Raw genomic sequence first — 72,089 nt, forward strand, 5'->3', positions numbered from 1 at the left:
AATGCCAGCCTTGCTACTTACCGACGGTGGTTAAAGGAGCCATGAAGAGAAAATACAACTTTGTTTAATTTGAAAGAACTAGGATTCAGTATCTCACTCAGCTCCATTACAGCCACAAAAGATGCTTTTTTAACGGAAAAAAGGAAGAAGTATTTAAAAACTTTCGAATTTGGCGCCACAGTGACGTGTCATGAGCAAGAATGACGTCACACGGGCCAACAATGAAACATAATTTTCAGTGCGTTAGCTGCACGTTAGCATTCAAGTGATACGGTCAAATGGAACTAGAGGCCCCATTACAGACGTCCAGTCATGTGTCGTCGCGACAGGTCAGTTAGGCGGCCGCCAATCGCACAAACAAGGTTCCGGGACGTCATAGAAAAGTTGCGGGAAATTGGCTAGGGGGTCGCGACTGCTTCACACGTTTTCTTTCATATCTCCGTTATTTGTTCGAAGATTGCGATAATATTGGTATCATTGTTATCGGGACTAAGCAGTCTTTCTAATAAACCCAACTTGTATTTTGTCTTCATGGCTCCTTTAAGGGGCGAAGAGATGCGCGTGATTAGAGGTTTGTGACTCTAGTAAATAAAAAAAATATAATCCGAGGAAGCCAATATAACTGGGCGGGATTGGATGGCTACTATGTTTCCAAGGAGGTAACGTTGATGTGGGTCCCATATCGCGGCGGTGTACTCTGGGTTTGGGCAAATAAGTGGTTTATGGGCTAGCAGTTTTAAGTGTGAAGGAGCAAGTTTCATCGTACGCTGCAGATACCCGAGGAATCTGCTGGCGCTGGCGATGGCTTTGTCTTTGTTCACGTGTGCGGTCCAAGATAGACTGTGAGTGATATGGACGCCTAAGTACTTGCACACGTTTGTAGATTGTAATGAAGATCCTGTAAGGGTGTTTTTATGAACTGGTGGGAATGCACGCCAAGAAAATGATATTAACTTGCATTTCGATACGTTTAACGACATTTGCAAATCGTTGCACCAGTTTTCATGCTGATAAGTTTAGACTGTAGATTAATTTGATCTTGTTTACATGTAATTCTGGAATATAACACACAATCATCCGCAAATAAACGTATGTTATTAGAAATGTCGGATGGCGCACTATTAAGATAAATTAACGGTCCGAGTAGCAACGGTCCGAGTAGCCTACCCGGTGGTACACTGGACCGAAGGGGTGCTGTGTCAGATTGTGCGCTATTGACTACGACAAATTGCTTTCGCCCAAGAAGAAAGTTTTTTTGTGTTATTGCGTTGTGTTCGAGTGACTGCTTCGTTGGGGCCTATTCTATACTTTTATAGACACCGTCACTTGTCTAAAACTTTGTTCTGTACGGTTTATTCACTTTGTCTCGACGTCTAAAATACATGTCCTTTTTTGTGGAAACTGGGGCCCAGGCAGAGCCCAGAAATATATAAAATCACCAATGTTCAAAGGAGCCAGAAATAGCCAAGTTGCCACACTGAAATCCTGCCACCAGGAGTCTCGCGAAGTCGCCAGATTGGCGACAAAGCGCCCGACCTGGCCACCCTGCCACCAGCTCAGGTACTCCATGTCGAGCAACGGAGCTCCCACAGATTCCTGTGTCCCGTGAGGCTCAGCCTTCCTCTGAGACCGGTCAAACCGGATCTAGTGTAGCCCTCACAGCCAGAAAGGAAAACGATAATGCTTTTCAGTTTTCGTTCACTTAGGGGTGTGGCTGAAAAGGCGAGGATCGACGAGAGAGGAAGAACTTCCGCGCATACTTGCGGTGCATGCTTCACAGCAGGCACGCGAAGTGGTAAAGCCGTGAGCTCGCTTCGCGACAAGGGAACGCCACCTCCGAGAAGAAGTGCTTTCCCCTCTTTTGAGTGCTGGAAAATCTCGCCCGCTCCTTTGCGCGCTCGACACTTGCCGCAAAGAATGACCGGTGCCTTCTGACGCGGTCGCAGCAGCCTTCACAGACCGGGCCCATCTAAGGTGCGATTCAAACAGGGGAAAGCTCAGGGCAATGCAGAGAGCTCAATTCGCAGCTCTCAGTGCGGGAAGTGGCCTGCAGACACTTGACGTTCTCGATTGCTTTGTTTTTCCTGATGGAGGCTTTGCCCTTACGATTGCATTTGTTTTTGTGCAGCCCATTTTCATTGACGTGAAATGCAAACTTTCAGATTCATGTGCTCGGCTAAAGTACTGCTGGGCTAAAATGTAACAAGTAGATTTAGTAATTGGCGTTTCTTTGTCGCTACTTAAAGCCTGGGAAAGTTTCAGTGTGGATTTTCTTCGCCCTTTCCAGTGATGCGGTTGTGTTTTCGGTGTTGTTTTGTTGCTTGCCTGAACAAGTGAGAGGCGTTCCTGGGAAACAACTGTTCATCGAGTGGCCGGCCCGGTGAAGTTCCAGCACAGTGCCTTCAGCCGAGTCGCCCAGGAAAATGGCAGTGTCGTACGGCCCAAACCCGGAGTCCAGCGTCTGCCGAGCACATCTCTTCAAGACAATCCCTCCCAACAATGATTGCTCACCTTTTTGCATCGATATCTCGTACCTCTGGTGCAAGAAGCTGTTACAATTAGGCGCGCAGCTACACTCAGCGCGCGCTTTAATTTTTGTGTAGAGCTCCGGTGCTGTGTATGAAAGCCTGCCTTCATCGGACAGGGAACGACACTCCGGAGAACGGCCGCCGCGTGGGCGCCTCGCTGTCAACGACTGAACCTCGGGTGCTGCAAAATACAAAACAGACTGTTCTTCCTGTTAAGCCTTGCACCTGCGAAGCGGATGCCATAGCCAAGATCTCATCTCCCCCTCTCTCGTTCTCAACGAGCGCCCACTGCAGGCTCTCATGAACTCGGGACAGAGCGTTTGTGTATGACTCTACTTTATTCGCTCCGCGTGCGAAGCACTGGAAAGCTGTTTCACCGTTAGAGCTTGGGGGTAAATATGCGATCCTTCTGAGCCAGAACGCATTCGATTAACAGCATCGGTACCTCCAGTCACTCTGTTCGGACTATGCTGTTAGCTTGCCCGGAAGGGTGATGTTCCTGTATCCTCGCTCGTCATGTCTCGTTGGTCAGTACACCCGTGAAGTTTTGCCTTCGGCTTTTTGTAGTCATCCTTAACGCAGCTGTTTCTGTATTCCGCCCTGCACCACGCCACCACTACATTACGGAGGCGACAAAGCGCGGTTCGGGGACGCCTTCGCCAATGTAACAGCGCGAACACATACCGAGAAAACGAAGATAAATTTTGGTCTGTGTGTAGGTCTTGTCTGGCTGTCTGTGTGTCACTAAGGCTATCTTCTGTCGACGACATTTGCAGCGAAGCAAGTAGACACGCGGTGGATTTTTTATTGTGGTAACAGTGCGTGCAGCAGCGGCTAGCCAGTTGATTATGTAATGTTTTATCTTGTTCCTAATTGACCGTTGTGGAGAAAGAATAAAAGTTTCATTGTATCGCGGTAACGCCTAGTTTCAAGGTCTTCAAGTTCGGCAGCTTTTAGGAGAGTTGACGAAGACGTGCGCCAGCTGCACGAATTGTAAATAAACCTAGCTGATTTTCTTTGGACTTTCTCAATTTTAGTGATGTTGGTTTGAGTGTGCAGATCCCAATCAACCGAGGCGTACTCTAGAATAGAACGAATGAATGTTTTATATGTAAAGAGTTTTATTTCATCTGACGGGCTTCCTACAGGTCGCCTTCAAAAGCCCAGTTTCTTCATTGCTTTATCGTAAATTTAGTTTACCTGCTCGTTCCACTTAAGGTCTGATGTAATTATTACTCCCAAGTATTTGTAAGAGGACACGACAGATAGAAGCTCGTTGTAATGCTGTAAGTGACGGCTAAGGAATTCTTTTTGCGGCCAGTGGTCATTGCAATAGTCTTTTCAAAAGGAACAGCCATGTGCCATTTCAAGCGCCACGTTTGCAGTTTACATACGGACGTGTTTATAACCGCAAGATCGTTTAAACTGCATATTCCGCTTATCTTGTAAAAAGCTCGTTTATGGTTTAAATCGCCTTATCTTGACACGTGTGGCATTTACGATGTCATTTATAAAGACGAGAAAGAAGAGCGGCAATAATACTGCTCCTTGTTCAATGCCCGAGCGCACGTTTGCTGGTGTCGATGCTACATCGTTGATTTGAGCACATGGTTTCCGTAATTACAAGTATGCTTTAATCCTGTTAAGTGGGGTGTAATTCTTTAAAATAGGATTTTGTTTAGCCAGTAATTTGGAGTGGGATACGCTGTCGAAGGCTTTTTCAAAATCTAGAAGTAATAAGTTTCCCGAATATTTAAAAACGAGCATAAATTGGTCACCTCTAAGGCCTCAAGTGGTGAAGAATTTGCTGAAACACCTTTAAAGACTGGCACCACTCAGCTAACGGAACAGAATTTATTTCTACCCAAAGTATATCAAGCGAAAAAAAAACGGCTTCGCAGAAACTTTAGCAAATGACTTTGTGATTGGTTAAATTTGTAGAACTCCTGACATCTAACATCTGACATATGCATCCTTAATCCTTATACGCGAGAACGATTAGGCAACTTCACGGGAGTCGGACGTCGCAGTGATTTGAATAATAAAAAATAACAAGTATTACCGTTTTATTGTCTTGCTACTGTCAGTTCTAAAATTTCTCTAATTTATATGTGGACAGTCATAAGATAAATTTTTCGGCGACCAACACCCTATTTCGACAGCCATACATGGGCCTGAGATTTATTTCGGTAGTTTGTTATGAATAGCGTTAGTGGAAAGATACTTTTACCGAAGACGTTATTTATTCAACCTCGAAAAGAGGGGGATTCGTTTGAATGAGTAGATTTAATAAACCAACGATGTTTTTTTTTTGTATCAGTAATCTTGGTTTCTTTTTCAGTGAACACACACGACGGCATTAGCAGCTTTTCATTGCTGGGAGGAGGAGAGAGAAAGAGGGGTGGAGAGGGAGATATGGGCGCACACTCTATCCGCAGCTGCAGCACTCGGTGACCCTGCGCAGACTTGCTTGTGTCGCCGTTTTTTTTCCTCCCTATAAAACAGAGCGGAAATCCCTTTATTTTACCTGCCGCCATTTCAGTTGCAGCAGCTAGCCGAGTTCCAGCGATCGCAATTATGAGCGGCGACATCGGCATGCTAAGGCGGGCGCTGTGGATTCAAGGAGCGGCATCGCAGAACGTGATCGGTGTCCTCATGGCACTGGTAAACCTGCTGACGCACGTTCCATTCTCGGACTTGCCTACACCCCTGGGATTGGAACTGGGCGACCTGCGCAAGGAGTACGACTACGTTATCGGTGAGCGTGAATCGTAGTTCCAGCCACATAACCTTCAGTAATCCCCAGGAAAGCTGGGGAGACGGGGCCGGTGGGGATCGGTTTCGAAAAAAGTTGCAAAGCCCATCATTTTGATGTATGCTCTGTCCAGTAATAACTGTCGACCACTTGGTTCCTAAGCCTTTCTCTAAAATCGCTCAATGTGTGGAGAATTCCAGTTGAAGAGAAAGTAACCTTCAATTTGCAACTACACATAACGCGGAAATCCCTTAATGATGGGTTTCAAGGTACTCGTAAAATTGTGGCTGCGTGTATCATTACTACCGCATTTAAGTAGAGCGTACATTTTTCCCTGTTATACCTTTAGATAAGAAAGTATGGGGGTAAGATGGATTCAGGTATCGCAAAGCAGATGTATTTTGAAGTCGGTTAGAGAGGCACTCATCTGGCAGAGGATTTTAATAGGCCGGTGGTTATACTACTTTCCTACTTTCATAACCGAACATTAGTTGAACGTTTATAAGAGCGAGCACTAAATGCCGACGTGGATGGAGAGGAATAGGGAGAGGAGAGTCAGTCTGTGGAGCAGGGGTAATCAGTACGAGTTTCAGGACTACTCCACCTTAACCATGCGTCCCAAGACACTGGTGTTAGAGAAGAGTCCAATGTTCTGCAGTTACGAACTGTGTTTTGAGATGAAAATCGCAGGGCACGTTCCCGGTGATTTCAGTTAACACGTCCATTTGGGATTTAAATTCATGATCGGTGATTGTGCTTAAAGTTACTGAAACGCGTTTCCACTAAGTTGATTTCAGCACTAGTGGCTTTTGCAAAGGTCATTTCCCAGATCAGATGCAGTCGCAGGGTCTGAGTGTGCCTGGATGTCTGCATCTTTCAATTGGCGAGGGGGTGCAGTGGAAGGGTGAGGGTACTTGGTAAAGCAGAGGGGGAATGCTGAAAGGGCAATCATAAACAACGTAGAAATAAGGCCAGATATATGTTGTTTAAAAAACTAAATGATAGATTCAGAGCCAACCCCAAACCTTTCTGGCAATATATTAAAGGGTGCGGGTCTGACAGTCTGGGTATAAACGATATCGTATATAATAACCTCACAATTGTTGATGACACAGCCAAGGCGAACTGCTTAAACAATTAATTCAAATCTATCTTTTCACCAATACAGCATTTCACTTTTCCATCCTACGCAAGATACGTATCCCCAATGAATCCGATTGAGATTAGCGTAAGTGGCATTGAAAAGCTACTAAAGCGAAAAAATTGGCCGCGTATCTGCTTCTTTCGTTGCAAATGTCGTCAAGAGACAATAGTCTTTATCGACTTTTGCCAAGTAAATGCCTCCCTTCGCTTTCCCACTCACCTCTCATGTTGCAAAAAAGAAACCAGCGGCAAGCACACGCAGGACAAGAGAAGGAGGGACTCAAACACAACGCTGGACTACCAACTGATTTAATCGGGAAAAAAACGATACACTTATATGCAAAACCACGCGCACGCGCACACCTTGACAGCATGAAGAAACAACTTTATACAGCCAGGAAGTGAAATTCTTTATCTGTTAGAACCACCGAAGGAACGCTGACACATGCCTCCTTGTTTTTTCTTATAAAAAACGCCTCAAGTAACTCACGCTCGCGTCTTGATTTGCCCCTCCCCACAGTTACGGCATGGTGAAATTTTGGAACACAATCCTGGCAGCTTTTTGTATGTAAAGCTAAATTGCTACCCGTGCCCGAACTCAAAGTTGCTCGGTGCTGCCTCAATCTTAATGCACCCGCCCGTTTGTCCAATATATATTTTTCCGCAGGACAGTGGGACGGAGTAAACCACACCCACCGCGCATGACGTAAACTTTGTTTGGTGGTTAATCTTGCAAGGGTCGCCTTTCCGATGGCCCCCAGTAATTTGGGAACACAGCCCAGAAAGTTTTCGTGGTGCTGAAAATACCATGGTGACACCAAATCTTTGCGCTACTTTTTTCAGTCCATGCGATGTCCTGTGGAAGTAGGAAATCACCACCACCTTTTTTCTCGCATTCTTCTCTGGGCAGCAAGACTTTCCAGGAGGCTTGTTTAATTTCCTACTCAAAGATTCCCCAACCACCAGCAACATATGAGAGGGAAAACCAGACACTTTCAGGCGTTTTACTTGTTCTTCAAGGCTTACCTGCATGACATGCGGGCAACTTTTGTTCAGGGCGTTCAGAAAACACAGGTTTGCAATCCCTCGCTTTACCAATTTTGAGTGTGCCGAACTGTACGGCAAAATCGCCTTCTTAGACCTTGGGCAATACTTCCAACACACATGCTGGTCAGGCATGAAGTTAATTTCTAAATCTAAAAACCTGATGGATTTGTCAGATGGTACCTCATGCGTAAAAACCAAGTTCTGGGAACAGGCAGTAAACAGGTTTAAAATCTGGTCCGCTACACGAGTGAGCTCGTCCGTATCTGTTAGCTGCAAGAAGACTAAAAAATCATCAACATATCTAAAAACCCTGACAATGCGGGAGTCTTGGATTGAGCTATGTAGCACTGTGTCAAACTTGGCTAGAAATATGTCACACAGCAGGGGCGCGACGCAGGATCCAATGCATATGCCACGCCGTTGAACACAGAACCCATCATTAATTTGAACGATCGTGGAATTCAGGTACACTTTCAAGAGTTCAAGGAAAGAATCCACCGAGATTCCAGACTTATTCTGAAAGGAAATTGCACCCGTTTCTTCAATTAGATCCCGCACAGCCTTAAAAAGTTCATCATGAGGGACTGAGTAAAACAAGTCCGTAATGTCTACCGAGAAGGCAGCATTCGCACTGGGAAAGTCCCCCCGAAGACACTCAACCAAAGTCAAAGAACTTCGCACAAGAAACGGATCTGTAGGCACAAGACCCTCTAGCGATTTCTTCAAATAGTTGGACACCACTTTTTGCCAAGATCCTTCTTCTGTCACAATCGTTCTGAACGGAAACCCAGGCTTGTGTGCCTTTGCGGTAAAGAACACACGCAGAACGTCCTGTTGGCTCTTGCGCACTTCCTTTTCTAGCCGCTCCAAACCCAACCGGTTAAGGAGACTCAAGGCCAAAGCCTTTGCCTTTCGCGGTTTCAATTCACACTTTCTGAAATTCTTCTCAATAGCTTCAGACGCTTTTCTCTTGAAAGTGGAAGAAGGGAGAACCACAAACCCACCTTCCTTGTCGGCCTGTGCAAGGGAAAGGTCCTCCTGTTGGAAGTGATTTACCAAGGGGCGCAGATCCTTGTTAGTCCCATGACGGGCAGTCCAGGTCCGACTTAGGCACTCCACTCCCTCAGAAACACAGTGGGTCTTCTCTTCAGCAACGACCTTGTCAGCAACTCTGTGCACCGCAGCCAGAAGTTTATGCTTACGAGCCCGAGGTTCCAAGGTGAACTTGGGACCCTTTTTAAAGAGGTTGTCAAATTCTGAGGGGAGATAGGCTCCTTCCAAGTCCGTCACGGCAGAGGCCTCCACCTTTCCTTTGGCTTTCTTTGGCAGGGACCGTCTACAGTCATTCCAGTAAGTCTCAGTGAGAAGTGCCGCAAGACGAAGATTCTCCCGAAGCTTGTTTGAAGCCGCCCATGGATGCCCGATCTGGAAGCAGAAGTGGCGTAGCCAATCATTCAGGTGTCTGATCTGGCGGTGGAGTTCCGACTTCAGCATCGGGCAAATACGCTTCCAGTGTCCCGAAGATGGCTGAAGATGGCCAAAGAGCAAGCGAACCTCCGTGGGCGGAATCCCGCATTTCTGATGATAGGAAAGCGAGCGAATCTTGCAGCTTGTCAAAGCGATGGCGCACACGCAGTTCGAGAGCACATCTGAGTACGCATGAGGACGAAGAAAAGAGGCCAATGTACAAGAATAATAAATATATATATATATATATATATATATATATATATATAGATATATATATATATATATATATATATATATATATATATATATATTGGACAAACGGGCGGGTGCATTAATGAAAGATTGAGGCAGCACCGAGCAACTTTGAGTTCGGGCACGGGTAGCAATTTAGCTTTACATACAAAAAGCTGCCAGGATTGTGTTCCAAAATTTCACCATGCCGTAACTGTGGGGAGGGGCAAATCAAGACGCGAGCGTGAGTTACTTGAGGCGTTTTTTATAAGAAAAAACAAGGAGGCATGTGTCAGCGTTCCTTCGGTGGTTCTAACAGATAAATAATTTCACTTCCTGGCTGTGTAAAGTTGTTTCTTCATGCTGTCAAGGTGTGCGCGTGCGTGTGGTTTTGCATATAAGTGTATCGTTTTTTTCCCGATTAAATCAGTTGGTAGTCCAGCGTTGTGTTTGTGTCCCTCCTTCTCTTGTCCTGCGTGTGCTTGCCGCTGGTTTCTTTTTTGCAACATTATGAACCAACAAGCCCAGCATTTCACTCTCTTGGACCTCTCATGTTGTTCCTCGTGCGTCGCTCTAGTCCCAAGGTAAAGACGCCAAAGGTTTGCTTATATCATTTTAAATTTCTCGCGTTCCACTGCTCCAAACCGGGTGTCTCGATGCCGACGCTGCCGTACGGCGAAGACGCGCGTGAATCGCGGCGCCCTACTTCAACGTTTGTAGAACCGCGTTTCCCTACTCCACGTGCGTTGCAAGCAGAACGTAGAACCTACCCAGTGGAACCTTTCGTAACTGCTGCCGGTTGATTCTTTAAAATGCCCCAAGAAGCTATAGTGGCGCGGGCGACAGCAGGCGACGGCAAAGTGAATTTTTTTTTCTGGAGTTGATGAAGTAATTAATTTCGCCAAAGTCAAGCATGCATGATTTTTTATAAAAGAACTCTGCAAACATCACCTCTGTATTAATTTGTTCTCTTACATTTGCGAAATGTCTTGTTCTTCTTCAACAATGTTGACAGGTATGAACATTACACCGGACTTAGACGGGTAGATTTAGCTGTGACTATATAAGACTATTGCGCCAGTATGCTGAATAGAGTCACAGACAGATAGACGGCCACACATACAGACAGACCAAAATTTCTGGGTTTAAGTAGCCCAAGAAAGACTATCGTCTTTAATAGATCAAACAAAGGCAATTGGCCCCGATGGGATTTCTCCGCGTATTTTGAGACGCTGTGGTGAACCGATATCGCTGTATCTGCACATAATTTACGAAAAATCTATCTTGACAGGCGTACCTGATGACTGGAAAATTGCTTGTGTCGTTTCAGTGCATAAGTTGGGATCGAAAAAGGATGTTGAAAATTACACACCAATTTCTTTAACCTCAATAATGTGCAAAGTAATGGAACATATTCTCTATTCCGGAATAATGAAACACTTGATGGAAAACATCCTAAAAAAATTTGCCGCGTATCTGCTCCTTTCGTTGCAAATGTCGTAAAAACACGATAGTCTTTGTAGACATTTGGAAAGGAAATGCCCCACTTTGCTTTCCCGCTCACCTCTCATGCGGTTCCTGTACCGTCGCGCTCCTCCCAAGGTAAACACACTAAAGGTTTGCGCAAGGCGATTTGAATGTACCGCGTTCCAGTGCTTCAGGCCATGTTCCTTGATGCCAGCGGTGCAGTACGGCGGAGACGCGCGTGAATGGAGGCGGCCGACTACAAGGTTTATAGAACGGCGTTGCCGTGCTCCACGTGCGTTCCAAACAGTACGTGAAAGCTAGCTAGTGGAACATTTCGTTGCTGTTGCCTCGTGATTTTTCATATGCCGACAGGAGGCGGCGGTTTCCCGCAGTTAATGTAGAATACCATTTGCTATCGAAAAACCAAGCATCCATGAATTTTTTAATAAAGGATCACTGTAAACATCCCTTGTGTGGTAATGTGCTGTCTTATATTTGCGTAATGTCTTGTTCTTGTTCAACAAAGTTGACGAGTATGAACATATGAACCGGGCATAGACGCTCACATTTGCCTGTGAGTATATAAGACTATTGCGCAGTATGCATGTTACTTTGGCCGGGTGGCTGAATCGAGTCACAGACAGACAGATGGACAGCCAGACAGACATACAGACAGAAAATTTCTGGGTTGAAGTAGCCCAAGAAAGACTATCGTGTTTAAAAACTTCCAACACGGGTTCCACAAGGGGTTCTCATGCACCACGCAATTTGTTGAATTTTACCAAGATCTGGCATCTGACCTTGATTCAGGGGGACAAACCGACTGTATTTTCTTAGATTTTCGTAAATCTTTGTAACAAACTTAAATTACTAAACATAGGTGCCGTTGTGCTTAAGTGGATAGAAAATTATTTGTGTCAACGTCGACAATGTGTCATTTTAAACGGCAAAAGCTCCCAGTACGTTGATGTGACGTCGGGAGTCCCTGAGGGCTCTGTATTGGGACCACTTTTGTTTTTAGTTTATATAATGATATTTCAGTAAGTATGCATTCAAGTGTATTCAAGTGTCACACTGTTTGCAGACGATTGCGTCGTGTACAGACAAATCAGAAGTGAGAGTGACTCTACCCTACTGCAGATTGACTTGGAACATGTTTAGGATTGATGCTCTTACGTGGAAAATGAATTTAAATAATAGAAAGTGTGTTCACGTTTCCTTTACAAGGAAATGAAAGCCAATTGAGACTGGGTACCTTTTAAACAATGATCCTGTAAAAAAGCTGCTACTTATAAATATTTCGGTGTAGTGTTTTCATCCGATTGCTCTAGGAATGCACGTGTAAGCGACGTAGTGAGGAAAGCTAGAAGGGCGCTGAATTTCATGCAACGCAACTTAAAAATGTCAGAGCAAAACCTAAAGAAGACGGCTTACTTGACAGGTGTAAGACCTATACTAGATTATGCCTGTGCCGTATGGGATCCCTCCTAAGTTATACTGTTTGATGGACTAGAGAAAATTCAAAACCGAACGGCTAGGTTTGTCTTGGGACGGTAAAAGAGGGGAGATAGTTGCATTCAGATGAAAAATGAACTTTGGTGGGAGCTGCTTGCCTCGCGCTGACGAAAATTGCGGTTAAAATTCTTTTTTCAGATATTTCACAATAAAACAGGAATTAACGAAGAAAAATACTTCAAGGAACCTCATTACCGTTCACATAGAACTGACCATGTTTTCAAAATAAGGGAACGGCGTAGCAGGACGGACCTACTCGCTAAGTCATTTTTTGTAAAAACCATTAAAGACTGGAACAGGTTGTCTGAAGCGCAAGTGTGCTGTAAAAATGAAGATGTGTTTATGTCCATGCTGTAACCCCCCTGCTGTAGCGCCTTCGGGCAACGCGGGGTAATCCCTGAATAAAGAAAGAATAAAGAAAAATTTCCCTTCCAAGTCTAGGAGGGAGAAGAAAAGCACTGGAGGGAGAGGGGAATGCAGGACCGCGAAGGAAGTTAGGGGGATTAAGGGTGAAATTATTTCAGTTCATGAGCCCAAATGTGTAACACAACCAAAAGGTGGCCAGTTGCAGCATATTGACAGTCATCGAGGACCGATTCCGCCCAATGTTTTAACTCTTTAATTAAGATCTTCAACTTGGAGAGGAAGTTTTTCCCTACGCTGGTGTGCTCAATGAGCATGAACCCATTCACCACACGCTTTTGTGGTGCTAGCGTGGTAAGATTCAGTTGTGCGGCTGCGCTTCTGATTTTTATATTGAATCCACTTTAACCGCTCTTTTGTGACCTTATTGGCATTCGCCAAGTGTGCACTCGGGCTCTTTTGTCGCAATATAGCGGATAACACTTTAATCGTGACTGTAGTTTAAGGGGGCAAGCCTTGAGCGCTTTTTGTGACATAAATCGGCATTTCCTGTCATAAAATGGCCGCCGCTGTAAAGGGTAAACAGTTAAAAAATAACAATTTGTGACGAACTGCGTGGGTGGAGTGTTTTCGATAAAGTAAACAAGTTAATTTAAAAATTCAATTGATACATTGGAGTTCATATGAAAATCTTACCCGGACTATCAGAGTATAGAACCGAGAAAGTAACCACCATTGAACATTAGAGCGTTGCCTGTGGTGTAACACGGGTTAGCCCAGTCAGTGCGGCGCTGACCTGATGAGGCGTGACCGGCGAACGGGACGGCAGGTGAGTAGAAGAGGTACACCTAGCCCCTAGAACTGTTATTCTGTGGGAATCTGCGTCGTGAAGTGGCGCTAGCCTACCTGTCGAAGTAATGTGCACGAAAAGACGAAGAAAGGGAAAGGAAGAAGGAGACGAAAACACAATGTATGAGTAAAGAATTATTTTACAAGCATCGCCAGGGTAAGCGTAGTGGCCCCGAGGCTGTTGTTATGCCATGAGATTTAAGGTAATCACGTAATTAATAAAACCATCTTTTCATTGTATGCAACACCGTGTGGCAAGTTTTTTTCTTCGAATTTCATTTGCAGCTGACACAGAAGTTTATGGAAACCTACCAGTTTTCAAATTAAAATTTTCCCTACAACCTAACTGAAAGTTGTAGTTATGCAAGCGTATAGTATGCAAGGTAGCGAGCACGCATCTCTAAAAAGATATATCAAACTGGAAGAGAGAATATTTCAAAATATAGTCGGCAATTTTGGCAAAATTGAGTCCTAATGCAACTCAAAATTGATAATCACTAGGATTTTAGTTTCCCGCTCTATAAATGAATATTGTAGGATGCTTTCGCGATAAAAATGCGGATTCACCAAGGATATTTGTAAATAGTTTACCTTTTTCTCGTCTTTGTTTTCCTGGCCTTCATAACTAAAAACTAGCGACACAAACGTACGAGTGGCACGAAAATATCAAAACACTGCTGAATAAGAGCTGGGTCAGCTTTCCATCCCGTGATCTTTTTCTGCCCAACAAGCATTAAAGCTTCTATATTTTAAATGGGAATGTCACTGAAGCCCTGCGACATCGTCATGGTGCTGTCCGAGAAAACAATCATCGCGCTTTGGTGGACAGTGTCATGCCGCTTTCCTCGACACCATCCCGACACTTTCCTCGCACGCACCCCGACATGCTGTCAAATCTATAAAAGCCAGGACGCTGGAAGCAAGGCTGTTTGCAAGTTGCGTGTAAGGGTATGCGAGGGACAAACATAGGCTTTTTCCATTGCGGCGCCACTGCGTGGCTGCCACGCGAACACATCTTCAGTGGTTACTGGCCCTGAAGCATGATTTCGCACCTTCTTTCTGAGAAACAATCACAGCATGCTCAATACTTTACAGGAACCGGTATGGAGTGGTTCTCATCTTTTAGAAGCTGTATGCCGGCCACATTCAGTCACAAGCCCCGAATGCAGAGATTTTGCAGTTTGGTGAAACATTGTCACCAAATGTTTGTATAAAACATGACATGTGGGTTCAATGATGGTCGAGTGGACAGGTTCTGCAACCTTGAGCTAATTGTGAAGAGCAATCATGTTCCCACGAAACATGATCTTGATACATCAATGTGCATCAGAGGAGAGAAGCTCGAAATTTTTATCCTCCTTCATTTTTTAGCAGAATATTCGCACTGGTAGAGGGGGAAGGAGAGCGACAGGGAGAAACGCTTATTCTGCTCAGCCCCTTGCGGGAGGCCCAGCAGCCAAGGCGTTGGAGTCTCAGCTGGTGCCTATGTTGCCAAGCTCCCTCACCTCAGCGACCCGTTTGATAACGGACAAGTCCCCCCTGTTGTGATCGCTCCTAGCAGAAGACACTTATCATCATCATTTCATGCTGCTTTTCACGAGCTGCCGCATGCTCTCGTGGCTGCGTCGGCTCGCTCCACTTCTTCTGTTTCCATTAAAGCCTCATCGGATCACGACGTGTCGCTCCCCTTCCTGAGCATCGCGCCGCAGCTGAAGGACCTAGAGGTCCAACACATGCCCGCACGCCCCGACGACCTGGCACCCCCGTGACGGCGGGCAAACGGTGCCGGCGCGTCCAGAGCCAGGCGGACCAGCCGCAGTTGGATCTCCGGGTCGCTGCTGTGCAGAGCTACCTCCCAGTCGTGATGACTCTTAATGAACGTCAGTGGTGCCTTCGGGCAAGCCCAGATTACTTGTGCGAGGGTGGCTTTATCAATCTTGCTTCTTGGACATTGGTCGGTATAAGTTTCTGGGTATATGCGGCTAAACAGTTTGGGGTGGCGGTAAGTATTAATTTGTATGAGTCTGAGTGTGGTTGTCTGTTGTCGGGTAAAGTGACGGGAGGGGTTAGGATATTGTTCACATGTTTCGCGGTAGTAGTGAAGAATGTCGCTGTATGTGAGCAACGGGTGCCAGTGCAAGCTGGAAGAGACGGGTCGATCGAATGGGTCCTGCTTCGTGCATTCACAAGCCCAATCGTGTGCCGCCACATTGTCCTCCAGCCCAGCATGATCCGGTGCCCATATTGTGGAAGTGGGTGGATATCGGCTATCGTCCTCAAGACTGCTAGTGTGTGTATGTGTGTGTGTGGGGGGGGGGGGGACTTCCCAGGCCGTTCGATATAGTGCGATAGGCGTCCTGACTGTCCATGACGATGGTTCATGGGGTTCCAGAGAACGTTATCCGTACTATTGCAAGGGTAATGGCGCATTCCGCACCTGCCGCAATGTTCGGCGTTGGAACGGTGCAGGCCATGAAGCTGCTCTCTGGATAATTGCAGGCGACCACGCAGAAGCTGGGTCGTTGGGCATTAGGCGTAGCGTCAGTGTACCATACGTTGGACTGCTAGCGGAGTGTTTTGATTAGCTGCCGAACTCGTGCTTGCCTTCTCTCTGGATGTAGATCCGGATTCATGTGACGAGGTAGCGGGGTCGCGTGTATGACTGCTTGAACAGTCGTCGGTAAGGAGCGAACTTCAGGGGTTCGTAGCGGTATGGTGATCCCCAAACGCGTGAGCAGCGTGCGACCTTCGGGGGATTTTGCTATACGTTGAATGTGCGCCGTACGCACTGCTTCTGTAATTTCAGCAATCGTGTTGTGGGCTCCGAGAGCTGATTATAATGCCGTGGAAGTGGTGGGAGAGAGTCCAAGGGCCTGCGTATAAGCTTTGCGGAGGAGGGCATCGACTTTCTGTGTCTCCAGCATTGAAAGTTCAAGGTAGGGTAGTGCGTACGCAGATTTAGCAACTATGTATGTGCGTTCCGGACGGAGAAGTGTCGACTCAGGCATTCCCTGGGGCCGGTCAGCCACCCGAGCAAGCATTCGCCCTACCTGCTGGGAGAAGTGTGAGAGGGTCTTGATCGTAGTTGTGTTACACCCATTGGAGGAGAAAAGCCGCCGATATCGCCTGGAATCAAACGTAGACAACGTGCAATTATTTTTAATAGCGAATTATTTTTAACAGAAAATTATTAGTGTATGGTGTCAGCAGTTAAAAATACCAAAAGAATGCCGAGCGCACCGGACCGCGCGCACGTGAGCGCGTTCCTCGCGGCGACCACACGGCAGTAAAAAAACAAGAAAATGTCGAGCGCTCCTGTGTGCGTGCCTCACGGCAACCACCCAGCGTTCCTTACGCACGTTTGTCAAGCCAAGCCTAACCACCTACAGAGAAATGGCCAAGATTGGCCAAAAAATAACCTCCAGCGTTCCCTGTAATCGTAGCGACACTTGCTCGGAACTAGAAAGACGCGTCATAGCGTATACGCCCCTCCAGAATGATTCCCAATGATTATCCCTTCCAAAAAAATGAAGCAAGCTCACACTTATAGCACCAATGATGGAGTATACATCGTTGCGGCAACGAAGGAGGAAATCGACTGCAACCGTGGACGACATCCGTCAGCGAATGGAAAACTCATCAGCGAACAGAAAACTCTCCAAAGCCAGAGAAACTGGGTGTGAGGAGGGTCGCGCCAAAAAAAGTAAACGACGCGCCGGTGCCTCTATCAGCGAACGGGCGGCGGCTGTATGTTTGTGGCGTAGTTGGCGAGCAACAAAGGCAATGCGGACACACGCAACGGATGGATTGACTTAATGTAGGGTTTACGCACCGATGCTATTCAAGCGGTGAGACGCGCCGTAGTGGAGGGCTCCAGATTAATTTTGACCACCCGGGGATCCTTAACGTGCGTCGAAATCTCGAACACACGGGCGTTTTTGCTCTTCGCCTCCATTAGAAAAGCGTCCGCCGCCGCCGGTAATTGAACCCGCGTTTTTTTGCTCAGCAGTACAACGCCATAGCCACTGAGTCAGTGCGGCGGATTTCGCACTGGATCCTGCTTTGGTTCGAGAAGGTCCCTCGAGCCGCGGTAGGAATTCTACCGTCGCCACGACGTCACCGAAGGGGCGGTGACAGTACAAGAGCGCGCCCGTGCTGCCGATTGTAACCGCCGTCATTTAACCTCTCCGGCCACCTTAAATACAGAACGGGGCCGCGATGTCGAGCTCAAGCGTGAACGTCGTGCCTATCCAGGGGCAAAAGAGGAATAGTGCGCATGAAACACCAACCGACACAGCGTCAAGACGGCGATGCACTGCGGCCGCAAAAAATAATCTAAACTGTTTTGTAATTGTGGGCACGCTGTTGGGCGGTCGTGTCGACAATACAGCCTGGCTGGTAAACAACCTTCACAGAATATTATGGCTGATAATTTTTCCCTCACCATTCGTTTCAGACAACTGTTTGGTAACAGATATATGCGCGCTAAATGTGCACTGTAATTTAGCCCACTGAGTGTTTTAGGGGCGAAGCTCCTAAAGCCATGGGTCTGTCCATCCCTTGTGTCTCGTGGTACGTGACCGCCACATGCTTTCGGAGATGTCGCAAAGTGGGCCGCGTTGCACGCGCAAGAACCGGCTGCAACCGGCAGCGCAAACTCGGCACCGGGAGCGCGAGCTTGTCTGTGTTCGCCAACGCAGGCGCGAGCGCACGTGCACTGCGAGGGGGAGATCACGCAAGAGATCACGCCACGAACGCAGGCAGTCGTTCTCGGAGATCGAACGAGACGCAAGGACCCTTGCTCGTTTCCTCTCGTCTTGTTCGGGCACAAGTTCGCCCTAAATAAAAGTTCTTTCTTCAAATACGCACTCAGATGTATCCATGTGAACGCTACCACGATTCGAGGAACGTGTATAGACTTAGTGTTTGCAAACTTCCCATTGCAGCCAGTACAGGAACCTCTCTCGCTTCATTTCACAGATCATAAAGCTGTCGTAATGAAGGGACCTCGCAATCCAGTCATGACAACGACGAAATGAAAAGAACAAACGAAGAAACGAAACAACAAACGAACACGAACAAAATAAAAGAACAAAATAAAAGTTGATTTGTACAATGTACGCACACAGTCTTACGTCTTTCTTAATGATGTAATGGGCGAACTTTCACGGGAGAGTTACGGTTACCGATGATCTCCCCCTCTCGAGCTTCGCCCCACTTATCATCATTCATTCCGTGGATATGACGTGATTTTTTTTAATTCTTATAGTAACGGCTACCCTCACAACTACATAATCTGGGGAATAAAATTTCAGCATCTGTTTTCTGTACTCTAATTTGTGGAGCGAAACCAGAATCTTTTATAATTGCAAGAGTGGTGCGCCCGCGAGGGAACACTATCGATGCACGCATAACGGTTCTGGTGTACACAAAAGCAACAAGTTTTGAGAAACATTCTCGATATCTAAGACTAAAATTTGCTATCCTCCAGAATCGCAACGGCACTGTGTTGTGCACTCGTGTATATGCAAATTGTTGCGTGACGTGATCGACAGAAGTTTTTCATAATGTACACCGACAAAAACACCTTACTAGCAAGCTCCTCACTTTATGTGGCAATTTCTATGTCCAGACAGCGGGAAGGTATAACATAAAGGAAAACCCAATACCAAAGCGCACGTCATTCTAACACCCGGAGCATCATAACCAAACCTGCAAACTCCTTACCTCCGCACCTTCATCACGAGCTGACATGCTACATGGTAGGCCACAATCATCTGCACGTCTGTCCGGAAAGGGACCCAGTAAAACAGCGAATTTTATGGAACAAAAAACACTTATGTCTTTGCTCGTGCGAATCACAACCCGGGCGATCCTCAACCCTTCCCTCCAGAACACAGCCCTAAGTAAGAACGCGCCGTTCTTCGCAAGGCCTGGAGCAACAACTGAAGGACCTTCGCAGTTGCAGGCGCATCCTTTTTCCTGCCACTTCTGATGCTACACGCCGTGAAGGCAGTTACACCCGCCGGGCGCAGGTTCTCTCCCTCCCTTGCGACCTCATTCTAAACCCCATTATGACCCGAACTGGCACACCCCTTCTCAAGTCTGCGGTGTCTGTTCTGACGTAAAACACACCTACTCGACCCCACTTTATTTATCCACACACCCCATTCATTAGCTATGGGAGAGCTGGGTTGCTCCACCGGATCTTGGTCCAACGCTCTGACCTCGCCTCGCCAGGTGCATTGCCCACGTGCCGGGCCCTTACTCCTGTGGAGTACCTGTTTAAGCGATTTTCCTCCCCACCAGAACCCCATTTCTGGCATCCCGGACATGGGTCAATTTAAAAATGCTGTCTCTCTACCTTTCCGACACTTTTCTGATAAGGAGGAAATAAATATTTATCTGTGTCTCGAGACGATAACTTGGTCACCTTTGAGTGCATCAGATGAGATTTAAGGTGACGTCAGACTTTTACCATTTCTGTCAAATAAACGTCCTCTCTTCTATGTTGACATGGCGTGGTATGCTTAACTCATTCGATTCTTGCAGCCAGCACGGAACATGAAAGGACGTGTCGCGCGTCGCATGGTGGAAGAGGGCATGTAATGCAACAAAGAGAAACAAGCACGCGGGACACGTTCCTCACGTGAAGTATGCCCATTAGTAGGACCAAAAGCAGTGGGACGCCGAGAAAAATGCACGGACAAAGTGGAATGCTTTTAAGGGGAAAGAGGGCCTCGTTAGACATGATGCAACAATACCATAGTTTTCTGACAGCCCTGCCACGTAGTTCGTCCTGTCTCACTAAACCAGAACTACACTCGTTCTCAATGTGCCATGTATGCACGCTTCGTCTGTTGGCGCAGTTGGAGGTGGTTCGGCTGGCAGCGTGATCGCGAACCGCCTGTCGTCTGACCCCAGCGTGAGCGTTCTGATCCTGGAGGCTGGAGGACTGGAGACGGCCTCACGGCAGATTCCCGCTTTGGCACCCTTCAACCTCGGTGGGCCAGATGATTGGGCCTACAGGTCCGTTCCCCAGAGGAACGCCTGCCTCTCGTTCAGGGAACAGGTGATCTGCTTTCCTGTCGTACACGCAATTGGGCGCTGTAAGCACAGTTTGCGTAACTTTAAGTTGAGTAAACAGCTTAGATTTGCAACTCCGCCACGCTTTTGCTGCCTCATGAAACGTGCAAGTATTGAATATTCCGGGTGCATGGAGTTCCAGAGAAAGAGCAATATTTTCTGAAATCCCCAAACTCTAGGAACGACTATTAAAGTAAACGTACTTTCTTCGCAGTGCCGGACGGTATGGTAAGCCAGGTGTGCCAACAATTCAGGTGGTGCAATTGGTCATGAAGCTTCGTGCCATTCGGCATTTTTAGTACGTAGGCTCAAGTTTTGGATGTTTTCCACATAGTTGGTGTCCGTGTCGGCGTAGGAGCTGTTTAAGGCTGTACTGATACAGGTCCCACGAACTTGGCTGACCCCGTTTTTGCCTGAATATTCGTGAGAAATTTATTGAGAGCAGCCCAGATAGCGTTGGAATGGTGTGGTATTTTATACCATTTGTCACGAGCGCGTCTTCGTGGCGTACTGCTTGTACCAACATTGACGAAGTCTGTGTGCCGGTATTCCGTTCTGTCATTTTTATGGTGGTACTTTAGTTCAATTTCTGCACCAAATGCTGTCATGTGTTTTTCTTGGAGTTGCTTGATGTCAAGGATCGTTTACAGTGTTCCCTCTTGTAAATTTGCATAGTTGTATGTAACGTTTCATCATATTGCCCATTGTATGCTGGAGGTTAGGTATGAGTAGTATTTTATTTATTTATTTATTGATATTACCCTCAGGGTACATTTAAGTACATTGCTGAGGGGAAAGGCAAGATACAATAAATATACACAAAAGGTATACTAGGAAGCAGATGCAACATTTTTAAAAATCGACAGCAAGAGCGAAAAAAAAGAAGGAAAAGAGAAGTGCATGATACATGAAACAACTAAACCAGGTTCGACTATGCATTTTTGAATAGTACGGAGTCGGCTATGGTTGGTAGGGCGCCTGGTAGACAATTTCACTCATTGAAGTTTCTGGGAAAGAAGGACTGTTGGTACGCTGATGTGTTTCAGCGAGGCACGTTGGCCTTTTGTGAATGATCGCGTCAAGATCATATTAATCGTGCAGTTTCAATCCAAAGCGAACGCAAAGAAGGATAGTGGTAGAATATCTTGTGGAAGAGAAGAATTCGATACTCCTTCCGGCGGGTATCAAGCAATGGAAGATGTAACGTCACCTTCATGACAGTTACGCTAGCCGTACGATGATAATTTGCCAAGATGAAACGAGCTGAGTGGTTTTGTATGGTACTGCATATGTTAGTGTAGCATGGCCTGGATCCCATATTGCAGGTGCGTATTCTAACTGTGGGCGAACGTGCGTGGTGCGCAGCAGTAGTTTTAATAAAGACGGAGCTAAGTAAAAATTCCTTTTGCGGTAACCTAAAGTGCGATTAGCCTTCGCCGTTATGTATTCTACATGTGGTTTCCATGAATGGGTGTTAGTAATGTGGACACCCAGGTAACGGTAAGAATTGACTGATTTTAGGCAATTGTTGTTGAGGTTATACCTTTCGCACTTTAAGTTAGTACGGGAAACACGCGTGGATTTACACTTGTTAGTATTGAGGTCCATTTTCCATATGCGACACCGCTGCGAAAGATTATTGAGGTCTGCTTGGATGAATAAGTTGTCGGTATCATTTGAAATTTTACGGTATATCACGCAGTCGTCAGCAAAGAGGCATATTTGAGAGGAAATGTTGTTAGGCAGGTCATCCACGCAAATGAAAAACAATAAGGGAACCGAGACAGATCCTTGGGGAGCGCCAGAATCAACTGGAATCAGAGCTGAGTAAGTGTCAAGTGTCATTTGATGTAACGAATTGGATGCGTGATGTGAGAAAGTGGGGTACCCAATTAAGCAGTGTGGGGCCAATATTTAGCGCGATCATTTGGCACAGAACGAGTGAGTGGTTGACTTTATCGAAAGCCTTGGTAAAATCGAGAAATATACAATCAAACGAATAACCTGAGTCGAGGCAAACATGTAAGTCATTAGTAAGGTTTAGGTGTTGCGTCTCTCAGGAGAAACCCTTTCGAAATCCGTGCTGATTTTAACAAGAAAAAAAAACAATTTTCATCTAGACATTTTACTAAATGTGAAAATATGATTGATTGATTGATTGTTGGGTTTAACGCGCTGACGCAACGCAGGCGATGAGGCGCGCCGTAGTGGAGGGCTCCGGATTAAGTTTGACCACATGGGGATCTTTATCGTGCGCCGAAATCTCGTACACACGGGCGTTTTTGCTTTTCGCCTCCATCAGAAAAGCGGCCGCCGCGGCCGGGAATCGAACCCGCGACCTTGTGCTCAGCAGCGCAACGCCTTAGCCACTGAGCCACCGCGGAGGGTGATGTGAAAATATGACGTGTCCCATTATTTTGCATGGGACATAGGTTAAAGTTATTGTTCTCTAATTTGATGGGTTATTAGCATCAGCAAATTTGCGAAGAGGTACAATTTTTCCTGTTTTCGAGTCTTTGGCCAAAGTGCCATAATTATAGGATGACCAGAATTAGGGGTTATTATGGGTTACTAGAATCACTAGAATGGGTTACTAGCATCACCAGATTTGTGACGAGGTAGAATTTTTCCTGTTTTCCAGTCTTTGGGCAAAGTACCAGAATTATAGGATACCAGAATTGCAGAACCGTTTGTATAAGTACTGCAAGTATTTATTTGATGTAAGGAAAAACACAAGAGACAATACTCAGCCCCACAGCGTCCCTCATTTAAAATGGTTGGGCCTGGAAAGTGTTCCATTGTGCTCAAATATGGTTGTTCAGTTTCGTAAAAAGTATTTCTGCAACTAAACATTTTCCTTACCGGATGCCTTTATATGTTCGCGACCACGGCCGAGTGTTTCATGCTGTTAAAATGTGCACTCCAACTTTCGTCCTTAAATATAAGAAGCTTTGTGGGCAGCTGATGTTTAGAGGCCAGTGCTTTGTTTGATGGGCGGGCTTTCTTAAGCCTTCATGGGTGCGTGGTAGCTGGTGTTTGCTGAACCTGCGCAGTGTGAGTTTAGAAAACGCCCTTTTTAGAGACGGGGCTAATTCTTGGGCCCCTAACGGCGAAACCTTTACTCAGCAAGTCTATCGGTCACCACAATAAACCACTTGCCGCGCTGCGGTGGTCCGGTGATACGCACTGTGCTAGCTAAGGGATTATTCCTCCACCCTCCTCATTCCATACAATTGCAACGCAACACCATAATGTCGACCAGTATTGTGAGATCCCCAAAGCAACATCGTTCTCCACCTTCCAATGGGGCTAAAACACCTACTTTCATTTTCTTAAATCGACTTTGATTTGTAAGTTTCCGCAAAACTTAGAAAACAAGCCTTCGGGTGGTTTTAACTGGTCCTAACTGCGGCCTTGTATTCAGCCGTTTAGATCTTCTAGTAGCGTACTAATCGCAGCGTAATTATTAATACAATAATAATATATTCTCACAAAGCCATAGACGATGTAGTTGTCATCAAGGGAAAGAAGCTAATTGGAGCGAAATGGTGCTCCCTAACAACTCAAAGAATACACAGGTGGTGAAGCAGCACTCAACAAAGTGACGTGCGCTAACGAGCGTCGGCGAACGTAATACCGCCGCGTCTGCTCTGCAGGCTCTTTATCTTTCGGCGCGCGCGGTTCTCGAACCGTCGATTCACATCCAGAGCATTGTAAATCACGGAAGTTCATTCTACGCTAGTGACGGTAGGGCGAAACAGTCTCCTAATTTGAACAAGATAGCCCGTGCGGCTTAAAAATAAACAATGGAACACGCGCTTCGCTTCAGGTACAGATAACAGAGCCGGGCGTGGCCAAAGAGTAAAAACAAACAATAAATAAACAATCCCGTACATGGTTCAATGCAATACTCCATCAAATCGGACATCGCATAAAGCCTTCACAGATTGCTCTGCAAAATATTCCCTTTTGCAACCAGTTTTCACGCAGCTAAGCTAGGCCCAAATCTCCAAATTTCCTGAATTCCTATCAAACTAATCGACGCAATTCCAGAATGGCACCCAATAGCCCTGGAACCTACGCGCGCATAACCACAGTAACCAAGCCTGCAAAACGCGTTTTCTACATGAAAAACTAATTTAAAACTTGGGCAAAAACATGTGGTCCCTGCGGAACTTTTCTCTCCGCTAAAACATTAATCACCATCACCATCATCAGCTTGTCTACGCCCGTCATAGGGCAAAAGCCTCTCCCATAGATTTCGATAATCTATCCAATGCATCTCCGTAGATAACGCAAATACGTTCACTGTATTCCTGACCGGAGGTGTGAGACCGGAGAGAGAAAAAAACATGGGCGCAATCTAGACGGAAAAGAGTGAGTTACGTAGTAGAAGTGGCAGAAAGATATTGCCTTTCGAAGTCCCTAGCAGCACAGCAAACACATACGCCCTAAACGTTTCCGTAAATGTACCTGTGAGTAATATTATTAATATATTTTTTGGGTGCGGTGTATTTTCCTGCTGTAGGAAATAATTTAACACCATTTTTCTTGTAGGACCTAATTTTAGCAGGTCTCCAGGATTCATTAGGTAAAGCATGCTTCTTGATTTGTAGTACATTAGGAGAACTGCATAAGCGGTTTTAACTACTTCAGATGTTGTAATTTCTTGATTTCCATAACGGCCATGTTCCATTGCTCGTTCACGAATTCCGCTCCTGCACCGCACGGGCTTTTATTCCTTTTTGACGATAAACACTTTTCTGACTTCTGTTCACCTTTTCGACAGAGATGTTTGAAAATTTGCGGAATGTCATAACTTTGCTTTCTATTTCGTGTAATTGTAATTCTGAAACGTATTTTTTTTGTTTCTCCTGTTTAAGCCGTCGCAAATAGAAGCGACACGCGTTGTTGTGACATGCAGCTGTCGTTTGAACATATCGCAAAGTTGCGTGCAGTTTTCAGTGTCCAGTCAATCAGCACATGTCGTTCTTAGTGTATTTTGTCTACCATTAGACCATGGAAACTTCTATGTGGTTTTTATATGATTTCGTTGCCCAGAGAACGCATTTCGTTTAATAACAATAAGCACAGTTCGCCAATGAGTTTGTTTTATTAGGTGCTGTTTAAAAGTTGTTTTGAAGAGGTTGATGCAGGAAGATAAATTAGCCTATAAATAACAAACATCGGACGAAAAGGGAAAAACCAGGATAGACACGTACATGATTGGGGCTGTATCATTTCTCGACGGAATTGCTGACCCCTCTCTTCGACATCGCATTAGGGATGCCTTTTGAGAAGTCAAGCCGCTTACATTTGATGCTTTGTGGAGCTGCGCTTGTTTTTCGCGTAAAGAATAAGTTTACAACACAGTTGGGCACAAGCTAGTGCTGAGCCCGTCAACGCTCTTAGGTATCACTTAAATCACGTGTAATTTGATTCAGATGTTTTAGTGTCTATAAGCACATGCGTGAACATCAGTCAAAAATAGGCGCAGAATCAACTACGAAAAACTTAGATCCATTTCGTCTCGGCACTGAATTCGCGGTCAAAGTTAGAGTATTACTAATTTTATTACAAATTCTTACCTAAAACCACTTGGTTCCAAAAAATTACTGCGAGTTAAAACAGGGACTATTCTCAGCCACAGCCTGGAGTTCCCTGAATGTGGAAATGAATGGTTAGGTGGCGAGCATTGGAAACGTAGTTGTAGAATGGAATTTATTTTTATGGCTACTCAGTGCAAGAAAAATATGTTACATGCATGAAAACAAAAATGTTTGGTTTAGGTTTAAGGTAGGGGATCCGATATTTGGAAATATTATTTTCTTGGCCGTTGGCAAAAGCACCAGAATTGATAAGCCACATTGTGACTTTACTCATGGGGTGACATGAGAACAAAAACTTACAAGAAACACTGCACAGTGCCTCTTATTTAGAAATTTGCGCCAAGGTCAAAGACACCTTTCGGCTACCTAACACACCAGGAATGGTTTATTGTCTCCACCTCATGGTGCACCCTTTATTGTTTACAGTAGTTGACCAGGTTACTTCGTGTATGTCGTGATTTTTCTCCAGGGGAGAGCCCAACATCCTTTCTTGAAAAACAGCGTTTATAACAGCTCATGGCTTCTAAAAACGGTGTTCGCTTGCTACATGACAAAGGCACGAGCAAATTACATTGATTACTTCCTACCGATATCTCACTTCATTCATTATCTACCCATGAATCTTTCAGGAAAATATTTCCAGGGATTTTCAGACCGCATACGATGTCTGCAAAGTCGATTACATGAATTCGATAGTATCGCATCGCATTTCCTGGCCGATCTGGATAATGCGATGGACGGCCGTCTCAGCCTACCCCCATCTAAGACTGCATTTGTGCTATGCGGATTCCTAGCGCATTGGTCCCCTCAACGTTAATCCCATGCGGTAAAGAATTAATGCTATGCGCTCCCGTGGCACTCCTGCAACCGCGCATCGGCTTCCTGTTAGCGAATCTGGCAGAGACTTTGTACCGTACGCTTCATGCTACTAATGTCGTTGAATGCGCAGCGATCCCCTTTGCCGCGAGGAAAAGTACTGGGAGGCACCAGCGTGTTAAACTACATGCTCTATGTGCGGGGCAACCGCCATGATTATGATCGCTGGGCAACGGAGTACGGAGCAAGAGGTTGGGCTTACCAGGACGTGCTGCCGCACTTCAAGGAGATCGAGGACTTTGGAGTGGATGAACTGAGCGGTGAGCATTGGTAATGCCGCTTAGGGATAATAAGGCTTCTATGTGCACTTGGGTTAGCAGTGTAGCCCGTAACGTTTGCGCCCAATGTGCTCCTCTAGCATGCGGCACTTCTAAGCGGGCTTCCGAGTGAATGATCTGAGTTGTTTTAAAAACGCTTTCTTAGCTCTGTCATCAACATGTGAAGAAGAATCTTCCGGGTTCCCCCCCCCCCATATATAACTTACAAGCGGCAAGTTATCTTTTTTGTCAGTTTTGCGCATTACCTTTTTGCGTTTTTTGTCGTACGTGCTTTCTGCTCTTTTTGTACTTACCTCTCTCACGCTTTTTCTTTCTGATTTTCTTCCTCATGTTCTCTCGTTTAGCATACACCGCTGTCCGTTTGTCCTTTAGATTCCCGTATCCCCATCCTCATGTGTGTGGTAGCTAACCGGACGGTTTCTATGGGTAACAGCCCCGCCTTTCTTGTACCGTTCATGCCTTCCTTGCAAGGATAACTTCATCAGTCTGCTAGCCAGCAATTGTTCAAAATTTTGTTCATTGGTTGATGAATACGCTCATACAACGCTTTTTAAACACGCCGGCTTCAATTCAACGCCTTATTACGACGCGTGTTTATATTACCACATTACAACGAAGTGGAGAAGATGAGGACACAGCTGAAGCTGGCCTGATCATCTTCACTTTACTGTCCCGTTAAGTGACAGTTATTTCCCGCACTCATTACCTTGATCGAACCTCCCAGCACTACGTAGTACAGGTCGATATCTCATACCACAGAACTATCATTAGGATGGCCCAGAACTGTGGCCCGTCCTACCTCCTCACTTGCGCTCCGTCGTTCTTGAACAGCTTCATTACGAACCGCTTGATAGTCAGCTCGGTGTACGTGCCTATACGACCGCGTACGACGCCGTTCCTTTGGCGTGGCGTGGACTGTTTGGTCAAGAGGTATGTTCAAGCTTGTGAACAGTGCCAACGGCCAAATGTTACAAGCAGACTGCCCGGTGCACTCCTTCAGCACTCCCCTATTCCTCACGCATTGTTCTTTCGTGTCAGTCTGGATCTCCTGGGGCCTTTCCTGAATCCACTTCTGGCAACAAGTGCGTTGCCGTTGCAACAGATTACGCAACAGGATACGCAACGCGAGCCCTTCCCACAACTTGCGCAGCGGACGTCGCCGACTTTCTCCTTTTTGACCTGATTCTGCATCATGTGCCACCTAACCAGCTCTTCACCGACCGGTGCCGCAGTTTCCTCTCTAAAGTGATTGCCAGCATTCTTCATTCCTCTTCGAATAAATATTAATTGACTACATCTTACAATCCGCAAACGGACGGCCTCACAGAACGCCTAAACAGCACGCTGCTCAACACGCTTTTATGTATGTTTCCTCTGACCACAGGCATTGGTGTGCCACCTTACCGCTTGTCATCTTCGTCTAATATTCCTCCCGCCATGCAACAGCTGGTTACTCCGCTTTCTACTTTGTCTTTGGTAGGGAACCCACTTAACCGTTGGATACCGTGCTGTCGATTGTCGCAGCTTTACCTAGCCAGTACGCCAGCGGCGCCATCGCCGGGGCTGATCTCGCTCGTCATATCGCTTGAACACGCCTCACTCGCCAGATCTTGGGCACAGCCAGAAGTCCATGTATGATCACCGCCACACCGACCCCCAGCTCCAGCTGCGTTCATTGGTGCTGCTGCAATAGTCACCCGAGCGTCATGTAGAACTCTCTAGAAAACAACTTTGTTGCTTCACACGACCCTATCGTGTGTTGCGCAGGGTCACCGGCGTCACTTACGAAATCCCGCCCCACCCGACCTCCTCTTCCCATCCTCACACGAACATTGTTAACGCGGCCAGGCTGAAGCCATACAACGCCAGCCTCTCCTCGTTATTTCACCGTGATGGCGCCTTCCCGCCTTTGGGGTGGGAAGGGGGAGTGGTGCCACGACACAGTTAGATTGAAGAAAATGAGGACAGTGACGGCTATGTTCTGCTGGGACTGAATTTAGGAGAGGACGACAAACTGCTTCAGCTGCCGCTCTTTATGCTTTCCCGCTGGCATTATTCAGCATTCTAAACAGTGTATATATGCTGTATTTTCTTGCTTTTGCGTCGAAACCATTTTTTGCACAGTCAAAAACAGCATTCCGTCACGTTGACATCGTGCCTACTTGGCCAAACACAGAAACGCACAAACCACCCGTTAGATCAGTACCAACGATTAGATAGAGGAGATGCAAGAGATATTTGTTTTGCACAAATAGATAGCCCCAATCAAGACTTGATACTTTTATTGTGCCGCTTGTCAATATTGTGAATTCTTTGCCTATGCGTAGCTTAAGACGTTGGGTTGCTTTGCTGTTTTCACTTTTTTTTTCGTTCCTTTACTTCAAATGTGTAAATTTATACCATTATAGAGGTTAAGTGCCTTTACTTCGCTAGTTATGCATTTTAGCGCAGTTCGGAGCTGCAGTGCAGGGTCGGTTGGTTTTTTCCAGGTTCTATGGCGGGCTTAGTTAAGTTAGTCTTGGTTTCTTTGACGATGGTGCCCGCTCAGGGTGTTCGAATGAGCGTCACGTCGGCTCCACTGAAATCGTTTATGTCAATGAAAAATCACCCCGGCGACTAAAACTCACTACCGGACGTTCTTCTTAACGTCACCAGGAAGACGAGGATACCATCTGCATCCATGTGAGTCCAAAATTCGTAATTTTACAAGCATCTCAAGAGGACAGTCGCGCTAAGCCTAACATCACCGGCAAGGCAACCACGCCGCCGGCTCCTCTGCCGGTGCGCAAGGCGTCAGCGCGCACCCCCACCGAGGATCCAAATGCAAATTTGGCACCTCCCTCAAACCCACCTGAAGACATGATGGAAGCCAACGACATAGATATTACATCCCCGCCCGCAACCGCAACCGAGGAAGAAATATCCAGCCCATGGATTGAGGTAGTACGCCGCTCCCTCCGGCGACGTCCTCCTTCCCCGTCGAAGTCTACTTCCGAATCACCACCGACACCAGCGCTCCGCCATCGCCCGTCGACGCGTCAACCAAAGCAACCACCTCTACCATCGGACGACTTCAAAATAGGCACCCGCCCAAGAAACGGCCTCCAACTTTCCCGTGCGGACCCCATTCCTCTCACTGCGTCAATCGCTCGGGAGATGGGGCTCCCCACTACACCAGCACCTTTCCAGCTCCGCGTTGGTGCAGAGCAGAACGTCATAGTCGTCAGCACACCTTCTCCAGCAGCTGCACGAGCGCTCGAAAGCCTCCAGAAGATTGTGGTCTTCGGCAACCGACACGAGGTCTCAGTCTACCCAATCACTCCGGACAACTCCTGCCGTGGCGTCATTCACAACATCGCACAAGAACATCCAGAAGAGTACGTCAAGTCACTCATTACTGCTCCCGGATACGAGGTTCTCACAGCTCGTCGCCTCAGAGAGTCCAAAGCCTTCGTCATAACATTTCGAGGCAAGCGAGTGCCGTACTACGTTTACGTCAACCAAGCCCTGCTCCGATGCTACCCTTATCGCCGCACGGTCGCCTTTTGCACCCTCTGTCATCAAACGGGCCACCGAGCGGACGTTTTCCCCTAGCCTCCAGCCACGACCAAGTGCCTCCAGCCACGACCCCCCTCAGCGAGCCTCAGCACATCTGCACACCGCGGTGTGGTCTTTGTAAAGGCCCACACACCCATGATTTACCAGCGCAAATTAAACGGGACGAGAGAGGAGTACACAACACGAGCGCTCGTGTTGTGTACTCCTCTCTCGTCCCGTTTAATGTGCGCTGGTAAATCATGAATGTATACCAACTAGCCCAGTTCTCGACCTTGTTGCCCACACACCACCGCATCTAAAGGATGCCCCAAGCGGTACCTGCCCACCGTGTACAAGGCCAAGAAAACTCCGAACAAGTCCACATCGGATGGGCCCTGCCGGTCGCGCTGCCCCTCTACTGGCTCACGACGCAACCGGTGACCTCACCGTTCGAGCTCAAGACCGAGCCGAGATCACGGTCGAGGGCCACAACAAGGACGGTCAACCACCAAGGAACGCGCGCCCAGCCAGGCACGCAATCGAGATCAGACCCCAGGGACGCAACGCAAGCCACCCAGAGACCAACGCTCGGCCAGCTCCTCAGTCAACAGGAACTCCGCGCACAAAGAACCACGCCACGAGGACGCACCCAAGGTGAGCTGGGCAGGGGTAGCGGCCTCCAGAGCTGATAATAAGTATGGCGCACTCATAACTCAATTACAAGCTGAGAACGCGGCTCTCATACAGCAATTTGCAGAACTGCGTGCGTCCTTAACAAAAACAGCAGCCAACCCCCCTGCACCCTCCCTGCAACAATTTTCTCCCGCTATCAAGCGTCCCCGAACTTCCCTCCCACCGGGCAGTGATGCAGCCCCCCTCTTCCCACAACCCCCCCACCAATTTCGGGCCAGGCGATGCCGGCAAACCCCACGCCATTTATCACCCGAGACGAGGTGGTGGGAATACGTTCTATGCTACAGCAGCTGACCGCCTCGCAACAAACTATTACTGACCAACTCCACCAGACCATGCATGCCCTCAAAGAAATGAATGCCAATTTCGAAGAACGCCTCTCGAAAATGGAAGCATTTATTCCTCAGTGCACTCGCGTCACTACCTCCCTTCCTTCTCCACCCAAAGATGCCATGGCAGAAGATGGGTCCTCCTAAAAAGGATAGTCGGAGCCGAGGCGAAACAATTGTTTGGGAGTGGAACTGCCGCGGATTCCGCGAAAAATGCTCAGAACTGATCCAGTATATTACAACACAAGAAACACCTCCACACGTTGTCGCATTGCAAGAAAGCAACACCCACGCTTCGCTCCCCCGCAATATCACCTTTCATGCGGATGGTACGCGGGTGTTACACACGCTCGTATCCAGGTCTACAACCGCTATACAGCACTCCCTTCCATTAGCAGGAGCCCCAGGCGTACTACTAGAACTACTCCCCGCCAAAACATCAAAGACTTCCTTACCTATCTTCCACCTTAATGTCTACTGCAGGCCCAAATATTCTCCGCAGGCCCTAAATGACACGCTGGAACTGGCGCGAAAGAAAGCTGGGAAGCACCAACTCATCGAAAGTGGAGACTTCAATGCGGCGCACCCCCTTTGGGGTTACACTTACGCTAATCCAAGGGGCAACTACCTTCACAAGTACGTAGACGAGAAGGCGTGGCAGATACTCAACGAGCTCAGCATACCCACTCGCATGGACACAAGCGTCTCTCGCGATACTACGCCAGACCTCGCCCTGAGCAACCAGCAGGTGACGTGCGTATGGCGAAACAAGCAAGAGGCACTGGGCAGCGATCATTTCCTTATTGAATTAATCATTTCAGGCCCTGAGCTAGTCGGCACAGTGGGACGTGCTGCCCTGACAGATTGCTCCGGTTTCCGAAAACTGAGGTCAGCGCGCAGCACAGAGGACACCGCAGATCCGGCTGAGGAAGATCAATAATCCGCATGGAGAGCCCAACTTATTCAGGACCAGGCCGCTTGTACTACTTACATAAAGACAAATACCGACAATCCCTGCGTAGACACGCACCTTCTAAACATATCGGAAGCTAGACGCAGCCTGCAAAAGCGCTGGAAAAAGCAGCGGCACAATAAAAAACTCCGCATCCGCATTGCGCAGCTCAATGAAAAGGCGGCCCAATACGAACGCGAACTGTGCCGTGAGAGTTGGCTCTCCCTTTGCGACGCCATGGGAAACCACGTAAGCACGTCAAAAACTTGGAAAATTCTTCGTTACCTCCTGGACCCCTCCTCTTCGAAGACAACGTCATCAAACCAACTACGGGCCCTCCTGCACTCTCACTTAACCGACACACTTTTAACGAACCCCGAGGCAAAATTCTTCCCGCCCGGTCCGCAACAGAGCCACACAGACTACGATGGATCGCCGAACCTATCATTGGATCAAGACATCCTCATCTCGGAGGTACGAGCTGCACTGTCCCAGATACGGAATAACACCGCGCCAGGTCATGATGGAATTTCCAACAGGCTACTAGCCAACCTCGCTGACGACTCTCTCGTGTACCTCAACGCGTGCCTCAACAGAGTGTGGCGAGAGGGCAAGATCCCTGCAGAATGGAAGCTCGCCTACGTTCACCGCATCCCCAAACCGAACAAGACCTCTTCTATTGACAACCTACGACCTATATCGCTAACGTCCTGCGTCGGTAAACTCATGGAGCATATCCTCTTCGCTCGCCTCCAGCGTCACCTAGACGATCGGAACCTCACACCAACCTCGATGTTTGGATTCAGACCCCACCTCTCCACCCGGGACATTCTCCTCCAGATTAAAGAAGAAGTCATGACCCCTGCCACCCGACACTCTCCAACAGCAATGCTGGCATTGGACTTCAAGGGGGCCTTTGACAATGTGTCCCATTCAGTACTTTTGGCCCACCTCCGCGAGCTGCATTGCGGGGAACGCACGTACACTTACGTGCGAGACTTCCTTACTAAGACGCAAGTGGTACTCCACGTTGGCGAAGCGAAGTCCAACCCCATCAACCTGGCGAGCACAGGCACTCCACAAGGAGCAGTGCTGTCCCCAATGCTATTCAATATCGCCCTAATCAAACTGCCACAACGCCTTGCAGCTCTTCCGAACACCAAGCATGCGCTTTACGCCGACGATGTGACAGTTTGGATGGGCACAGGCTCGTGGGGGGACATGGAAGCTCGCCTTCAAGAAGCGGCCGATGTGGTCACTGAGTACGCCAAATACTGCGGACTCTCGTGCGCCCCGCAAAAGTCTGAGCTACTCGTGGTTCAACCAGGAAGACCCAACCGTGACCCACCTCCACCGGTCGAAATACACCTCGAGGGCCACACTATCCACCCAACTCCTCACATCAAGATCCTTGGGATGGTCTTCCAGCAAGATAAACGGAACTCCACCCTCATAACTCGGCTGAAGCAGACTACGGACCAGGTATCCCATATGCTGCGCCGAATCATCACGAAGAGGCGCGGCTTCGAGGAGAATGCGGCGCTACGTTTCGTGCACGCCTTCATTATTTCCCGCATCACGTACGCGATCCCATATTAGCTTCTCAACAAGCACGAAGAAGAAAGTGTCAATGCAATAATTCGAAAATCATACAAGCGCGCACTGTGCCTTCCCACAAACACATCCACCTTGCTACTTCTTCAACTCGGTATCCACAATACGTCGTCTGAACTAGTTGAAGGACATCTCTTACAACAATACCGACGGCTTTCTCTAATCAACGCGGGCCGCCAGGTCCTCTCAGAACTGGGAATAAATACACCGGGCTACAATGGCCCACTTCTAGAGCCCCTCCTCCGACCTACTCAAGAACTCATTAAAGTACAACCCTTGCAACGTAATATGCACCCTGAGCACCACAGTGACGGCGTAAGGCTCACGCGGAGGCCATCTCACGACAGTACAGTCTAGATGCTGACGCGGTCTTCACAGACGCGGCAGCATACTCCTCCTATCCAGCGTTCGCCTTGGCAGTAAGCCCCGTCCAAGGTGGACAGGCTATCACCGCCTCTGTCAAAACACTCACCAGCTGAAGCTGAAGACGCGGCAATCGCACTTGTCATCTCCTCTACCCAGGCTACTACTGTTGTGATGGACAGCCAACAGGCCTGCCAGCACTTTCAGGCCGGAACCATTCACGCTGCGGCCCGCGCAATGCTACTCCGCCACCCGCCGCAGCGACAGATCCACATAATATGGACTCCAGCCCATCTGGGAGTGAATGGCAACGAGATGGCGCACGACCTCGCGCGAGAAATGACACGCCGCACGAGGAGTGCAGACACCGCCTCGGAGAGATTTGCTCCTCTGCTGACATATACAGAAGTGACGCAACATCTACGCCTCGCCCGACGCACCCTTCCCCCACCGCACCGACACCTATCTATCGAGCAGGCACACCACTACCGTGCCTTGCATACAAACACCTTTCCCCACCCAAAAAGAGTCTGCCACTACTCCGAAGAAATTACGTCCCCTAGCTGCCGCTCCTGTGGAGCAGACTGCACTCTTTTCCGCATGGTTGGTGGATGCCCCTCCCACCGTCTCCCCAAGCCGAATCCTTACAACTCTCCCGGGCCCTGGAGGCGCGCCCTGTCCAGCTCATGCCTGTCCGACCAGCTTCGGCTGTTGGAGCGGGATGTAGCGGCTGGCGAGGCATATGGGGTCCTGGACTGAGGACTTCAGCTCCTGAAGAGTCCACGCAACCTTTTCCCTCAATAAAGATGTTTATCCTCCTCCTCCTCTTTGATGATTTGTATAACACGCATATTTTCGATTTCGTTAGTTCATGCTTGTAGTACTTTTTATTTTTTCTATTTGTACCACTTTTTAATTTTCCAGATTCCGTTCGATCGATACATGTATTCCATTTACTCCATTTACTCTATTATAACAAAGATATGTTACTTCCACAAATACTGCATTTTGTGGAACTGTAAGGCGTTACACGATTTGCTAATTTTCGCTATTTTTCATTCGTATTTGCATTGTTCTTTGCCGGGCCTCTTTACATTATTCCTAGTTTTTTTAGGAGATTTAAAAGATGCACATGTTTGATTTCGTCAGCACATTTTTGTAACATTTTTATTTTTTCTATTTTTCCTATTTCTGGTTTTCAAAGTTCTATTCGGCCACTTACCTACATTTATTCTATTATAACGATTGAATGGGTTACACCGGCCAAATCTGCATTTTTGCGCAAATGCAGGGCGTTACACAGTCTTGGCTTTCGGGGGTACTCGGCAAAGAATGCTTTTCACTAAAAAGTTTGACCTACAGTTTAGTTTCTGAAAAAAAAGTTGTGCAGAAACTCCCAGGGGAAAGTGTAGCTTGTGCCTGTTGCCAGTCTTGTACAGCTTATGCGGTGCCCTTTATGGTGCCTTCCACCGTACGTTGGCAGTGTGCCGATAAGTGGAACTTGTCTTACAGTGGTGCCTTTGTATGGCAGGCATGGCGTTGCCTAGATTTTCCGCAGAGAACAACAGAATCCACTGAGCGGGATGGCGAGTGTTCGCTTGCCGGGCTATTTTCAGAAGCGTGATTGCGCCGCAGAGTTTGGTGCGACTTCGATATTGTTCAAACATAGGAACTAGACGGTGCGGGAACTTGATGAGGCTGCGCATATTTGTAAACAGTCGCTGGTGTGCACCAGTCAGCCTTCTGTCGAGGCACAAAGAAAAAGAGATTTCATACTTATAGATCGATTAAAAGCTTACGCAATAATCCTTAACACTGGTACTACCTGTATAATATTTTCTTCCCTTTTTGCACATAGCCTGTGTGGGGTCAATGTTAGCATAGATTTTGTTCGGTTTTCAGTTCGGAATTGGCGCTTGTACAAGCCGTCCCCTTGTACGTTTTTATACTGAAGCTTCCTATGTCTCGCTGATGGCGGCGAAACGAACTAAAGGAATGCCAACTTTCTCTGCCGATGCTGATGGCTGTGGGTGAAGTGAAAGATGCTGAAATGAAAAGCTTGCTCTGGTAGAAAGCCAATGCCTTGAATGTCCAAAGTCAAAGTCCCAAATCCAGTTCGTTAAGCCCCAAATGCGCTGCAGAAATACCAACTTACACAATGAGTTTCTACCAAGGCACGTCAAAAACAGGTGCAGAGTCAAAACTGGGTCAATCCTCCCAAATGGGTAGGTGGCAAACACTTCTAGGCCATAATGATCATCGTCATCGTTATTACCCCACGTTGAAAGGTTGGATTCGGCATGTGGAATGGTGCAAATAGTCGTCGCATCTAGGCCACTAGTCAATGCATCGGCGGTAGCCGTCGTGGGCAGACGAAACGAACGAGACCCTCCGCGATTGGGCATTGACCCGACTCAGTTTGCGGCGGAGGAATTCTTCGCATTTCAACCGTATGAAATTCGTCGTTAAACGAAAAGGCTTCGATTCTTTTGTTTAGTTTGCGCTGTTATCACTACGATGACCTAAGACCTGAAAGATTAACGTTAGGCCGGAGCATGCCCGCGTTCGCGATCATGACTGCGGGTTTCAGGGGACACATCATGATGGCGCTACTGTTGCACGGCAAGCAATGAGGACGTTTACCGGGAACGAATTTCGGCACTTCCCTAATGTGTACTTGTGTAAATGCTTGCTCGAATTGCTCGTGTATGCCTTCATACGTGTCGCTATGAAACGTTTATAAGAAGAAGGTCGCAACAGATTTTGTAGGTTCATTTACTTCATGAGCTAGAGCATCAAGGCGCGACAGTGTTGGGGAAGCAAGCTCGTCTTCCATTGCAGAGACCAAAGGCTCGATTCCCAAATTTGCCAGTGTTCTTTGCAACTCACCTTTTTTATTTTTGTATTCTTAGCACCGTTGGACAACTTGTGGGAAATCTCGTACTCGACCCTGAAGTTTCACCCTGCGTCTTATCTAATGCTTTGGCATGCTCTTCTACTGCTGAGTATAGAACCTATGGCACAGGAGGTTGCGGATGCTGCACCTGCATGGCTTTTGGGCTCTCGGTACTGAAACAGAAATAAAGTGTCTGAACCGTGACTTTCGAAGCACTTCATTCAGTACAATACCGTTGGAAGCCGTGTGTACTTTGCTAATCTCGTGGGCTTATTTAACCCAACAGAGTATCATGGCTCCCAGGGAGACGTTCCAGTGAACTACGCAAACACAACCACACCTGCAATTGGTGAACTATTCCTGGAGGCATGCCAGCAGGCTGGTTATGCTGACGTTGACTACAATGGGCCCACGCAGTCAGGTGAGCTCGGTGAGATTTTGGCCAGTCAACAACGCGCTTTCTTATTACGACCCTGAAGGTATTTCAAGGCGTTCGCTATTCAGTTTGTAAACACGACGAAGTTGTGTAAAGCCACAAAAGCTTCCCGGGAACAACACGCAGGCTGCTCACGAGTGCAGGCCAACATAAGAAACGGCGTCCGAGTCAGTGCAAGCAAAGCCTTCATACAACCCGTTGTCAAGGGACGCGAGAACCTCCATGTAGCGGTGTACAGCCAGGCCACGAAGGTGAGTGTGGGGGATTGTAAGACTTATCCGGAGCGTACGTGGGCGACATGCAGCGGCATATAATTGACGTCACTAACATCAAGCTTCAAATTGGCCTTCCGTGATCTTGGCAGGCTCTAGCTTTTCCTTCCTGGGTGCAAGCATTTCGAAAGCTATAATTATTGCCAGAAAATAACGGCAACTACGATTGTGTTGCCGCCGCAGATACCTTTTACGTCTGTGCTTTAATATTATTTCGGGTAGTTCAGAGCATATATTAAATGCTTTGAGTGCTGCAACTTAAAAAAGTTCCCCCCAACAGAGGCGCTCTTTCTCGTGAGGCATTAAAGGGACCCTAAAGGGTGGAAACAAGTTGCTCTGTATCGGTAGATTACGGTACCGAGAATCTAAATAGATCATTCTCGCAACCAGCAGATGTTTAATAAGGCAAAAATCACCAGAAACGTGAAAACAGGCAAAAACGACCCGTAGGTTTTAGGGTACCACGGTTTGGGACGTCACAATAGTGGCTAACGGCGAGAGCTCATTCGCGAAGCGTCTGTAAATGTTTTCGTGGTGTCAACAGTTCCTAAGTGGTTGAGAACGCGCAACAAATGTAAATGAGAATTTACGTAAGCCGATCTAATTTAAAAAAGAGAGAACAGCTCTGATATATTACGAGACAGGCTGCTTGGCTGGCGCTTCAGGGTCAGAAATCACGCTTTCACTTTCGTTTTCGAAAAGCATTAGTGCGCATTTAGCGATGTCCATAACCTACCACGGTGAACGTCCTAGCTTCTGCAAGCATTATCCCCGGCAATAAGCATGCCCCCGCCAGGTTCGAACCTTATCGCCCGTGAAAAGTTAGGGTACACACTGCCGGCGGATATCCGAACGATCCGTCATTGTGCATTTCCGTTCACTGCGACGTGCTGTTGATAAAAAACTCCCACCTCCCCTCGCACGAACCCCTTTGTAGATGCGACGCATAGGCGGAGCGGCGAAGGGACCGCGTTTTATAGCGCGCATAACGTTGAGGGGACTGCGTAAGCCGGTCCCAGTCGATGACGACGTTGGCGTACTTGTAAACCGGCGTGGACTCTAGGTGTTTGAGCCAAGAGTGGATGTTGCTTCGCCGGATAACGGCACACCGGTTATATGCGCAGCGCGCCCGAAGGAGAGGAAACCGCGGAAGAGAGAGTACTGCACATGCGCCGGCCCCAGCGCGTCTGCCGCGGCTATGACGCAACACAATCCAACATAATCCACTTTAATCCAATCCAATTCAAATCCAATCCAAGCCAAGCCAAGCCAAGCCAAGCCAATCCAATCCAATCCAAGCCAGTCCAATGCCCCTCGTGAGAGAGTGTTCGTTATCGGAGAGGAGAGGGGGTGAGCGGCGGAGAGCGCAGCTGGCGCGGCGAGGAGAATGGGGGAGGGGTAGACAACGCCGCCGCCGCCGCCGACGACGACGACGCCGGAGGGACAAGGCGAGTGAATTAGATGCTCTGCATCTAATAATCTGTAAATCGTGCGCGCTTAGCTCTACCCTTGTTATGTTTGTGCAAGGTGGAGCCTCGGCCACGAAAACTTTGGAGACAGGTGCGGGAAGAGAGTGTGTATTTCACGCCAGGTTGGCGCTTCGCGTGAAACAAGAGAGTATGAGATGGACGTGATCACGCGATGACGCGAAGTGAAGGCTCCCGCTCGAACGACGTCTGGCCGGGAGCCGCGGCTGCACGATATTCGAAACGGAGCTTTTCGCTGCTTCGGCAGTCGGTCTGGTATGGTCTGGTTGTCCGGTTTGGTGGGGAACACCGGCCGCTGGAGCGGTGAAAAACATTTTTAGTTCTGTCCGTGAGAAATAGTAAAGTGAAAGCCAGCAGATATTCTGGGCGTTCTGCCATGGCTTGGTGACGTCGAAGCCAATGTTGCCTAGCCACGACCGTTTACGCTCCAGGCAGCCCGGTGCCTTGCTCCTATTTTGTGACGCGATGTCTACGTCACGAAAAAGTGAAAGGTCAGTCGGAGAGAGAAATTCCAGCTTCCTTTACGGATTTCTCAGGGTATAAAGCATCATTGCTCGTTGAACAAAAGCTGAGAAATCTACGAAACGTATGACTTTTAAGTTAACAAAATTTCATCCAGTCTTTAGTGTCCCTTTAAATAAACACATACGTGATTTTTTAACTTTTCAGAGCGCCGCAAAAGACAACAATACTATCTCAGTGAGTATTTCTTCACGCGATGCCCGCACAGCATGCCTCGGATATATGCTTCATATATGGAAAGGGCGAGTGTTGTGCGCATGTTCAAGAAAATTAGAGATACGTAACAATGTTTCAAAAAAAAACGTTGCAATTCCCATTTAATACCGGTAATTCGAAACGGCTCGGCTGAACCGGCAGCAGAACACGTAGTATTGTATTAAAAGACCCCCACTATTATCCTTAATTATGTTTTTGCCTGGCTACAAGTTAACAATTCAATGTGAATACTTTCGGGATCCCAATAGCGGAAAGGAAATTTAACGCAGAATAATGGTGGGGTTGGCTACTTTCGCTAGACATTCTGATATCCTGTATAACACGCTTTCTCGCCCCCCCCCCCCCCCCCCAAAAAAAAAAAATGGTATACAACCAGTACGTTCTTCCGCTGATACGCATAGGGCAGAAATTTGGGTGCCACTAAGAAATTTCAAAGGAAACGTAGATCAGCCCAACAGGCTATAAAAAGGGGAATGCTAGGGATCACACCTAGGAATGAGAGAACAGCTGCGTTGATTAGGGAACCGTCTCGCGTGAGAGACATTCTAGCTCAAATAAGGTCAAGAAAATTGGATGCGCGGGACACGTCATGCGCATGAGCGCTGGGATAACAAGTTGACCGCCCGTTTACCCGAGTGGCTGCCAACAGACTGTAAACACATTAGGGGTCAGCCAAAAACTCGATAGAAGGGTGAACTACGAAAATTCCGGGTCAAAGGATGGACTGAATTGGCTCACGATAGAACTGGCTGGAGATCTTTGGAGAACGTCTACGTCCTGTAGTGGACGCGGCTAGAATTATGACGATCACTCTTTAAAAAGAATCACAAGCGCACAGAAGGTGGTCCAGGATGACTACCAAACATCCACACACTGTCCCCTAATCACTCACACCCCCACCTCAATCCGCTGTTCACGCGTGAGAGGAGCAGATTAAGCGGCAAGAATTGAGGAACGCCCACTGTTAGTTTGTTAAGCCAGGCGAAACTGCAGTCAGAAATAGAAATAGTACTGTGGATTCATTTTTACCTCTCACCAGATGGAGCGCGAGGAGCGTTGGAGGTATCGCTACGCTTTTTGCGTGAAAGCGCAGACTGAACTTTGTTTATTCAGCTTTTTCTCGAGCGACGGGTACCGACTTTCAATCTAACTTTTCAATTTTGTCCTAAGTATCCACTGCAAATGAACAGACGCAGTCTTTCAGCTTTTAATTCTAGTTTTAGCCCCACTTTTCAGTGGTAAATAGATTTCGTTTTCTTGTTTAAGTGGTGCACAAAAGGTTTCATATATGGCACACCAACACCAAGGATTTTGGGGCCAATTATTTTACCGAAGCGATGGGTAAGCATAGAAAACATGACTACAGGTAATTTTTGCGCTCATAAACACCCACGAACGCTCCTTCACGGTGACCGTTCTGCCGTCAGTAGTTTGCCATACGGATAACTTATAACCTTACTTGAGGACAGTGATCGTAACCCTGCTGCTGAAGACGTGGACTGGCTTGTCATTTTGGTGTGGTGTACCGAGACGTGACGGCAGGTATTCTGTGACGGACGTACGGGCATATAAAGGGACGAATGCTTGCTACAAGATAGGGTTCTATGGTGCTCTATCACAACAGACTTAAACATTACGCCACAGAATCACATTATAAGGATTCTTATCGAGAAAGGCAGCAAAGGGTCAATGTTTTGTACCACACCATTCTAGGAGGAGCTACGACTCAATAAAGCGAGAACTAAGCTGTTTCTTTCACTCAACATCTAATATATGTGACTAGTCTGTTATATATTCAATGCAAAAGCGTTGAAGTCTAATTGGAAAATTGATATGCCGGTATTGGTGGTGTGCCACAGCGGCCTTGATCTCTGCTGTCTGCCGCCCTACTGAGTTAGGCAGCGGCAGGATTGCTCCAATCATGTGTCTTTCCAGAATCGTCACCATGATTTCAATTGTCGCCTTTTAACACGAAGCTATCAGCTTCTCACTGATGTTGCCTGTTGTCCACCCAAAACCTATTCCTGGAAAGCCAAATTTCTCTGGCGATGATGATGATCGTCGATGAAGTAAAGGAAAATTAAAATGATTCCTGTGTCCCTCGTGTAATCAATCGAACCTGGGTCTCTCGCGTAATGAATCCGACGTCTATCCATCTGCGCGTGCCGTTCCGGCACGATTAAGTAGTATTCAATTGGAGAGGGGTGCGTGGATGTGCAAAATTAGACAGAAAATGCGCCCCTCGTCGAACGTAGGCAATGGTTCAACGCTAGGTAAAGCCATGGAATGCCTGTATCCGTAAAAAACTAGAGAGCACAATCGCAGCATAGCATACCACCCGGATAAGAAACGTGTTCGCATTAAGAGGGCACGGCCTCACGTCACACTCTCTCTCTCGCTGCTGGGTTAGCTAGTTTGATGCTGGACTTGATTTTCGAAAACTTAGCACTGCCCCATCGTTACCGTTTCGACAGAAGCGTAGTTTCTTTTCTTCCTCACTATGACTTGAAGCTTTTTCAGTCACACTGATTAGACATTGATAAAGGCTTAACAAGTGGTCGTAATATTGAGGGTTACGACGTACCCCGCACTGTCTAACTCACTGCACGTAATGTTGTCAGTACGCATTGAAAACAATGCTCAGACGGAACGTTTGGCTCAATGTCCGGCTGACACATACCGGCGTTTCAATTGCCAAGCAAAAAAAAAGCACAATGGCAACATACTGGCTACTTGCATTCCTGCCGCTCCCTACACCTGTAGTTAAGACATTCAAATTACTCATGTGGGGTTATGTGCATGTCTCAACAAGTTTTTAAATCGAAGGACACGGCCCATTCACTTCACCCACGTTTTCCAGTCCCTTCATGCACAGGTGAACTTCGAAGGAAGCCGCGCCGTAGGCGTTGCGTTCACTCGCTTAGGTGAGCCTCAGACCGTAAAGGCGAGACGCGAGGTGATCCTATCTGCTGGAGCCGTGGGTTCCGCACAGCTGCTATTGCTTTCCGGTGTAGGACCCAAGGAGGACCTCGAGAGACTTCAGGTTGGATTTTGTAGACCGATTGTTCGAATGTATCTCTGCGTTGAATTTTGCTTTTGCGTAATGAACCATAAACTCTGAAGCCCGAAAAAGCGAGTGACACACAGTGAGAGCTAACCAACAAGAAGAAAGTCTTCCCAGGGTAAAATGGTTCGCATGCTTCGTTTACTCTATTCACAATATCACCATGCCATCGACAATGTTCTTGTTGTGCGTATGCATGCAAGGTTGCGGAGTGCATCGAGCACCATCGTGGCCAGGTTTTCCCTTCTTGATGTCTGTAAGTTATTTCTTCGTATGTACATCACCGGCTCGGTACCTCAGTAGCTGTTCTGCCGCGTTGTGCACATCTGTCGCCTTGTGCACAGTACTACCCGCTGTACACTTCAATTCTTCTGAAACTTCCGTCCGGCGGCTTGGCCTAGTGGTGTCGCACTGGATTTGTTGCGGGAGTCGGTGAATCAATCCCTGCTGATGGTGCTTTTTTTTTCTGCAACTCCCTTTCAGCAGTTTGTCATTGGGTAGTACCGAGACAAACAAAACGATTGGCGTACTAACCGTTGGTCCACTTACATTCAGTCCCCAAAGAAAGTAATGATTGTGGCAAAGGCCGTAAATCCCCCGGAAGACGAAATTTTAGTCATTTTAAGACTGTATCCTATTCATATAAAAGAAATGCCACATACGCTATCTGCTCCGATGCACATAAAGTCCCCCTCCGAGTTCACAACAATGCTCCTGTGGAACGAGTTACGCCGCAATGTAATACTTTCAATGTTTCGCAATTGACCACCGATATAGAATGGGAGTGCTAATCTTGGGCAAACAGGCCTGGACCAAGAATTTGCGACAGAAACCTCAGCAGAGACGTGATTCTTGATGCAGAGCGGCTAAAGGGTACATAAAAATGTACGCCCGAGCGTCATCATAATGTCAACTTCCGTTGCGCGCGAAACAGATTCCTCTTGTGGCTGACCTCCCGGTGGGACGAAGCTTGCAGGACCACCCCGCTTCTTTCAACGCGGTGCATGTCATTACGGACCACAACGTCGTCCCCCCACCTTTTGGCTTGAAGGACGTCGAACAGTTCGCATATAACAGAACTGGTAAGACGTCGGCTTTCTCAAACTCATGCTCTCCTTAAATTCCTCTGAAAACTCTAGCGCTGTGAAGAGTACACAGACACGATGACGTAATTTCACAGTTTTTTTGTTTCAGTAGTATGCAGACGGAATTTAAGGCAGTAAACGCTTCGATAGGGCCCAAGAGTTAAATATACCGATGTACAGTCTATTTTTTCTAATACCATTCTCGTTCGCCTTCCACAGCTTGTCTCATTAAAGATTATGAATGCGGCTAATAACAGGTACAATGTTTTGATATACCTGCATGAACAGGCAGAATGCAAGTCAACTCCTGTTGAAGGAAAAGGACAGTGGTGTGAATAATGGTTAAGATCGAACTTCCTCTTCTCTCGGTAGTGAAGAGGTGACCCTTCTGCGCTGACAGTCTGGAGAATATGACGAGGACGACTGGCCTTTCGTGGCGTGCACACATACTAATATACGCATTATTGCTTGTCACGCCGAGCATACAACATATACTAGTGAATCTAAAACAGCAAATTCCTATGGTTACCGTTATTGTACATGAAAAAAATTTCCTGGGATTCAGATGATTGTCTTGTAATGCATAGTATTCGTTGCCGCAAGTCTAGACTGAATTCACACCCACATGTGGCTATGAATGGCTGACGATGTTGGACTGTTAATCGTAATTTGTTTTGTTTTGTTTCTTTTTGCAATTATTTATACTATTTCATTATAGGGGATAAGCGTCTTTACTTTGACAATCATGTATTTTGCCGCAGATGCAAGGTGTAGGGCACCAAGCCATGGTGGCTCAGTGGCTAAGGCGTTGTGCAGCTGAGCACAGGGACGGGGGTTCGATTCCCGGCCGCGGCAGCCGCTTTTCTGATGGAGGCGAAAAGCCAAAACGCCCGTGTGTACGAGATTTCGGCACACGTAAAGATCCCCCGGCGGCCAAGATTAATCCGGAGCCCTCCACTACGGCGCGCCTCATCGCCTGCGTTACGTCGGCGCGTTAAACCCTACAATGAATCAATCAAGGCGTAGTGCATAATTGGCCCGTTCTTGTAATGCTACATACGTATCTCGAACGTTAATTGAAGGGAGTTTTGTTGTTCGTTTTTGGCTTCCTAAGGGTGTATGAGATGCAAATATCTTTTGTGTGCCAGGTAATTTTTGTATAAATTGTATTTCTTATATATTCCTTATTTCTTGGTCGTTCAAAATTATGTTCGATTAAACCTCTGTTGGCCTCCCATTTGTGGAAAAGACGATCAAAGGTGTTACCTTACCCAGTTATGTATTTTTGTGCAAATACAGGGAGTTACACCGTTTCCACATGATTCACTATGTGTAGTCGTGTTTTCCGGTTCTTTCATGGGCTATTTTTGTTTGATTTTCGGTTTTTGTACGCCATGTATGACATGCATATTTCAGAATTGGTCAAAACTCTTTCGAAAATATACAGTTTTTTAGTTTTTATTTTTTGGTTTTTGAAACCTCTCTCCGATCTATTATCGTCATTCACGATATTACAACGATTAAATGGCTTACGTCCGGAAATTCTGCAGTTTTTGTGCGAATGTCGGACCTTACGCTGTCGTGGTTTGGGGGGGGGGGGGGGGGGGGGTGGCGGGGAGGTGCTCAGCGAAGGGTGTTGCGCATTGAAAATAGGTAGACATATCAGCACTCCAGCCGGAAGCGGTTGAAGTAGCAGTGAAACTATGTCGTAACACAAGCGCTTTCGACAAAAATACAAGTGATTGAATCTTGGCCATTGCTCCTGACACATGCCTCTATTTCACTTTTTACGCAAGGGACAGTCTCGGTACCAGCAGGAGTCGAGGTGCTGCAGTTCCTGAGCTCGGACTACGCACTGGGGACGTCGGGATCTCCAGACATTTTGGTTGGCCTAATGTCGTCCACACCGGCCAATGACCTCGCAAGGGTAGAAATGGTCAGCATAGGCTTCTTGCCAGAGGTGCGGAAACTAAGTTTAAATCCCAGGCTTAAAGCGCCACGCAGCTTCCACACCAGCACTTAGAAGAACCAGTCTGTGTTTCTTATAAATGAGAGTTTAAAAAACGGAGCACATCTTGAGCGAAAAACCCTCCTGTTGCCACCAGTTTCCATCAAGTCAGTTTTAAAGCCAACAACTAAAACCAAAATCGCGGCAAAACTTTCACCTCGAAAGTCGGAACAACGTCGTTTGTTTACTCCCCGTACGCGCGCGTCAACTTTTTGTACTGCCCTAGTGTGCGGATAAGGACACACTGTCGTTGTGTGATCGGAAGTTTCGCGTTACCGGAAATACACTAGCAATTATTTCGTAGAACTGAAGCCACAAAAACGCGGTTTTGATTTTGAGCCACCGTTTGGTTTGCAAGATGATCGTTCTGTTCTTTTTTGCGTTTGCTGGTATAACTTCTCTGTATGCGACAATACTGATCAAACTAGTAGAAGGTAGCTATGACACCACCAGAAATTCCTTGGTCTTAATAATTATGAAACCAAATTAACGCAACGCGCCTTGGTGTCAGATTTTTTCACTGATGAATGCATTTTTAGTTATTCTCATCTTACTCTTTCCTTGGGTGCACTGTAATTGCTGACCAATTGATTAACAGAATATTATTCAAAATGAAGTATGCCGCGGCCGTGCAGCAGTGGTGTAAAAAGAGGCTATAGGAGGGAATGTTGTTTCCTAAAAAAAAGGAAATCGTGTTCTGACAGAGATATTTTAGCTGGTATTAACCGATTAGCTTTCCGTGGGACTCCGAAGCGCAGAAAAAAACGGACTTTCAGCCTCTCTTCTTTTACTTGCGGGGACAACCCACTCACTTCAGGTACCGCAAATTCATAAACCAGGTGTTCAATTTGCGTTTTAATCTGCTTCGTCGACCGCGCCGGGAAGCATGCGTTCTGCTAAAATATGGCATATATACAGATGCTTGTTTTCTTCAAAGCTATTATTCGCGTACTCAGCTGTTCGGTGAAAACAAGATGGGCTTGGTTGTTGTTTTTTTGCATGGGCTCACACGTGGGAGAATTGTTACCACGGATAAGAGTGGTGTTAATACCTTGTTGACGATTGGGGCGTGCTGGCCTGTGCAAGAATTACTCATTCAGTGCCCCTTGGGCTCACTTGGAATTAATGCGACTACCTTGAGTGCAGGCTTACGACGGCTACCTGGGGCCAATAACTGATGAACCGGGCTTCCGAGTGGGGCTTATACTCGTCCGACCGAAGTCACGCGGTCGGATCACTCTGCGAAGTACGGATCCCAACGAGTACCCGCTCATTGACCCGGGTTTATTCACGCACCCTGACGACATCAAGGCCATGGCTCTCGGTGGGTGAATTTGTCGTGCAACGTGCCGCTGGCCCCGCCACTTCATTTATGACATGTACTTTTATAGCCCTTTCTGCCCTGGTTTGGCCCGAACAGTGTGCGGAATACACTTATACGCAGCAGCTGAACTCGATAGGGAAGGCGTTTTATTAAAGTTCGTCATATTAATGCGATCCCACCCACATTTTGCCGCTGTATTTGAGTGACGCTTAGACGATCTTCGTACGACAGCTAAAACGTAACCATTATTGTGTAGATATAGGTGGCAATCTACAGGAATTATATGCCAAGGCATACGCTAGCTAGTATTCCCAAGGTTCGTAATCGATATTTACCACCACAGCATGCAACGCAAATTGAGAATATCGTTATCTCTCCTGTGGGGGCGAACACAATACGACACGTCGTAATTTTGTCGAATACAGAATTTAAGTCTGAATTTCATGCATTGTATTTAGCACCACCGAATAACATATCTAGTTCTTTTTCCGCGATATACGAGGTAGATATTTTGCAGTGGGAACATCTCCAATTAACTGCATACTAGAGGGAGGTTTTCTTGAGAATCATTCATTGCAATATATTACCGGTTTAAATTGAGGCCGGCTCCACTACCGAGCTGATTTTTTGCGGAAATGTGCTGATCAGCACAACGACAAGCTGGTTAGACGTAAGAGTTTTTCGAAGCTCTCGGACAGCAGCGGGTGGATCAGTGTAGCCGGGACACATAAATAAAGCCGGGGTGATAAGTGCAGTTGTGTGCAGCATAGCCTCCCGCAATGCGAGGAGCTCTGCTTGGGTGGATGGCCACTTTTTTTTTTTTTTTTTAATTGCGAAAGTTTTGCTCTGAAGCATAAAACGGTGGGGGCGGGTGAGTCTAAATGTCCGCAAACACGATTTCGGCGTGACGTAGGTGCAGGTACTTGGGTCGGGAGCCATGTTCAAACAAACTACAGGGGTATGGAGCAGTGTATCTGATGCGCTGGCGTCAACAAACACCACTGTAGAGGGAGTGGTAGCACTGTCCATAGAAAGCGGTACCCTAGCACCAACCGTTCGGGGATTAATGCGGGAAATAGATAGTGTATCTGTTAATTGATGGAACTTCCACTGTAGCCTTATGATGGGGTGCGATGACTGTGTGGCTGGTCAATTGGTGATGACGGTGGGGATATAGAGGGGTTTCACCTATATCTTTCTTGCTAATTAAATCAAAGAAATAAGCATTCGAAAAGAAACAGCAAGCTCAAGACGAAGAAAACAAACATCAGAAAAATACAGGAATGAATGAACGAACGAACGACCGAACAAATGGAAGGTTGAATGAATGAATGAATCTATCTATCGATAGAATGATCATTTAAATCTTCGATCAATCATTAAATCAATTAATCAGTTAAAAATATTTAAGTTATCTTCTCCGTATTTTGCATTAAAACTCTGACGCGATATTTCTGATTAGGCCATATATAGAACAATTACTGTGCTTCATCTACTTTTGTAACTGCTGTACACATAACCAAAAGGAAAAATTTGCTGATTACGTTTGAATTGGCCTGCTTTGGTGAGTATGTACTTAAACTTGTTATGAGTACAGCAGGCGCTTTCGATAAACTGTTTTAAGTGCTCCAGGCCTTCTGCTTAGTACTTGGGCTACGTTTAGGGCTATTGTAGTCGCCTACGTACTTTTAAATGCGTTTGTTTAAGTATTCGCCATATACAGCTGACAGTCGCGGTTTGCATTCAGCTAGTAATTCCAGGACAGCTAGCACCTGCGCGACTGTGCGGGTGTGCAAGAGCAGCACATATACGTGATCCTAAATGGAGCCAGCTGGCAAGATAGTTTCGTTGCATTAAACTTAAGTAACAGTACCATGAGCACATCGTTTAAGCCTGTCGCATCAGTAGTGACGGCTCATTAAGAAAACCACCCTTGCTTAAAATACATCGATGCAACATACGCGACAAAAGACCCCGTGGTAGACATAATATACGACAACAAGCGGATAGATTGATCAAAAAAATCGAAACCTCTCGCCTAAGAGAGGCACGTGGTCCTCAGCGGTAAACGGTTAGCCCGTAAGTAAGGCTTTCACTTCCGTGTGCCAGGAACGATACAGAAGGCTGTTCTGTCCAAACGCGCGCTCTCAATCGCCCACCCCTGAGCTGGCTGGCGCATGTACAGGTACGTCAGCGTCATTTAATATTGCGAAGGTTATACAAAGCAGTCCCACAGTACAACACTTGCTGGAATGTGTTTCCAAAAATAACTCGACCAAAGATACCTAATATATGCCGTAACGTGGATTCCTTCAGCACTGTTGCGATTGTCGTCGGACCATGTCCACCATACTGAGGAGTCTGGAACAGAGGTAATATGAACGGGCTGGAGATTTGTGGTTGAAACGAAATCGCGGCCTTTTGGTAGGCGTCAATAGAGGGCACTGCTCTGGCTTCAGCTTTGAGTTCAGTGGGTCCTCCAGCAGTAACTGGCTGTCAGTGCTACAGCTCGAGAAAGGGGCGAAAGCATAGAGATAATATACTGACTCTAGAGGGACAGTACCCCGCTGAGCCAATGTATTGGAACCGTAGGACACACAGTGGCAGACATGATACAACGATTTGAAGGTTGCCAGCTGAGCTTTTGCATACTAAAAACTGCGAAAGCGATGGGTTGTAATCTGGCAACGTGCTATTGTGGCGTTTCGGCGTCCGGCTAGTGAAGCATGCCGGGATTAATTGTAACATGGCGGACCACTGGCCAGGCGGATTTTGTGTAGGCGGCGTCGACAGCATTGCGTAGTTTATCTCCTGTGGGTAGGTATCCGACGGGCTTTCGGTTTAGCGTGTGACATATATGTACTGAGACTATTTGAGCAAGATGTGGCAACGCTCACACAACACTTACGCGCAAGCTCGAATGCGACTGATCGCATACGCGAGGACGCCAAGGGATCAGCTGATCCGTACTGGGGCGCGCAGAAAAATGAATCTCCGGCATGATCTCCGTACATTTTTTCGCTGTGCCGCTGTATTTGCCATTCCGTGACATTTTGCGAGTTGCTCAATGCTTTTCAAACGAAGTGAACTGTGGCTTTAGCTGAATGTAAAACCTTTATTGTTATCGCATGGGCCAACCCTGATATTGCCCGTGAGTCGTGGCCCTTTGAAGCACAGGAACGGAAGAGCGCGGTCGATCGCAGACCAACGGAGTGGCATAATGCATGCCAAGGGAGTAAGCGAAATGCAGTCAGCGGCGTGTCCCGTTTCCCTTTCTGTCTGTATTCGTTAAGTTCTATCTGGTTTCCACCACTTCAAAGGGACAGCTTGCGGGACTGAATGGGCAGTAATTTGCCGCACAGAGCGCGCGAGGAAAGAACGCTGACTTATTGACTTATTGTGACTGATTAATAAAGAAACCACATTTCATTACCTATTTTTTCGTTCTACCTTCACGAACGTTTGCGCAAAAGTTTGAAGCACGGAGAGCTCTAAGAAGTTCCATGAATAAAACAACTGGAACCGAACGATTATAAAAGCTCCTTTTATTTCTCTTCCAAGGGGAACGATCGCTGGATGGCACTCCGTAGCCTGTAGTGAACTTGCGGTAGTCAAGGTTAGATAGGAATCGCTGTTCCGGCGTCAGTTCAGGGGCAATAGATAGGGTGCTTAACGTGAAGAAACGAATGACAGCCTCGCAAGCACCCGGGGAGGCACTTGCTCAGCGCGTGCATCCGAGTTGCACCAGTTGTACAAGTTTTGCACGCACCCAGATCTGAGCTGGCGACTGCACACACACACACTGCGCAAGTCAGGCGCAAGGGCCTCGCCACTTGCTAGCACACTTAAAGAAAATCGAAACCAAAACTGAACTACGCACTTACTCTTTGTTCGCTAATAAGAGCTTAATTCCACAAAAAGTTTTTATAGAGTTAGTTTTAATTACTGAGGCAAATATTTGTAACAATTTTGCTTCAGTTCTCTGTTTTAGTTAAATAATTACGGAACACCTTTTTAGAGGGCTGAATACAATTGATCTGGCAACCATGGGAATTGTATCATGTCAACGCCCGTGATTCCTACGGTCTCGGAGCTCGCTTTACCACCCTGGGCGAAAGTGTCGTGTTAGCTACATCAGTCGCATCTGCTGTTTAACGGGAAAGTGGAATGCATAGCTGACGTTCTGTGCTCCTCGATGTGTTGTGCGGCGGCTGTGAGTGCTTCTGATTGGAGGGACTAGAAAAGGCAACCTCTAGCCCTTTTTGTGATGTTAGACTCCAGAATTCGGCACTCCATCCATTATGAGTGTCTTTTCTCGTAACTTGTAGTAAGATTGATGCCTAAAATATTAGAGCCACATTTCGGGATCCGAACATTTGGAAATTCCAGAGGGGATGTGCAAGAGCACATGAGGGTGTCTAGCACACAAAGAAGAGCTGCTCTTGTGTTACAAAAACAAATTGTGAGCATTCGGTGTACTTTGGGGCACCAGGCCATGAAATAGGGCAAACGTCAGTGCAACAACACTGACTGATGTCCATAATGCCGCCATTGCAGAAATACGTTACCGTGGCTTGTGATCACGTCAGGATAATAGCAATGCCCCCGCGTCTGCGCAGTTATGCGAAAGAGCCATGGCAGGATGTTCCACAACGAACGGGTTCATGATAGTTGCAGTGCCAGCGAGTGGGGTGGAAACCCTGAATAGATCTTTCTGGCGTGAGTTTTCGGTGCAAGGTCAAGGGTTGCAGGTCACACTGCACCGCCTAAAAGATGATGGTGGTGCAGGCTGCACTGCTTTAAATTAAGTTAACGCCTTATACAGGTTGCATAATGCTACGAGAGGAGGTTAGGCTTCCTGGAATCGCCGCGCTTTGCCGAAATCAACGAATTTGAATGAAATAAGAGCCTACCGTTAACACCGGTGAAGTAAATGGGCGACAAAGGTTGCAGGTAAATAACTCAAAGACAAGTCGTGTTGCAGCCCTCCCAAAGTTGTAGTTTTAAATACAAATAACAAATGGTAACTGTTTGATAAGAAAGGATGTTTATTGTTTAAAGCGTGAAGTTTTGTACAGCCGGTAAAAGGCTTGTCTATAACACAGTGTTCGTACTCTCAGCCCTATCCTGCCCCGCCGGAGCAGGATTTGAATAAAACTATTGCGGAATTCTGAAGTCTTAGCCCTTCGCTTTTGCCTCCGACATGTTTGGAACGAGTATATTTCGGCAGTTTTCGGATGTAGCTGGTTGAAGTTGAAATCGCTGTTATAGAAAAGCGTTTTACCGGCTGTACCTGCAAATGCAGGGGCCAAAAAGCTCATCGACAGCACGCTTAGCACGAAGATCATGCGAAGCGTCGGTGCCCAGCCGTCGACAGTCGCGTTTCCATCGTGTGCCGATTCGGGAGCCGTCTGGAGCCTGGAGTACCTGGAGTGCCTGTATCGGCACGTGGCCCACATGTCTTGGCACACTTGCTGCACGGCGCCCATGGGCTCCCACCCGGAAGCAGTTGTTGACGAACGCCTAAGGCAAGCACAGTCAAGATACTTTAATTGCGATGCATTTGCTGGGTTCTTTCAAGCCGTCAGTACGTTTTCTTTGTTCGTTGAGCTGATGTGTCAATGCTGGGCCCACTTCAGGGCAATATGAATTGGCCCAAAAAAGGGTGGGGACGTGTCCACGTAATGCGGAGGTTTGCAAACCGATGGTGGAGACAAATATTAAACTAGATTGCTTCATGGGACAAATTTTGCGACTGTGCCGAAAAACGTATCAAATGTATCACACGACCTGACGAAAATAAACAGTGTACATATGTAATAAAAAAAGTACCGCGCATAAGGCGCGGAAAGTGCCGCGGCTAAAGTGAAATAATTATGGACACAGTGGGAATATACATGTAAGTATGAGCATCATTTATATTTGTTCGATCAAAATATTTGCGCAATTATTGAACTGAATGAATGAAAAAAAAAACCAGACCCTTTCTCTTAGAGGAGACACTCCTCCGCTATTCCTTGTTTTTTTAGCTGTGCTTAGGTATTTATCCGTACGCACTAAAAACAATATAAATTTGAAATATTGTTCACCGTGGAGCTTCGCGGCTACTGCGCTACAGGTACGATGACAAAGCTTCAAGCTGGAAATTGCCCGCTTAAAAGTGGACCCCTGCTTCCTGACTCCTGATAACCATCATTAGAACTCGGAGTCTTACACCAGAATTTCCGTTTTAGGATCGTTTACTCGCCGCCTTCATTTGCACGTTGCAGGTTTTAAATCATCGCGTGGTTGCGTAAGGCGTTCCTAGCTGTAGAAATAAATTGATTTTCTACAATTTCAATTAAAAGGGAAGACGATTGATAAAAGTATTGCTTCTGTGAGAAAATAAAAATAAATATAATCACGGAGTTAGACACAGTTTTTGGTAGTTCAGCCGCAACTGAAGCTCTCGTGCCGGCCTGGCTATAACGCCCATTCAAACCTTCTCTGTAGTTCGGGAACGCCAGTTGCGGTACCCACTGCCTGCTGAGTGGCGGGGCTCGTTGCATTGACCGCAGCCTTGAATTGTGCAGTCCATGAATTCCTTTATAGCGTCTCTGCCCGAAACTCCGTTGATTTGTCTTATAATGCTCCTCCCAAATTCCTGCAGGCTGAGAAGTGACCACGTTTGTGCAAGCGACAAATTTCTTATAGACGGCGCTCCGCGTGAACCAACAGTGCCAGCAATTAAAGTTCCGCATCCCGTCCGTCCCGTCCTCGATGACTATGGTGCGAACTTTTGTGGCGCATAACCAGGGTACACTGGAACTGGGTTGCAACCGTGAAAGCGTCCTAGTCTAGCGACCCTCCATGCTTCCTGCGAGCAAGAGTTTCCTAATAAATCATTTAATAAGTAAAATGATCGATCCGACGACCCCGATGCACCCGATGTGAATTTCTCACAGGTGCACTGATGGGTGCTTATGTAATCGTGTTCGCCAAGCAAACGGGATTGTTTGCGCGTGCTTCAGCCTGTAACCAGACATTTTTAGCTTTCATCGTAACGACGACCGCAGATAGCACTGCTGCCGAAATGAGTGCACACAACGCATCTTCTACGAGACCTTACCTGAAGTCCGCCTTTACTTACTCATACACGCAGGGTTCTTGGAGGTGTGACTGGATTGCGTGTGGCCGATGCCTCCGTGATGCCAGAGATCACGAGTGGAACCACGCATGCGCCGTGTATGATGATCGGCAGCAAGGCGGCGGAGATGATTTTGGAGGACAACAGACAGACTGAGGGCGGCACCGGAAGTGTGGCTAGTCGCGCAGACGAATCCTAGCCAAAATGTAGTAAAGGGGATATTTTCCCCGCACTTACACGGGCAAAGATATTGGCTAGGGATTTCTGGAACATGCAAGGGAGGCAACAAAGCGGACTTCTGTGGACATGGGGACGTCTGCTAACTATCTTCTCTGTTTGTATAGCTGTTGTATAAGCTCACCATGAACGGTCCTACGACTTCATTGGTTGAACTCATGCCGACATGTCCAACTTTTCGATCCGAAGTTACGTAATAAAATCCCAATAGCACCACAGCCACTTAAACAAGTAAAAAATGAAATCAAACTGTGCGTTTTTATGCTGATACGCTTCCTATCTAATTGCGGTTGCGTAAATTAGTGCATAAATTGATTACCTCTTTCAAATAATCCAGCCCTGCTTCGCCCCTTTTGCCGTGTGCACTAAAAAAAATACGTGTGTAACTTGCAATGACTATTAAACGCTAGTTTATAGTAAGTTATGACACTATGTATCTCTCGTGTTCTTTAACGCGCACATTAAGTGCCCGAGACGGCAGGAAAAATTTCCCGCACTAAAGGACGTATTCCCAGGCTTACGCTTCAAGGCCCGTAAGCGGAGTTGAGTTTCCAGAGGAATTTTTCCGCCTTATGTTGCGAAAAGGCTCGTTCTTTAAAATCAAAACCCAGATTGTGACGTGTCGTGAAACAGGTGCGCTCAGCGGCAGCACTTACATTGGCACGTGGCGGAAAAAAGAGAAAAGGAGGCTGTCTTGCACTCACAGCCGGAGCTGCGCAGCTGGCATCTATGAACCTGCCCAAGGATACTAACGCCACTAAATACAGGCGGCATCACACTGTGTGCTTCCCGAGCATTATCAGCTTTATCAAGCAGGGGCAACCTCTTTTGGATCAAACGCGATTTCTATCCAAAAACTTGCTACTGAGAATAGCATTTTGACTATGAAAAGGGGAATTAGCCAGAAATATAATTGTGTTAGATAATTCAAAATCCCCTAGCGGCCTAATATTTAGCAATACCTCCTAACCGATGCCAGGAATGTAACCGTCACAAGTCCCTTGACCCTGACAATACACAGCTTACTTTCGTGGCGGCCGACGAAAACCTGTCTTGGAGTTAGCCTCACTTGTGCATGACGTAGAAAAAAAATGCTACATTCAACTGTAGCATACGACAGGGTCGGCAACCTGCGGCCTGAAGGGCAGCATTATGCGGCCTCCAGCACGTCATTGAAATTTCCACCTTTCGCCGTCACTTTCTATGCAAAGGCTGGCACGCCAGTGTTACCTTAAGTGGGGTCGGACAGGATAAAGGCAGAGAATTGGTTGCTTCCAGTTTGTATTGTCCCCCATCTTCACACTTACCCAGATTATTGTCAAATATTGTCAAATATTATTGCCAATTCACTAATTATTTTGTCTTTGCCTGCAAAGCCCCCTTCGTCCCCCCCCCTCCTCCTTACCCTATTTGCCGTCGGCACTCGGCCGTATCGGCTTCATGCAACTCGGCCACATCAAACGGTTGCCGACCTTTTGCATAAAAGGTCATTTGTAATCGCTTTGCACAAGCGTACACCAAATCCACCGCTGACTATATTGTTACGTGGCGACAAGGCAAGGATGACACAAACCGTGACTGCAAAATGAACGATTCATGTACACTATCTCCATGGTGGTCATGAAATAGCTGGTGGCGGCTGCCCGCACATATTCTTCGTCCTGAAAGATTAAGGGCACGGCGGTCTGTTCTACTGCCCACTTCTGTGTTTTCTCGTCGCAATATTTACGATATAATATTCAAGCGGTTATTACTCTTTTCACGATGAAAATTAAACTCCTGCTAAAATCTCTGTAAGACAACCCTGTTTTCTCGCTCCCCGCTGTTGTATTTGAGAAAAAGTACTTGGAAATTACCGGGGCAAGTGTTTTCCTTTTGCTGTAAATAAACACCGAATTTCTAAACAAAACCTTCATAAAGCTTCATTCATTTGCGGTAATGCCATTTTGCAATAGCACCCACATTTTGAACCCACTTTTTAAAATACGTAAAGCCCACACAATCCGGCTGCAAGAGCCCAAAACGAATTCATTTGTTACTTATTTCTGATTTCTAGGGGTGAAGCAGATGAGGGGCTCGGGCTGTCAGCATCTCGTGCAGTCACGATACTAAAACACCGGGACACTGGTTGTACAACGCCTTGCCCTTGAAGGTTCATCTTCACGGGGAAAACGCGTACTAAAAGAAGACACCGGGATGGTCGTTTACCAACGCCTGGCCCTAGACCCTTCGTGTTTAAAAGAGGCGAGACTTTTACACCAAAGCTGTAAACCTCTACGCCTCAAAGGTTTCATATCCACAGGAAAAAACTCCAAGGTGCCAAGGCCTAGGACGCTGAGTGCTCAAAATCGAAATCTCATTGTATACTTCATCACCATTTCGAAACCGCATCAAACCGCATCATCGAAAACGCATCATACGCTTATACAGTGCGTGCTTCGCCCCTCACGTTTCAGTTAGTGGAGATGGCCCTTTTTATTTTTATTTTTTTGCCACCACTCCTGTAGGCCATCGCAAACTCCTTGAATATTGCTATACAAATACTTTTTTGCTGATTTGTTACGTTGCCATATAAATTACTGCTGCTCCCACCTTTGAACAAATTACTGCCTCCTGCTTTTTCTCCTCGCTTTTTCAATGTTGTATGGACACTATAGGTGCCCTGCTTCGCAAAGTGATCTGTTTGGTGGGCCTGATGTCTCTCTTACACAGCTGCTCATGTGTTTTTCTGCAAAAATAGCGGTCCTCGCAACATTAAAAGTCGCACTGTTGCAGCTGTATTGCGAACAAATGTGCGGCTCCTTCTTTTGGGTGGTTTCTGGATTTCCCTGTACACTGGGCACATATACGTCCAACAACAATACGTGCGCGCTGAGATACTCAGCAGCTCTGAGGTGAAGGTGAAGGCGGTAAAGTGAAACGGGGGAAAAACTACAGCACTGTTGCTTACTGCTGATCGAAAGGGTACTGCTCATCGAAAAAAAGGAAAAAAAAGTCTACCGCATGCAAAACTGTGATGCGTGTGCGTCTCTCCTGCCTTTCGGCTTTGTTCGCTGCACTCATAATTGGAGAATATGACAAATTAACTTGCCCAAGCAACAAAGATTGCAATAGAAAAATATTGCAATGATCCCATAACAAAACCCTAAACTACATCGCAAACCTAGACGCCCAAACACGCTAGTAATATTACAACAACGAGAACAACAACAATTACACTAATAATAAATAAATAAATAAATAAATAAATAAATAAATAAATAAATAAATAAATAAATAAATAAATAAATAAATAAATAAATAAATAAATAAATACAGCTGTTTATTAAAGTGTCCAGGTACAGCCATAGCCCTTGTTCTGGCGCTCTTAAAAAAAGAAAGGCAACGACACACAAATACATCCCCATATGAGAAAACACAAAATACACGCGCATAAAATAAAACTGAAACAAAAAAACTCAACGTCGCCTAAACAAAAACAATGATTTCGGTACACTAAAGCTGGGAGAAGCGCAAAACGATCAAACACAGTATTAATAAAAATTTGACAAAGCAAACGGCTAGATATACATACACAGGCACAGTAAAATGAACGCGAGCAAGAAAAATGGAAATGGGGCAAGGAGGATAGATGGGCGAAACCAAGTCAGGCTGTGACAGTAGTCACATGATTAGACACGAATGACCGAAGCGGTGTATGGAACAGGTTAATGCTATGCGAGTACAGTTGTATGTTTCCTGAAAACCGAACAAAAGCAGAATTGTCTCGATTGCATGTGTCACGAGTACGAAGTATAGGGACCTTCCGGGTTAGTTTGGACAGTACTCTAAGATTTACGTTTCAAAGAGGTCCAAACAAAAGATAATCTTATGAATAAGTTTAAGTAGAAAAATGAGGCGAGCTTTCATTCGACTTGGCCTCAAACGTTGGAGAGGATTCGAAATAAAGAATAAATCAGAACCGTTATCACTGAGGCAACAGAAACGATGTTTGTAGATAGTGTTGCATTCGGGCAGGCGTCCCCCAGCCGAGCTCCGTCGCTTCCAGCATGCGAGTGGTAGCGTGGTGAAGCGAGCAGCCAGCAAATATACCTGCCTTGCAGATGGCGACAAGAAGCCAAAGGCATAGTTAACTTGTTTACTGCTTGGCGAGAGATCAGTTTAAGCAAAACAAGAACAATGCGCCGACGGGCGAGGTTACAGTACAGGACTCGAGCAGAGTGACAGCATTGGTTCGCTGTTCAAACAGGAATGAACTTCAGCGCTTAGGGGCTCTTGTTTATTCCCAAAGCGCTAACGGTCAAACAAACGTTCACTCTGGTTTTTGCACACGACGCGACATGATACAGACACAGACAACGCTCTTTCCAGAGTTTGTGAAGGGTCGGTAGTGGTGACGCACGCTGAGCCCGACAGAAGAGAGAGAATGTCTCCGCAACGGTGTGCACACGTCGCGTTGCCGCCGCCAAAGTTCAAATCACGCAGTCAGCGAATCGACAGCGATCCGGCCTTTTCCAGGCAATACTGCGGCTTGTTGGGGTATGTTTTCTGTTGCTGCAAGCCTGAGTCTCCGACGGAGGCATCCACTCGAAATGCGCACGTAGTGGTGGCTCCGCCCCACAAAGCACAAAAGCGCTGCACGAAGCCCATAGCAGATCGGCGAGCTGATTCGTAACACCTTCTCCACGCGGGGGGGGGGGGGGGGCGCTGCGAGCGGTCGCCGAGTGCGGACGTGTCTCACTTCGGCTCCGTGCAAATGCCGCTTTTTATCGCGGAAGAAATTCGCCCAGTCTTCTGAAAGTGTGAGTACTTTCTCAGTTCAATCGCCGGCACCGCCCGGTGAAAGAATCTTGGAATTCCAACCATTTTTCGGCACTTTACGCCAGTTTTAACGATCGACGTGGCCGAGCGGCAGCTAACCCAAACGGATCGGCGGCTAGGCCTGACGACGGCTTCGGCCGCCGCGGCGGCGACCACCCCTTGCGCCGGCTCCGCCGAGCGCGGGGACGCGTCTACGATGAAGAACGTGTCGGCGGAAACGCCGGAAGATCTTCAGGCAGCGATGGAAGTGAACGTGTCGGACGAAATTGGTGACTACGAGGGCCGGGATTCCGGCCGCATGACCGTTCGAGTGCGGGGATCGTCGATCGGCGGAGCCGCCTCAACGAGCGGCGAAGAAGAAGAGCACGCGGGCTGGATAGTAGCCACGCGGCGAGGAAGAAAGACCGAAAAGGAGACAACGATTGGGGACGTGTCGTCGGAGCACCAACGACAGCAGCTACATCGTCCTCGTTCTCCCGGGAAGCGTCCACAATTGACTCGTACGCAGATCAAGCAGAGAGTCAACATCAAGATGGCGAGAGCGGCGCGCATGCCTAGCCTACCCGCTAACGATCACCGTATTATAGTGCGGCCGCGATGCGGCTTTGCCATCGGGAGACAAGACCTCCTAGAATTTGTGGCGGCCATGGCAGCGTCGGCTCGGATACCGTTAGACGCAACGCTGGAAGATACAGTTTGTCCAAACATCGGACAGAACATCGTAGTCATCAGCACACCGAGCCGAGAAAGGGCGGACAAGTACGACAAGGTCAGAGCTATCACCTTGAAGGGCACCAAATGTGAAGGCTTTGCGTATCGCGCGGCTCCTAACGATACCGTAAAGGGAATCATAAGAGAGTTATAGCAGATCGGAAAAACGGTTCCGGTACGGTAACGTCTACCGTCTGGACGCCACCGCGCATGCGCAGAACCCTACCGTATACCGGAGCGACTTGGCCGCGCGGTACCGAGACATACCGCGTCCGTCGTTCGGAAGCGGGAGGCCGCTTTGGAAGAGTTCAAGATACGTACGATTGGCTCACGCCTAGTCGAACGGATTGTAAATATGAGATCGTTTAAGAAAAATGAGGTTGCAGCAAGTGAAATCCACGCGATTCTGACAGCTCAAGCAGCAAGCGAAACATGGTCCCGGCCCAACTGGCGTGGCTTGTGTCGTCGAACGACGCATGTCCGATAGCTTCTTTTAGGTTAAATAAAGGCGATACGGCTACTTAACTAGTATTAACAGCAACATGGGGCCCGTCTACAAATCGGCGAGTGAGGAACAGGCGGTATTAGTGCGAGGGACTCTCAAACACAACGAAAAACTAGAAACAGCCAGCCGTATGTACTGAGCTTGACCTACTGGCGCCATCTATTGAAATGGCGTAGAATTAAAATGCCGCTCCATGTTCACGCAGTCGCAGTTCGAATCTCCGTAGGGGGGTTGGATGTTTTTTTTTTTTCTAATACTGTCTATAGCGCTTTTGAGAACTGAAAACTAATATTTCAGCACAGGAAGCGCCACAGACTCACGAAAAATTGCCAAACGACGTACAACACAAGTCGCTCCCATTCACGGTAGCATGGCCGGTAGTTACGGTCTGCTATAACTCTAAAAACGAGCCTTCCCGGTACGGTCCCGTAGCGGCTACCGTGTACCGTACCGGAACCGTTTTTCCGATCTGCTATAACTCTCTATATACAACATCCCGCTTGCGTACACACAGGCGGACATCAACGCGTGCCTCATCGGTGAGCGCAACCCAACCATCCTTACCGCGCACCGAATGGGGGAGACTACGTCGGTCTTGGTGCTCTTTGAAGGACAAGTGGTACCTCAACACATCAAATTTGCCAGCCTCATTGTGAGATGCAAGATATATAAGCAACACAGACAGGTCTGCCGGCAATGCGGGGAGGTTGGACATCGAAAAGATGTATGCCCCCGGCCGGACAAGAACGTTTGCTTCGCGTGCGGGCAGCAGAACCCCCCGGAAGATCACGAAACAGTTTGCAAACCGAGCTGCAAGTTGTGTGGCGGCCCCCACCCGTCGGGCACGGGCAAATGCCGTAACAAGTACAAGACCCCCTTCCTCGTCCGACAACGCAAGATGGCGGCGAACGGATCAGAGAAACACAAAGGCCACGTCGGCACGGTCAGTTTTGGCGGGAAAGAGGACTTCCCACAGCTGCAGCGCGTCGAGAAGGAGAACAATGGAGGGACACGCCAGCGCTCGCTCAGCCGCAACAACAGAAGCAAAAGCAGAGAACGAAGCAAAGAGCGGAAACGTAGTCATTCGAATAACCGCATGACGTGGGCGAAAATGGCTGCGCGCAGGAACGCCCCGCCGCCCGGCCACAGCCCACTTGCGGAAGGGGGCCGGCTAAGAGGAATGAGAGATAAATCCACTCGCTCACAGAGAGGAGAAGGAAATAACGAGGTCGCTGCGCTACGAGAAGTGATAGCTCAGTTACAGGAAACGATCAAGGAACAAAAGAAAATAATTGACCAACTCATGAAGATGCAGCCGCCGCCGCAACAATCACAATTGACGTGGCAGCTGGGTAACGTTCCGCGAACCCCCGCCTTCGCACCGGCGGGCGATCGCGATGCAGCGCCATCACAGCCGCCAATCAAGATGAGAAAACGGACCGGCACGGTAGAAGCCGGCAACGAGGAGGGCATGGTGGAAGAGCCGCCCAAGGAGGACACTGGAAACAGCACCGCCGAAATTTTCAACACCGACGAGTGCCGACTCACGCCGGATGATGCGGAGATCAACTACGGTGTCCGCATCCACAAGCTCAGCAAGCGCATAAACAAGCAAGCTGGACAGATCAAAGTACTAGGCGAAAAGATCGTTAACATAGAGCAGACTACGACCAGCATGAAGAGGGACATCGTGGACCTCAAACAATTCATAACTAAACAACTCGGAACCCTCGGCGGGAAACAACACGAGACTACACAGGCATTCAACGATGGCCCGTAAAAAGACCTGTATACGTATTTGGCACTGGAACGCAAATGGACTCCGGTGCCGCAAAGCCCTTCTACAACAGGTCGTTAGCACCATGACGGACCCCCCGGAGGTCATTCTTATACAAGAAACACACATGGAGGATCTCCCCAAACTATTGGGGTACCGCACTCACTTCTCACCCCCAAGTACTCGTACGCAAGGAAAGGGAGCGGCGCAGGGGGTCTGCACGTTCATACGCAAGGGCATCACTTTCATGCCACTCGATCCGCCGCACAATGGCTCGACGGCGCTCGAAACCTGCGCTACGGAGGTGGTGCTGGGAAAGCGTCAGCGTCACTCCCTCACTCTCGTCAATGTATACAGCAACCCGCAGCACGGGAGCCAGCGATTCAAGACTCTCTTCCAGAGAGTTCAGCAGCTTGTTCCGGGCGCACCTTGTGTCGTGGGAGGTGATTTCAACTCTGCTCACAAGGAACTAGGATATCCACGCACGACAGCCAAGGGAAGGAACCTTCTGGAAGAGGCCGAGGCAGCGGGCTTCACCCTTCATACACTCTAATCCTGGTAACCCATAATGTAACTTCTAAAGGGATGTAACCTGTAAAATAAAGGTTACAATGGATCCATTTTGATGTTTTCTTTATCCCAGTCCATTCTAAGGGTTACAAGCGTGAAGTTAAAAGCGGTTTATAGGTTACATGAATGATTTATAGGTTACATCAACAAAATCTGACATGTAACCTTTACGTTGTAACCTATAAAACGTCCTGTAACCTATAAGAGATGCTCGTCGCGCCTTCTCCCCAGACGGCCGTTGATTTCTCTGTTGCATGACGGGATATAGAGAAATGGCGGCGCCCGCAGTCCCGGTGGCCGCGTTTTCGCGCCCCTCGAGCCTTTTTACCGCTGTGATACCCCTACAATGAAGCGAGGATTGCTGTTACAAGACTTATTTGTCGGCTTTGTGTCGCGGAGGCTGCGGCGAGCCCATTTGTGACTGGCAACGCTACACGGCCCGTTCTTCTACGACCAGCGTCAAGTTCGCATGTTGGACCAATGCCCCGGCGCCAGTGAAAGCGAACTCGGTGAGTATATTCCCGTAACGGTTTCCGTGTTTTCATTGGATGTATCTTTTCGCTGGAGGCTTTTCAATTTGAAATTGCAGCATTCGAGAGGGATTTTCGTTACCCGACTGGTTGCTTCGCTGGACGTTTTCTGTTGCCCGCGACGGCAATTGAATGAAATCGCGGGCTTACGTTCGTTGCGTCAGACTAGAGCGGACGATCCTGAAAGCCCGTAAATTATTACAGATAACGCCGCTCGTGACCTGCTTTCTGCTCTGCGTGTCTTCGTCATGTGTTGAGCGTTTTGTTTACGCTGTTGGCTGCATCGGGCGCACTTGACGAGTTATTGACCCATGTAATTGTCAGGTAGCTCTGCTTGAATATTTGAATTTTTTCCCAATAAAGTCTTATATTATCGTACTATTCTCTGGGTATTATCATTTTGTTTCAGCCATCGGGAAATATTCATTTTTCTCGCTGCATATATTCGGAATGGTGCCTAGTTTATTGGCCTTGTAGTAATATATCCGATAAACACAAGGTGTGTGCGGCAGAAAAGTAGTCCACTAAATGCTGCCCGAAATTTTTCCTTGAGTGGGTAAATTTGGTGTTAGTCATTTTGAGGTAGCGGGGTATTTTCACCATGTTTAGTGGGTTTATTATTCCCATTCGCACAAATCAGTCCTTCATTTATTCGCGTGGTATTGCAGGGCAAATGGTTGTCTCGCGTGATACTAGTGTAGTGCAGTAAAGTGACTTTACAGAATGGTCGTATGTATGAGCCAGCATGCAGGCTGCTCGATTGTTGTTGTTTTTTGATGATACAGAAATTGTGACGAATTACACAGAGACAAGTGCAGGTGTGAAAATGGGTGCTGCACCCTCGTCGGTTACTGGCTGTTCGAAAAGTGTGGTTGCATCTGGCTACCTATGCTATATCTTATGAGCACTACTATTTTTCTTGCAGGCAGTGTTCCTTGAGCAGACAACCAGGACTTCTCTGCGTATGACACAAGTTGAAATGAAGTCTGATTTCCGTGGAAACAACGGTATAAAAATGCAATAACTAAAACTCATTCATTCAAATATTCTTTGTAAAGATGGCACCCAGGCCTGCACAGACAAAAGTAGGATTCTCTTGTAAAAATGCGAGGCCTTACTTCAAGTGTTATGATGTTATATTTCGTATCTTATTTTGCCTCATGCTTACTGACTCTTTCTATCAGTTCGTTACTACATGAACTTTATGAATTCACATAACGATTTTCTCAGCATGGAGCTTTGTAGTTTTTCAGCAACTCTACCTATTCTATAAGGTGCGTGGTTTTGCAGAGCCAACAAGAAGAACTCTTTTTCCAAAAGAGCTCTTTAAGAAAGCTCTAGTTGTTAGTGAGGGCTTGTGCTGTGTTCTTCTCTTCGTCTTGTCAAGTTTGAGGTGTTCTTTCATTATGAATGTATACCAACTGCCCAGCTCTAAAGCCTATTACATTTTAACCCAAATAACCCTTTGAGTCATTACAGGTACAGACCTCCCGGGAATGCCACTTGAAGATCGCTGCAAATTCTAGATGTATCCTCTCCCACAACACATTTGGACGGAGAAAAAATGTAAGTTGCCGATTCCTTTTTACGAATAGCCGAGGAAGAAATCACCGGTAGAAGAACACCTTACTGAAATGAAAAACGTTTTGGCTTCCACGTGGGATCCTCGTTCAAAATGAAACTGCCAGTACAAGGGGGGGGGGGGGAGATGTTTAAGTACAGCCAAAAATGTGACACAGATAGCGTCAGCATCGTGAAAGCACGTTTCCTGGGTTTAGTGCGACGTTCGCTCTGTTGCGTGTACTAGTGATTCCACATGAAGGCACGGAAATGTTTTTGCTTTCTCTTTTGCAAACGTATGTAAGTTTATCTCGTAGCCCAAAGTTTCTGCCTGTTCTGGGTGAGCATGCAGAAACATTTTGCGAGATAAACAGGAACACGGCACGATTAAAATTTGGGAAGGTTGGCCGGTATGACTATTGTGGCTTCGCGTTGTTCTGAACAATGCGGCCAAATCACTCTGTGTAACGATTACTGAAATGATCTGAAATTATTTGAAAGGCCGTAAATAACTCTTTCTCTGGTGTGGCCTTTCATTTCATTCTCTGGTCTCCGTCTTCATTTCCGTGCAATATATTTTTCGTACTTCACATGCCTGTGGTTTGGTGTGAGGGGCTTATGGTTGCACTGGATTTTGTTCTTTTTCTGAAATTTTCTGTAGATGGCTCTTCAAGGTGGGGAAATCCAAGTGACGGCCCCTCACATATATACCTCCATCTGCGGCAGCAGGGAACAAGTCATTCAGATGACCTCGGGGAAATCTTCAGCGTGCCCTGATTTTGTGCCTGCTTGTGTACTACTTAAATTGCGAAGCTTATCTCTGAATTTTTCCAAGTGCCTTTTTTCATGCAGGAAATTATAGATCCCATTTAAAGTTTGTCCAAAAGATATAGATTGCAATCGGCCTAGAAACTTGTTAGTGCTGCATAAAAAACGATAACTTGGCGTGGGAATCACAACTCAGGTGGAACTGTAGAGAGGAACCTAAGAGGGAAGTGTAAAGATGGATTCGTAAAGACAAGTGAATTCCAAGTGTAATATTAGACTCTGAGTGAATCAGAGAATGCAGGGAACATAGCCATAAACACTGCTTTGTATGAAACAGTGAATTTGTAATAAATGTTCTTTCTACTTTCCCACATTCTGCGTTTTTTCTGTGGGGAACCATGACAATAACGCCGTACTGGGAAAGTGCACCTCTGAGAACCATCTTATAAATGTAGCTCAAACTAGAATTCGTCTGAAATTGTTCAATTGCAGTACCAAAAAATTCGAAATACTTTGCATACATCCGTGCAAATATTGAGGTAAATAATCTGTATATTTGGCCATGTTTGTGAAGCTGTTCACGCAGCATTTATTAAATAGGTTTAATAAGGATATATGAATAAACCGAGTTTTACCTGGAAGTCTAAAGCAATATAGGAAACAACCAGTTCGGCCAGGAATCCGCACTCGTCTAATACTCATTAAGGAACGATAATTACATTGGGGTGGTTCGCAGCTTTGCTTTTAAATAAATAGCCCACAGGTGTTTTATAATAATAAATGTGAATGTTCAAAACTACTGATGTCAAACGTCTTAAAATGTGATCCTGTGAAATGCGCAAATATGTGTGCATGTACTGCAATTCTCTTTTGATAATCATAGCCTAAGTTGTCAGACAAGAATTTTTGGCTTAAGGCTATGTTATCATAACTTTGGCGTCCTTTTGGCGTATGCTATCAAGTGCATGTTTCCACTAAAGCTTGGTTTCACTAAAGCCTAATGTTGTTTAACTAAAGCTAAAATTAATGCCCGCAATTTACTAAAAGACCTATCATGCATGTTTGATACTGGTTTCTTAAACGGCACAAAGCTGATGCAAACATCAAATTTAGTTATGCCTGTTGTGAGACCTAATCCTTGCCAATACTCAAAGATTTTTGGGTGACAAACTTGGTAACGATTATCGAACAGGTAATGCAATGCATATATATTGAGACAACATTTTCAAGCTTTTTAGAACAGCAATTTTAGGAATTATAAAAGTAACGTCTCCTTTAGCCCCAGCCGTGTGGCCGGCAGTTTGTTCAAGGGAAGAACAAAAGACACCCGACGCAAAAGTTTAGACGGCGCAATGGACAGCATGGTCGCACATATCGTCTTCCACTAACGCGATATTTGTTTACCACGCGGGAAATGCGCCTTCGGGGCGTCGCCACTGCGGCGCCGGCGAAAGCGCGCCTGGCGTGCAACATGACACCTTCCAGGTGTGTGGCCTTGGACGGCGGTAGATGTAACTTATATAAAGGTATACATGCTGAAAGGGGAAAAGTAACCCATAACTGAGTAACCCTTACGTGTATACGTATATAAGGGTTACGAAGATATAGGTTACATTTGTACCTTATAAATTATAGGTTACAAAAATTCGAAAATGTATACCTCTATTAAGGGTTACCCAGCTTAGAGTGTACAGATGCCAAGCAACCCTCAAGAATCGGCACGTCCACAGTGCGCGACACGACCCCGGACCTCATCTTCACGAACGCGCCAAGCGAGGGTCCGGTAAGCTGGAGAAACACTGGTATGAACTTAGGGAGCGATCACTACATAATAGAAATCACGCTGGAACTCGGTGTTGAGGGCGCTAACACTCCCTTGCGCGTGCACAAGCTCGCGGATTGGGCAGCCTTCCGCAGGCAAAGCACCTGCACCGTCATTGAAGATATCGAGGAATGGGCACACAACATAAATAAAGCGGTCCAGGACGCGAGCACGGAGGTCAGAACTGAGGACACCGTTCCTACAATGGACCCTCATTTGGCCCACATGATCGAAGCGCGAAGGTCCCTTCAGCGTCGATGGAGGAGGAATAGAACAAGTAGGAACTTGCGAAAACGTGTTGCGCAACTCGGTCGGGATATAGAGGCGTATAGCCAACAGCTAGCCAGACAGCAATGGCATGCAGTCTGCAAGGAAGCGGATGGGCAGCTTCATGCTAGCCGTACCTGGAAGCTGCTACGGTCTCTCCGAGACGAAACACAAAACAAGTCCTTCCAGAGACACCGGCTCGAGCAGATATTGCACACAGCGATTAAACAGCACGGGGAGGACGGAGTACGAGACTATCTCAATAACAAGTACCTACCTTCCACGCCTAGCGTCGCCCATCCGGAATATGCAGGGAAGGCAAACCCCGAATTGGACGCCGATATCAGCGAAGGCGAGGTTAGGAGAGCCGTTAGTAAACTCAACTGCAAATCCGCCGCAGGCCCGGATCGAGTGCACAACAAGGCGCTTCGCAACCTGGGCGACGGAGATATTACGGCACTCACATACTTCTTCAACAAATGTTGGAGCACTGGTCACGTACCGAAGCAGTGGAAGACGGCCCGTACGGTCCTGATCCCCAAACCGGGAAAACCACCTAACATCGAAAATCTGCGACCCATATCCCTTACATCGTGTGTGGGCAAGGTCATGGAGCACATCCTAAACAACAGATGGCAACGCTACATGGAAGAGAACGGCATCTATCCTCCAACCATGATCGGCTTCCGTAATAAGCTAAGCACCCAAGATGCCATGCTTCTCATACAAAGTGACCTGCTGGACCAGCCCAGCGTCACTGATTGCCGAGCGATTTTAGGATTAGATGTCAAGAGCGCTTTCGATAACGTCCGGCACGCGGCCATATTGGCACAAGCTCAGCGCGTCGGCCTCGGGAAGCGCTCTTACGAATACATACGAGCCTTTCTCACGGGCAGAACGGCGCAGCTCCAAGCGGGCCAGATCCAGTTCGAGGAACGAGTGATGGGAGGCCAGGGAACACCACAGGGTGCGGTCATCTCCCCTTTCCTGTTTAACCTGGTCATGATCCCGGTTGCCAACAGCCTGGCCGATCTCCCCTCCGTGCATCATACCATCTATGCAGACGACGTGACCCTCTGGGTAAAAGGAGGAGCCACGGGGCACATACAGGAACAGCTGCAAGAAGCCATAGGTCGAATAGAAACGCAACTGCAAGGGGCAGGACTGCAATGTTCCCCGCAAAAATCCGAATTACTGGTCTTACCCCCCGCCGGGCACTGGAGGAAGAGCGCTGAGGCAGAGGCCGCCGAAATCGTCCTGCACACCGGTGATAACGGCACCATCCCTCACATGGCCAGCATCCGCGTTCTGGGCTTGCACATCAACCGGGGCAGTGGAAACGCGACGGCAGTAGACCGACTCATCACAAAGATAGGAGTGGCCACGCGCCTAGTCAAGCAGGTGGCCACGAGGAAACAGGGAATGCGGGAGGCGGGCCTCCTGTGACTGGCGCAATCCTTTGTGGTCAGCCATGTAGCCTACATTGGAGCTTTTCACAAATGGCTCCGACATGAGAAGGACAAGATCGATGCGGCCATTCGCAAGGCCTACAAAGCCATCCTAGGCCTCCTACCTAGCACCAGTAACGTGGCACTGGCTGGCTTGGGAATGCACAACACCCTTGAAGAAATAGGGGAGGCGCAACGCATATCGCAAATAGCCCGGCTTGGCACCACGCAAGCGGGCAGGGAGATACTCCACAGGGCGGGTCTGACGTCGCCGGTGGACCCCCTGCCTGAAGAGGGAGACCAAAGGATACACGCGGGCAAGAAGCATCTACTTGCGCAGCAACTAGTCGTGCCTCCACTTCCCCGCAACGTGCAGCCGGGGCTGGACGAGGGACGTCGTAGAGCACGAGCAAATGCGTTAGCGCACATGTATAAAAACGATGGCTCGGCATATTACGTCGACGCAGCCGAACATCAGCACAAGACCGGGGTCTTTGCACTCTCGGTAATACGAGCACGCGATGGTCAGTGTGTAACGGCCGGCAGTGTCCGGACCCGTACGGCCGTGCAAGCTGAAGAAGCTGCCATAGCACTTGCGTTGACCTGTCAACCCGGTCAAACCATCACGATAGTGAGCGACTCCCTCTCTGCTGTCCACAGATACAGCAGAGATGAGATAAGCAGCGTCGCATGGAATTTGGCACCCACAAACAGAATGGCTCGAGCATACCTCAGATGGTTCCCGGCGCACATGGGAAACTTATCGAAGGGGACCCCCAACCGCAATGAGGAGGCGGACAAAGTTGCACGAGAGCTCGCACACCGTGTAGCGACTGCCGAACCTCTTCCGTCGCGGGCGGAGGGAAATGAGACTGACTGCGACAGCTCCAATGAAATGCACCCAATCCTGAACTATGGAGACGTACTCGCCTGGCATCGGGAGCAACGGAGGAAGACAGTGCAGCCACACCCACTCCTCACCCGTACCGAGGGAGTGCTTTATCGTCAACTACAGACAAACACAGTGATTACGCCGGCGTTGGCGCGTTATGTGTGTCCAGGATACTACGCAAGTGACACGTGCTGTGTGTGTGAACTGGTGCTAGCAGACTTACCACACGTAATGTGGGGATGTGTAGAACACGAAACTCAGGGGTACTCGCGGGTGCTCCCCCCGAATGTGCAGTGCGCGCTCAACTCTACGGACCTCAGTACGCAACGGACGGTAATCCAGCAGCTGGAGCTAGCCCTGGCTAGACAGAAACGAGGCGGATCGGGCAGTCATCAAGGTGGTGGCTGTAATGCCCCTCACGCCCGGTCTCCTCAGGAACATTAGTCATCCAGCCGGGTCCTTTCGGGGACTCCACGGACGCGGCGGAGTCCTGCGTGACGCAACCCCCGGTGCCGGATTTCACCGAATAAATGTCTATCTCTCTCTCTCCCTCTCCACGGGGGGTCCGAGATCCAGATAAAAAATGGTCCTACACCGTTGTCTGGAGGGATGCTCTCGAAGAGAAGTGCTCGACAGACGCTCGAATCCAGGCCTGGGCTGTATGACACCGTGCAGGAGCTTCACCGGGCCGGTCACTCGACGAATAGGGGCTCCCAGGAACGTTTCAGACTGGGTCAGGAAACCAACAGAACAACCACTCTGCAGGCGCGCACTGGAACTCCTGCCGCACGTTTCTGCGACATCATCTGTGAGTGAACACCGAAGGGTGTTTTTGTTCTTGTTTACGGCTGTCAAGACCACAGTAGGTAAGTACGACCTGCCGGGACTGAGAAGACGGCTCAACCGCAGGCGACACCGAAATCGCCACGCGCTGCGTTAGCCGCTGCTCGACATCGCGTATCTGAATTGGTGGAGGAACGCTAACGAGACGCTCAGTCGCGGTATCTTCGTTACGTTTTGCTGCACCGTGAAAACCTTTC

The 72,089-nt window shown here is 47.5% G+C and overlaps 1 protein-coding gene and 1 long non-coding RNA gene across 2 annotated transcripts; both read left to right on the top strand.

Moving 5' to 3' along the window:
- The first annotated feature begins 5,081 nt into the window (after window positions 1–5,081).
- On the top strand, window positions 5,082–56,060 carry LOC144167388 (glucose dehydrogenase [FAD, quinone]-like). Its single transcript, XM_077696664.1, has 11 exons — window positions 5,082–5,286; window positions 20,238–20,440; window positions 27,013–27,199; window positions 37,888–38,022; window positions 38,164–38,288; window positions 43,410–43,577; window positions 44,533–44,680; window positions 46,480–46,643; window positions 47,838–48,015; window positions 53,321–53,543; window positions 55,157–56,060. The coding sequence occupies exons 1-11, from the start codon at window positions 5,106–5,108 to the stop codon at window positions 55,338–55,340; spliced, it is 1,896 nt and encodes a 631-aa protein (XP_077552790.1). The 5' UTR covers window positions 5,082–5,105; the 3' UTR covers window positions 55,341–56,060.
- A 7,989-nt stretch (window positions 56,061–64,049) lies between these two features.
- Window positions 64,050–66,985, top strand: LOC144167386 (uncharacterized). The gene is made up of 4 exons (XR_013321980.1): window positions 64,050–64,271; window positions 65,218–65,299; window positions 65,772–65,858; window positions 66,514–66,985. It is a non-coding gene; the product is annotated as an uncharacterized LOC144167386 (long non-coding RNA).
- The last annotated feature ends 5,104 nt before the right edge of the window (window positions 66,986–72,089 follow it).

Source organism: Haemaphysalis longicornis, unplaced genomic scaffold (genome assembly GCF_048455015.1).
Source record: "Haemaphysalis longicornis isolate Haplotype H1 unplaced genomic scaffold, Haemaphysalis longicornis Haplotype H1 scaffold_2, whole genome shotgun sequence".
NCBI lineage: Eukaryota > Metazoa > Arthropoda > Arachnida > Ixodida > Ixodidae > Haemaphysalis > Haemaphysalis longicornis.

Excerpts from the sequence above, each read along its gene's own strand:
- LOC144167388 (XM_077696664.1), top strand. The coding sequence starts at position 5,106 with ATGAGCGGCGACATCGGCATGCTAAGGCGGGCGCTGTGGATTCAAGGA. Across the intron at positions 46,644-47,837 it reads GCATAGGCTTCTTGCCAGAG|GCTTACGACGGCTACCTGGG; the intron begins GTGCGGAAACTA and ends CCTTGAGTGCAG. Across the intron at positions 48,016-53,320 it reads CATCAAGGCCATGGCTCTCG|GGGCCAAAAAGCTCATCGAC; the intron begins GTGGGTGAATTT and ends CTGCAAATGCAG.